Raw genomic sequence first — 69266 nt, forward strand, 5'->3', positions numbered from 1 at the left:
AGGGAGCTTTTAATACAGAAAGGGGGAAAGATAGAACAAGCTCTGTGGTGTTGGATTGGAATTGGAGGCACTGTTATACACTCATGGACTTCAATATATAGGGAGGGATAAATAAACGGGCTCCCCAGGTGGACTAGGGGTAAAACGTGCCTGCGTTCCAACACAGAAGATGTAAGAGACTCAGGTTCTATCCCTGGATCGGGAAGATCCCCTGGAGGAGGGCACAGCAACTCACTCCGGTAATCTTGCCTGGGGAATCTCCACAGGGGAGCCTGGTGGGCTACGATCTATGGGGTCGCACAGAGTCAGACACGACTGAAGCAACTCAGCACGCACGAACGCATACAAATAAACACAGACGTCACGTGTCTGTGGGGACTCAGGAACATATATTCTCTAGCTAAAAGGACGCACCCTAGTATTAATGAACACCTCTAGCTTCCAGACCCTGACCATTCTTCACTAAATAGCAACCAAGACTCCTGGAAGCAACGGCTGATTTCGGGTCTGAAGCAGGACAAGTATTATAGGGTCAGCCTAAAATTTGTCTTCTTGTGCTGTAAAGCAAGAATGTGTTCAGAGAGTTATGGGGGCATGCCAGAAGAACAGAGGGGCTTCCCTGGTGGCTCAGTGGTAAAGAACCTGCCTGCCAATGCAGGAGACCCAAGTCCGATCCCTGGGTTAGGAAGGTCCTCTGGAGAAGGAAATGGCAGCCCACTCCAGTATTCTTGCCTGAAGAATTCCATGGACAGACGAGTTTGGTGGACTACAGTCCATGGAGTCCAAAGAGTTGGACACTACTTAGCAACTAAGCAACAACAAAAGCTTGAGGAAGCTCCACTGGCCGTTTGATGGGCAATTTGAAAATCAAAATAACAACAAACTATATCAGATAAAGAGGGAACTGGGAGTCTGTACAAATAAAAGTACAAAGTTTGGTAATACGTAGATAACTTAAAGCACCTCCACACAAAATACCGGGCTTCCCAGGTGGCACTAGTGGTGAAGAACCCTCCTGCCAATGCAGGAGACAAAGAGACATGGGTTTGATCCCTGGGTCAGGAAGATCCCCTAGAGGAGGGCATGGCAACCCACTCCAGTATTCTTGCCTGGAGAATCCCCATGGACAGAGGAGCCTGGCGGGCTAGAGTCCATTAGGGTAGCAAAGAGTCAGATGTGACTGAAGCGACTTACCACACACACATGTACAGAATACTAATTTCAGAAGAGTCACTTTATAGTGGGGAGACCCCATAGATACTTTCTTAAATAGTTAAAATGAAGGTCAACAGTAATGTAGCAAATCAAAATGACACATTCCAACTTATATGCAACTATGAGTTTTTGTTCCTGCAAACCTGACTGCCCTCCCGCCGACTCTCCCCAGAGCCCAGCTCTAAGCATCTTCTCCCGATGGGTTCCAACTATTTTTGAGAGGAAATCGATGTCACCAGAACATGGTCTCCACCACTCCCCTCAGCTCCAGGCTCATCTCTTCAGGGTCCATGTACTCCAACATGATTTTTTCACTCTAGACCTTACCAGGTCCCTCTCTGCCGGTGAGATAAGGTTCCACACCCTGTAGCAGCACGTGGGGCTCAGCGCTAGGCACTACAGTTGGGGGCTGAGTGCAGACTGCCCAGACCAAACCCTGGCCCTCCATTCCCTCGATGGTAGACCTGGGGAAAATAACTCACATCCTGTACCTCAGGGTTCTCATCTGCTTAATGGGGATAATGAAAGCATCTCCCTAGCAGGGGTGTCATGAGGGTCACTAGTGAGATCCCTGCCCAACCCTGGCAGAGCGACATGGACAGTCATGGGTGCTTGAGGAGTGTGCTCACAGGGGCCCCGAAGGGGTGTGGGGGGGAAGCGTCCTTGGTTCCAGTTTCCTCAGGAAGACCCTGTTCCACGCCTAAGGGAACCTCAGGATTCTGCACAGAGCTGGTCACTGGGATCCCCAGACATACAATATTTAACACTTAATGTTACTTGAACGTGATAAATAGGGATGCACATTAACTTGCCAATGCTTTAAGGTAGAACTCTTAACTATGAGAAACAAACCCCATTTGTACAGTGGTGTGAACACAAGGGAATTTATTTTTTTCTTCCACTCCCACCCCACCCCCATAACAAGAAGTCCAGTTAGGCAGCTGCTGCCCTTGGTTCACTGGTTAACGGTTATCAGGGCGACTTTCTCTGACTCTCCTGGCTTGTTCCTCATGATCACAAGGTGGCAGCCCCTGCTCCAGCCATCATGCCCACAGTTGCATGTACACGTGTGCTCAGTTGCTGAGTCGTGTCCGACCCTTTGCAACCCTATGGACTGTAGCCCACCAGGCTCCTCTGTCCGTGGGATTCTCCAGGCAAGACGACTGGAGTGGGTTGCCATCTCCTCCTCCAGGGGACCTTCAGGGGTCAGATCCCAGTTCTCCGGCAGCGGCGGGTGGACTCTTACCGCCAAGCCACCAGGGCAGCCACACTGTCACACACGACCAGAGTGTGAACTGTTGAGGCCATACCCCCGAGCCCAGCAAGGACACAGAGCAGGTGTTCAATAATTATTTATTGAAAAAAATGACCAAACCCCGACCCCCGCTGAAACCATCCCCTCACACACACCTGACTTTCAAATCCCACGTGCGCAGGGCAACACCAGCCGTGCAGAGCACTAGCAGCCACACCCCCGACCCCGGCACCCCCAGCCCCCCGGGCCAGCAGGAACTCTAGTAGAACTCTTCCTGCTCGGAGTCCGGCTCAGCACCCTGCTGGTTCTGAATCTGACTTTGCTTCTTGTACAGACCGGCCACCTGAGGTGAGAGGGTGGTGGTGGTGGAGTCAGAAGCCCAGCGCAGCCCCACCTTCTTGCCGGCCAAATCAGCCCACAGCCCATGCTCTCTGAGAGGCTGGCCTGGCGAGGTGAGCCCACCCCTCTACCACGGGCCTCACCTGGGCACTGGTAGTGGCCTGCTCTGGCTTCTTGTCTTCACGGACACGAATAAACCGAGGGAAGCGGAGGGAGATCCCCTTCTCACTGTCCACCTGGGGGAGGCGGGGGAAGTGGTAAAGAGAGCAGGCAGAATTCCCCATCCAAGGTCTCCTCCCTGCTCCTGTGCCTCTGGGCCTCAGTCTCCTGATCCATACAATGGGGCTAAGTGATGGGTCACTGTAAAAATCACATCAGGTAAATCGAGTGTTTGGGGCTGCACCAAGTGGCAGAAGAACTGGGGGCTGCTGTGGCTTCTGTTGCCATTATTACTAGGGCTGAAATGCCAGAGGGCACAGAGCCAGAGGTGGACTCTAAAACCAGACTTCGGGGTTCAAATCCCAGCTCCCAACTCAGAAGCTAAGTGAACCTGGGCATTGGGCGCCCCGGGACTCGCTTTTCCCATCTGTTAAATGGGAAGGTCGGTGTTTTACTCAGGATGAGTGTGAACAAGCGCTGTGCCTGCTTCACCTAGGTGCGTGATAAATGCTGCTCCCACTGCTTGTTACCAGGGAACCCTGACTGCCCCAGGTGAAGGAGTGAGAAATTTCAAGAAGGAAACGAGGTAACAAGTATATAAGCTTTGCCTTTACGTGGAAGTCTGCTGCTAAGCAGAAATGCGCATGCCAGATTTTGAAGGATCAGAAGAAATCCCAAAGGGAGTGCATTTTTAAAGTTTCCTATTCTTCAGTTAACTAGATTTCAATTTTAAAAAATTGTATTTCCTGTTCTTTGGAAGGAGGATGCTAAGAGCTGCCCTAGTGCTGGTCGGTGGCAGGAAGTGGGGGTCCCCCGGAACACAGACCCTTTGGCAGGCGTGGAGAATGGAATCACTAGTGAGAGAAGTTAGCCAAGGAACATTAAACCTTGGAACGTGAAAACGAATTACCGTTGATCAAGAAACAGAGTAGTTTCTTTTTCTCATAAATGGTCAGCAGGAAGTATCCTAAGTTTTTACTGAAAAGAACTGTTTTCAAAAATTACTTAAGAGCTGAATGTGAGACTGATATTTAAGAAAGTGATTTCAAAAAAAAAAGTGATACAAATGTGGGCTTCCCCGATGGCTGAGCAGGTGAAGAATCCACCTGCAGTGCAGGAGACAGGTTCCACTCCATGGACAGAGAAGCCTGGCACACTGCAGTCCATGGGGCCACAGAGTCGGATTCAATTAGTGACTAAACAAAACTAACTGAATCACTCTGCCCTACACCTGAAACTAACAGAACTCTGTAAATCAACGGTACTCCAATAAGAACATAAAATTAAAGACAGAAAATGTAAAAATTTGAAAGTCAGAGAAATCAATTTCATTGTTTTCTACTCCTGGGGAATTTTTCTTTTTTTTTAATGAGACTGATCTCATTGTCTGAAATCCAAATAAAACGCCAGGTCTGGTCTTCCGAAGCATCACCCCGGAAGCACAGACATGGGCCCCAGAATCCCCTCCCGCTGCTCTCCTGCCACTCAGTCAGCTAGGATTCTCTTGGAGGGTCTCCTCAGGGTCCCCCAGTTACTCACCAGGCCCCGGGCCGCAGGGTAGATGGGGGACAGGGAGAGGTCCGCGCACTTCACCTCCCACACGTCGCTGGGGTCCAGCCAGTGGTCAGGGGCCACTGCGCCGTCGGCCCGGACGTAGGAGCGCGGGGTGGGCAGCACTAAGGCCTGCAGCCAGCGAGAGAAAGGGGAGAGGGTCTTGGATCTATGTCAAGGATGAGGGCTGGGGGAGGGAGGGCAGTGAGGAAAGAGGGAGAAGATGGGGAAGGGGAGACACAGACACCCCTCAAATTAAAACGCTGGCAGGGGCGAGGGGTGATGAAAGAAACGGGAGGAGGAAGAAATGGAGACCCTGGGAGCCGAGACAAGAAATTAAAGGCAGAGAGAGAGAGGAGCAGAGACCCAGAGACGGTAGTCAGAGGCCAAGAGAGACAGAACCAAGACGGGGACACAGAGATCAGAGACACGAACACACAGGAAGCTGGAGCGCGCCCCAGACGTCTGGCACCAGGACGGCGGACACCCCATGACGAGGGGCTGCACTGGCATTCCGAGGGCGGACCCGGGGAGCCAGCAACACGCCCGGCCCTGAGTGCAGCAGACAGGGCTCCCTGATGGCGTCTCTGCCCGGAGCTGGCGGGGCTGGGACTTGAACTTGGACGTGCTGGGCTCCCCCGGCCAAGCCTCCCGGAGGACAAGGGTCCCGAGCGGGCGGGGAGGGCTCACCTGGAGCCTCTGGTGGTGCTCTTCCAGCTCCTCGTCACTGAAGCCAGTTCCGAGCTGTGAGGAGGACAGGGGTCAGTAGCTCTGCTTCCCCCCAGCTCCCGCGGGCCCAGGATGAGCCTGGTCTGCTCCTCCCTGCCCCCCGCCTCCAGGGTCCACCCGGCACCTTGCAGATGGCCTGGAACTCCTCGCTCTCCTCATCGTACGAGGCCAGCAGGAAGCCCCCGTACCGGCCAGCCCGTTTCCCCTTGCCCAGGTAGGCACCGATCACTACAAGGTCCAGGGTGTCGCCCACACCCTCGAGGTAGTCCTTCTTCAGCTGTGGGGAGGGAAGGCCGGAGATGAGGGTGGGGAGTCAGGTGTGGACCCCACTGCTGGTGTGAGGGAGGGCTGGGTGAGAAGACCCAGGACAGACACTGGGAGGAGAGCAGATGAGGGACAGGTTTCTCGGCTAAAAGGCTGATGAGAAAGGGGCCACTCTGATGAGAGGAGGAGGGGAGATGGAGGGGACGGGTCAGATGGGGAGACTTCGGGGGGTCACCCCAGATCCTCCCTTCCTTCAGTATGGAGGGACACTCCACTGCTTCACAGGGAGAACATTTATCCACTCATTCCATAAACTAAATTAAGTGCCAACTGTGTGCCAGGCAGGAGCTTGTTCCTACCCCAGGGCCTTTGCACTTGCTGTGGCCCTGCCCCCGACTTTACCCCGCTCGTTACTCCCCATCTCTATCCCATCTGCATCCTGGCTGACCTCCTGGTGGAAGGCAAGAACAGAGAGCTCCCCAGGCTCCCTCATCTCGCCATCTGGGGCACCCAGACAGGCGGTTCTCCACCAGTCCTTGGTGAATTTGCTCACGGGGAGCATTGAGGGCCACAGGGCCAAGGTGGCTGCTGTGGGAGGTGGGAGGGAAAGAAAAGAGCAAAGGGCTCCAGAGCTCGAATGGGGCGAGGTGGGGATGGGGCGCAGACCACCCAGCAGGGACAGGCTTCTGGGCCCAAGCTCAGTGGGTAGGTGGGGTAAGGGGGTGGGCAGCACCTTGAGCCAGTTGTGCGACCTCTTGGCGATCTCGTAGGTGGCGTCCACGTCCAGGGTCTTCACCATCAGCCCCTCGCAGGAGTCTAGGGACCACAGGAGGGCCACGTGAAGCCCCGGCTCACAGCCTCACCGCAGCCGTGGGGGGACTCTGGTCCAGTTGTCTAGGGTGGGGCGGGGTGGGTGCAGATCACGGAGCGGGGAGGGACAGTGTGGAGGGGCACAGACCTCGTGGGACACCCTCACCTTTCACCGACTGCTCCAGGAACTCGGCAATCTGCTCCGTGTCCTTGGTGTCCAGGGAGGTGGCAAAGACAAACTCGCCCTCTGTCTCCACGAAGTTCTCCCGGAGCAGCTGCCGGCGTCGGGAGAGGGGCTCACGTACCAGGGACTGCAGGGCGGGATGAGAGAGACAGACGTCACCATGAAAATAAAGAGGAAAAGCCCAACTTCGGGTGAAGCAGGAAGCAGGTGGGTCACAGGTCACCCTGTGGCTGATGGAGATGAGTGTGAAACGGGGCGTCAGTTTACATTTTAGGCAATGCTCTAGTGTCTGGCTTAACAGAGGCTGGATTCTCACATCTGCTCCTGCCCTCAGGCTGCAGTAGGTTGTTCTGGTTGCAGGACAGGCACACAGATGGGGAGGTGGAAAGGGTAGGCCTCAGGGGCCACACTTTGAGAACCGCTGCCCAAGCGTGGCCTCCCAGCTCAGCCCGCTGGTTCCCAGGTTTACACACCCTCTTCATCCCCCGACCACCCGAGACACAATGCCAGAACTCACCTCTCCGTTGAGGTAGATGAGATCGAAAGCATACAGACACACCTGCACCTGGATCTCTGCCGCATCCACCTCCTGTGTTGGGGCGGGATGGAAACCCGGAGTGGGGGGTGGGGAAAGGTGAGATGGGGCTGGGTGGGTCCCCTCCCATCATGCCCGAGGCAGACACCCAATCACCTGTCACTCTCCCCTTCTCCCAGCCAAAAGGTTGCCTGCCTATAAGCACAGCGATGATGCCAGCCGCTGGCACTGAACTATGATAGCAACCATCTCATTCCTCTCTGCTAGTTATTTGCTTGCCCAGCCTCCCTCACAACTAGTGGGGTGACATGACAATTCTGGCCAATGAAAGTAAAGAAGTTTTCTGGGGTGCAGGTTGAGGGAGCTCCTGGAACAGATCTTTCATAATAAGAAAAGAACCCTTCCCCCCTTCCTACTTGGCATGCTGGGATAAGAACGTGATGGCTGGAGCTGTGGCAGCCGCGTTGTAAAAGGCTGAAAGAACTACATTCCAACTGACAGCTCTGTCTGTCTGGGACAGGGCAGGATTGGGTGGAAGATGACGGCAGGTGCTGGAGTGGGGCAGAGGCTACCTTGCGTTTGCGGGTGGTGAGCACTTGGAATGGCTGGATCTGCTTCTTTTCCCGGTCCCAAGCTACAGCTTCTGTGTCCAGGATGAAGGATGTGACAGATGGGAGTTTAATCTGAAAGGTGAAGAGGAAAACCCAGAGCTCATGAGAGGTGGTGGATGAGGCCAAAAGACAGATGGAGAGAAACCAGTTTCTTTCCCTTCTACATGGAGAAGATCCAATGACAAACTGATGCCAGCCTTAGAGACACGTGTGAACACAGACCCCTTCTGTTCCCCACCGAGAGGGGAAAAAACTAGGTTTTCTGAGGACTTACTATGTGGTCCCACAAGCTGGAAACCCAGGAGCCTTTGTTATCTTCCTCTTCTGCCCACTTTACATTCAATTCAGCTGTGAACGTGTCCATTTTCTCTCTGAAACCTCTAAGTCGTCCATTTGCCACCACCTCGCCAAGCCCAGTCCAGCCTAAGCCACAGCATCCTACCAGTCCCCCTGCCCCTGCACTGACTCTGTCCAATATACTCTCCTCACAGCAGCCAGGCTGCTCTCAGCAGACCTCACGTCTGCTCGGTGCTCACCCCTGCTGAAAACACACGGCTCCCCAGAGCTTTGGAACCTCTCCTTGGCCAGCCCCCGCACCCCTTCACCTCACCTAGCCCCTCAGACTCACTCTCTGCACCCCCACACACAAGCCTTTCTGGTTCTGGAATGGACTGTGCCCCTCCAACCACAGGGCCTTTGCACATGCTCTGGACGTGAGAATCTGCATGGCTCCCAGGGCCATCCACATTGTATCCTGGGCTGTGTTTCATGACGGCCCTGTCTTCCTGATACCAAGGCTAGGTCTTATTCTGTTAAAGGCTCAGAGGACGCTGGACCTTTTCTTCAGAGCCTGATCTCTGAGTACACTCAGAGGCAACAGCAGGGCTCTGATGAAGACCTGCCTGCTCTGCCATCTGGGTTAAAGTTGCTGCCTCCAGCACAGGGCTCAGCACAGAGCAGACGCCCAGTAAATACTTGAATGAATGGGTGACAGAAGCCAGATCTCACCGACCCTGTACTGTGACCACTTACACGAAGCTCTAGCACAGGGAAGACGAATTTATACCAACGAAAAAAGCAGATCGGTGGTTGTTGCCGCAGGAGATGGATGGTGGGGGTGGGGAGAGGGGCCTGCCTGGCATGGGGCACAAGCAAACTCTCTGGAGTGATAAAAACATGGAAATGTTTTATATGTTGATTACGTGGCTGGGTGACCTTGTCCAAACTCTTCAAACTCTATACGTAAAGTCAGAACCTTTAATGGAAACTACACCTTAAGTTGGTTTCAAAAATAAACAGAACTTAGCACATCACAGGAGCTCAATTAATGCTTGCGCTGCACTGTGCCTCTGTCCTCACTGCTCCAGGAAGGAACAAACGTCCTCATTAATTACGGAAGGCCACTCCTCTGTGGGCTTCCCTGGTGGCTCAGTGGTAAAGAATCCGCCTGCACTAGGGTTCGATCCCTGTGTCAGAAAATCTCTTGGAGAAGGAAATGGCAACCCACTCCAGTCTTTTTGTCTGGGAAATCCCATGGACGGAAGGGCCTGGCAGGCTACAGTCTATGGGGTCACAAAGAGTTGGACACGACTTAGCAACTGAACAATAACAAAGTCCTCTTTGACTGAGATCTCCTAAAGTAGGTCCAAACAGCCCTTGGGAGCAGAGACAGCCTGGCTCCAGGGCCCTAGAGATCCAGCCCTATTTACAGACTGTGCGGCCAGCGTGCAGGCTTCATCCCAAACCCTCTCCCCATCAGAGCGTGATTCTGCCTTTCCCAGCCTCGGCTGCACCAGTGCCCGTGACCCGGTGCTGCACAGGGGACCCCCAAGCCTGAGTCAGCCGGGGGTGATGGGAGGTGCCCGGAAAAGTGCTAACTTTCCTCATGGGAGGGGACAGCAGCTGGAACCCCCTTCCCATCTGTCTTTCTGTCTAGAAGTGTGGCGGCTACCTGGAGACCAAGGGGCCAGGCATTGGGATGAAAAGGCAACGAGCAGAGGACAGCAGACCCAGCTGGGTTCGGGAAGACCTTGGTCCTCAGCTGAGCCAGCCCACGGCCACCCGCCTTCAGATTTAATGGGGAAAAAAAGAAAATCTGCAGGCGTTCTGTTATCTATAACCCAACACACTCCATTCTCCTTCCAATCACTCCCGCTGCACCGGGCCGGCCTGGCTGGCCCTCTGTTCCCTGCTCCCCTATCAGCACCCCCACAGACCACCCAGGTGGAGCCGGCGGCAGGAGCTCACCTTGGGGATGCGGCTGATGATGTCGGGGTACCTTCCAGTATTGTCCTCCTGATTCCTGCTGAAGATCTTCACTTCCCCGCCTTCCAGAACGTGGATCTGCCACCGTGGGGGAGGGGAGAGGGACTCAGAGACGGGCCCACCCCAGGGAGCCCCGACTTTCTCTTCTTGACCCCACTTCCAGGGGCAGGAGGTTCCAGAAGCTCTGCAGGAGGAACTGATGCAGAGACCTGAGTGAATCCTCTCCCAGGTTCAGAGAGCACCTCCGAGGCCTGTCTGTGGAGCCCCTGCCACCTCGGCTTCATCTCCAGTCCACACCCTCCTCTCCCGGCTAGCAAAGGTGCTTTGGGGTGTGTGTGTGCGCGCGTGTGTGTGTGCGCGCGCGCTGGTTTGTCTGGATGTTGTGGTGCTGTAAATAACATTCTGGTTTTCATGATTTACATGTATTCACTTTAACATGTCTGGATCCCAGTTATATTATGTGCCACAGCAGCAGCAGCGTGTATATTGCCCCAAGAAACAGTAGTGTACGTGTGTATAACACATGACTTCAAATATACATGTGTGTAAGTCACTGTCGCTCTCTTGAGTCACCTTACTGATTTTCTGCTCAGCGCTGTATTTCGAAGATCCATCTGTGCTGAGTCTATCGAATCTACTGCGTGCAGCCTGTACCACAGGGTGGCGCCCACCGAGCTCGCTTACCTGTCCCCAGGTGAGACCAGGGAGCGGCCCCCACTCCCCCCAGGACAGAAGAGCCACCACAAGTATCCTCACAGCCCAGACCAAGGCCGTCTCCGGCCCTGGGAGCCGGGACACACGTCCAGGTGACCTGAGGGGGACGCAGGGCCCCTGTCACATTAACACGCCCACCGGCAGCCCACGCTTGAGCTCCCAGTGCCGTGGGTCTGGACTCTGATGACGTTACCTAGTGAGATCTGTTTCCAGAGGAGCCAGTCAGGTGGCTATTATCACACCACTGCCTGGAGGTGGGAACTAACGCCCCGAGGGCTGTGCGAGACCAGATGAGGAGTCATGGCGAGCCCGGCCGGCCCCGAGCTCGGGTCTGAGGGACCCCCTTACCTGTGCCCTCTGCCCATCGTATTTGTACTCGCAGGTGAAAGCTGCCTCCTCAAAGCGCTTCAGGACCTCGCTGACACCCCGGGTGGGGTGGGCCAACATTGGTTTCAGGGGAACCCCTGGGAGGGGAGGAGAGAGTGAATTCAGATAGAATTTACTGGGGGTAGGTGGTGAATTCGTGGAGGCGGGGTAGAGACTGCTAATCACACTCAGAAGCGATGCAAGCAACACCTGGGTTCTGTCATCACAGAGTCTAGCTGCCCCCTTCTCGAAAACTAAAACAGAAACACCAGCGGTCTCTGGTCACACGTATTAGAGTGACAGCCTTGGGATGACGAAGTGAAGAGAGAAGGAACTTGGGTGGGTGAGCCCTGGAGCGTGGCGCGGCCCTTCCCCTGCCACCTGCCTCCCTCCGGGCCCTTCCGTATACAGAAGAACAAGATGCTGTCTGCCTGCCACCTGCCTCCCTCCGGGCCCTTCCGTATACAGAAGAACAAGATGCTGTCTGCCTGCCGCCTGCCTCTCGGTATCTCGGTACAGAGCTCCAACAGAAGCGGGGACTCCATGGAGACAAGGCACGGCTCGGGGGACAGGGCTGACTTCGGGGCAGACGGCGGTGCTCTCTGAGCAGGGGGCCCTGTGCTGGCCACCCCGGGGGATGGAGGGCGGGGAGCCTGACGGCAGCCAGCCTGGGGCGAGGCTGTGGGTGGATGGCAGGGGGCGGGAGGGCTCTCACGGAGGCCAGTACCTGGGCTCAGCCTGCAGTGCTCCGGGAGCCGCTCCAGGCCGTGCTCCAGCAGCACGGGGACGATCCGGTCCAGGTCAGGCACCTCACTGGGGCAGGGAGCGAGAACAAGGCCGGTGGGGGTGTCTTCTAGAACCCTGCTCGCTGGCTGCGAGATCCACCACTGCCTGCCTGTCACCCCTTCCCCGGGTCGGCTCCTGCCTCCCTCGACTCCCCTCGTCGACCCGTCTGTCGTGGTCCTTCATGTTTCTTCCAGGCCAGCTTCCACCTCCCAAGACTCCAGTTTAACTGGTCTGGGGCCGGCCTGAGAGCGACAGTCTGCAGGTCTCCACGCAGGTGCAGAGTCCTCTCCATGACAGTCACGACCCTCACGGTCTGCCCGTCACCAGGCCCCATCTGGGCTTCTCATGGCCTTTCCACAAGCACAGTCCTGCCTGGAACTCAGAAGCCTCTGCCTGCTTCTCTCCTTGGCTGTCAGGATCTCCGCCTCTCCCCGTCCCTGTGTCCCTGACTCCCCGCTGTTGGCCGCCTCCCTGATCTTTGTCACCTCCCCGTGCCCAGAGCCTATATCATCTGGATCCCCACCCAGGGCTCTGTTGCCAGCCCCATGAGGGTTATGGATGCTTGCTGGCTGCTGGCCCCTCCCAAGTCACCCACGCCCCCCGGGCTCCCCTGCCGGGCCCCCAGGTCTCACCAGAAGGTCTGCTTCAGGATCATGCCTTGCTCCTCCAGCCACGCCTTTCTGGCTTCTGCCGTCTTGCCCTTCCCGGCATCCACCAAGGCGGGGGGGCATTCTAGGATGAACCCCAGAGGAAGGGGCTTTGGGATGGGCCCGACCCCCCTCAGCCACCCCCGGGTCCACAGTGGGTGCTGGTGAGAGGTTCCTCAGGGAAAGGGGCCTGGAGGGGCAGAGGGAACCAGGTGGGGGTGGGGGTCAGGTGGCCAGGTTAACGTGAGTGGTGGGCGTGGGGCCGGCCATCGGGGCTCACCTTGACTGGGGGGCGTGAGGCTCACAGCCTGGGCGAGGGCCGCCAGCACCGACTGCTCGGCCAGCCCGAGGCGCAGCCGTCCACTCAGGGCTCTGGGGGGACAGCGGGTAATGGGGATGGGCCTGTTGAGCCCTTTGCTCCTCCCTCCTCCAATCTCCCCACCGCAACCCTCTCCTCTAAACCAGAGCAGCCTCCAGAGCTGGAAGGGACCCGCGATCACACAGCCCCACTTGACAGAGGAGGAAATTGAGGCTGACCATGAAGCATCATGACCGCGGGCAGTGCCTACGGGCAAAACTAGGGGCCTGGCAAGGTCTCCGTCTCTCTCCTCAGCTGCTCTCTGACAAAGCGGAGATGGTGGAGCTGGGGCACGGCCGGGCCTGGAACAGCCTGCCCCGGGGTGCCAGGTATGATGGCCAAGAACCTATCCCCGCAAGGGAGCTTGAGCCAGCGACCTCAGGCAGGAGGGTGCACCTCCTGTGCCTCCATCTCCCCTTCTCTAAACGGGGGTGAGGCTCACAGCCCCCCGGAGCTGCAGGGAGGAGCTCATGGCAGAAAGCGCAAGGCACAGGCCAGGGCACCCAAGAAACACCCCAGTGATGGCAGCAGGCAAAGGCCCCCACGCAGGCAAGGGCAGACATCACTAATCGACCGCAGCATGCTTCACCCACGAGCCCAGCCTTCTCCAGCCAGCACTGCTGAGAAGAGGAGCGCCTGGGCTCCGTGACGGTGCTCCCATCCGAGGGCGGTCAGGGCACCAGCAGTGATGCGCCTGCCAGCCCTCCTTCCCACCTCACAGGCCCACACCCTCACCTGGCAATGAAACGTGCCTCTGAGTGACGGCAGGCCACAAAGAGGCCTTTGATGACATCTATCTTCTTGGTTGTGGACTGGAGAGAAGGGGGCAGGGCGGTCAGTAATGGGGCTGAAGGGAGGGCGGCCATCCTCGCTGCCTGGGGAGCTGCCACCCTTGGAGACCTGCCCGCCTCCCACCCCTGCTCCCCAGTCCCACCGCCCAGAGCGCAGAGAACAGTGAGAAGCTGGCCCTCCTTCTGGCCTCCCACCCCGGCTCTACTCAGCAGGTGTACACGGAGCCCCACAGCCCGCACTACATCGGGGCTATGGTCTGTCTCAGGAGGAGGGTCCCGCAGTCTTGAAAGCAGCAGGAGGGGAGAAGCTCTGATCCCAAAAGCAGGCAGGACCGAGGCGACCCAGCCCTGAGCAATCGAACGAGAGCCTTCCGGGTCCCCAGGAGGAGAGGGTCTGGGGAGGGCCAGCCCCCTGCCCACTCACAGCGCTGCCTGCCAGCTGCGCGATGTCCCGGAACTTGGCGAAGACGCCGGTGGCGGTGAGCGCGGGCGGCGGCAGCACGAGCCTCTGGGTGCTGCGGCTGCTCTCGGCCACCAGCCCCACATCACCCTTCTCGGCCACCTCGGCCCGGACGGACTCCAGCTGCCGACCTTGTGGGGGAGAGGGAGCGGGGGCTGAGCACCAGGAGGGGTGTGGCTGCCGGGCTCCCTTCTCCAGAAGCCGGGATGATGAGCCTATCTACACTAGAGGGGTCGTCTGGGGTGGCATCATCAGTGTGGAGATGGGATTTAAAGCCCTGGATCTCGGCCCCGACTTCCTCCCTGGCCTCCTGGTTTCCTGTCCGTCTTCCACGCGGGTCCACAACTGACCCTGCCTGGGACCTTTCCACGGTTCCCAGACGCCCTCACAGTAAAGATGGAGCACCCCAGGCCCTGGACAGGCAGGCCCCGCCCACTGGGCCAGCCTCTCCCAGGCACCAAGAGCTGCTGTCCCTGCCCACAACTGCACTCTGTCCCCAGCTCTCCTCGTGGCTCTGCTGGTCAAAGCCCTTAAGGACCTCTGCAACCTCCACAGCCCCGACCCTCAGCCTTGCTCTGTGCCTGTGGCATCCCCCTCTCCCACCTGGACTGGGTGCAGAGCTGGTCCTGATCTCCCCCTGCCATCTGGCCCCTTCGCTCTCAGCCCATCAGTGGCCCCCCTCCCCCTCCCACACCCTCCCAGTCCCTCCCCATCACCTCCTGGCCTCTCCACGTCCTCCCTGGAAGCCCCTCCCACCCGGCCCTGGGCGTCCACCACCACCCCCGCCTCACCCGTGGCCTGGGCCACCGCCTTGAGGAGGATGCCCTCTCCGATGCCGAGCTCCAGGCCCTGCTGGGGTGGCCCCAGGCGGTTGAGGCTCAGGTAGAGTACGGGCAGGAGGTCGGCAGGTGACAGGGCCACCACAGAGCGCAGCAGGTTGCTCAGCGTTTCCACCATCCGGAGCCTGGAGGAGGGGATCGGGGTGAGAACACGTAACATTTCAGGGTCATGATGGGGTAAGGGAGCGTGGTGATAAATGCAGAAAGAGAGATGAGGAGAGGGCTCCCGGCCAGCGCCCGGCGTGTGACCCGAGCCACAGGGGCTGTCACAGGCTGCTGGTGGGAGAGGAACCCCATCAGACAACAACGAGGAAGGGGACGATCACCTATAGGAAGTAACAGCTGATGCGTATGGACTGTTTTCCGGGTGCCAGGCATTGGTATTAAACCTTCAAAGTGCTCTCTGACTCCCTGAATTCTCACAGCTGCCCTGAGCTAGATATTATTTCATTTTACAGGTGAAAAAACTGAGGCACGAAAGACTATGTAACTTGCCAAGGTCACAGAGCTAGTGAGTATCGGGCTGAGATGGGTTCTCGCTACAAATAAGACGCGGGCTCCCTCTGACACTGAGGACCGGAGATCAGCCAGGCTGCAGGTGCTCTTGGTTACTGGAGCTTAGTATCCAGTCCCTGCCGCCAGGCCTGTCTCCCCACGCCAGGGATCACGGGTCACCCTCCTGCCTTGCTCTGACCAACAAACCAGGCAGAAACAGAGGCCTGTGGCCGCTCTTGTGGCCAGGCCTGTGGTCTCGTGCGTGAGGGTGCAGCTGAGCCAGGAGGGGGTTAAGAGGATTAAACAGCTGGAGGTACAGACAGAACCAGGAGAGGCCCCCCGACCCCGGCCAGGCGGTCTGGTTAATTACCGAGCAGAGACCTCCTCAATCTTCTCGAACGCCCGGGCCACAGCCAGATAAGGGACCCTGGGGGAGGAGAAGGAAAACAGGAGCATGTGTACACCCACACTGCCCCCGCCCAGCCCCCTGCCCCCACACGCCTCCCGGTGAAAGACCTGCTGATCCCCAGGTGCTCACACACATCCTGCCTGACCCCCGCCTGGGGTTCTCTCTCCATCCCCTTCAGAGCGGCCAATGGTCTCCCGAAAACTCTGAGGGTTGTGTGTGGGGGGGAAGGACTGGCAAATCTCTCATTGAAGCCTCCGGGACAGGGCCTCCTGCAGTGCCAGGGACCAGAGGAAGGGTTCTGGGGAGGGCCACGCCTCACCTCTGGCCTGCCTTCCAGCAGGCATCTTCGATGGGGTGGTAGTTGTTCTTGGCAGGATTGTAGCTCGGTGGGTCCAGGTGTCTGTGGAGGGAAAGGGGAGGCTGCAGGGTAGATGCCTGGGTCGAGAAGTGTGAGAGTCGGGGGTGAAAAACAAACAAGACCAAAAAGCAGAAGAGAATAAATCATTTTAGGTATTAAAACATTTTTAAGACAAAAACCAAGTAAGGGGAGAAATCAGAAAGGCAGATGCTGCTTCAGAGGACAGTTGGGGAAGGCCAGAGGAGACATCCAGGCAGAATGATGTGAGGGGTTAGCAGAGTGGGGACCAGGGAGAAGAGTATTCCAGAGGGGAGCTGCAAGTGCGAAGGCCCTGAGGTAGGGACACGCCTGGCATGTTGGAGGAACAGGAAAGGGGTCAGTGTGGTTGAAGTGGAGCAGTGTGATCCGAATATTGTTCAGTTTAGTCGTTCAGTTGTGTCTGACTCTTTATGATCTCATGGACTGTAGCCCGCCAGGCTCCTCTGTCCATAGGGTTTCCCAGGCAAGAATACTGGAGTGGGTTGCCATTTCCTCCTCTGGGGGATCTTCCCGACCCAGGGATTGAACCCATGTCTCCTATACTAGCAGACGAATTCTTTACCACTGAGCCACCTGGGAAGTCCATGTTGTTCAGAGTCCACTCTGAGAGGCAAGGATCCCCCCAGCGCCTCTGGGTCAGACCCGCCCTCACTCTGGCTGGAACAGGAGGAAGGTGCAGTCCCTGGGTGCCCCAAGGAGCCAGGCACCGTGCTAAGGGCACTCTATCTGCTAGCAAATCAGTCCTGCAGGCAGGGACTCATCTACCCCACCTAGTCACATAAGGAAACTGGGCACAGAGTGGTTAAGTAGCTCACCCGAGGTCACACAGCTAGTAAGCGGCACAGTTCTGAGACTGTTCTAACCCTCTACATCATACGTGCCTCGGGAAATGCCTCACACCCACCCCGTTAGAGCTGCTGCAGTCCAGACTCTGCAGTCACACTCATTTGGGTTAAAATCGCTGCTCCATCAGTGACCAGTTGTGTCCTGTTGAGGAAGCAATTTCCCTCTGAACCAACCGTATGATGGAGCTACCCAGAGTCCCTGCCCTGACACGTCCTGAGGTTAAGGAAGAAATTAGGGGGAGAGTTCCCTGTGCTTTGTGGGGAGCATTTTTACAACACTGACTCCCCAGCCTCAGACCTATGTCTCTGCCAAACATGGGGTGAGGGAGAAGACTGCCGACTATTTATAGCTCTTCAGCTGATCCTGTGCAGACAGGGCTGAGGATGGCTGAGCTGGACGGAGCACGCACAGTGAGTTGTATGGCCTCAGTATTTGATAAGGGGTCACCCTCCTGGTTCTTCCTATTATATTACAAGGAGAAACGGCAGAGCTGAGGTGTAAGAAATTCTGCAGCCATGCTGCCTGGCTCAAATCCCAACTCTGCCACACTCATCTGTGGTCTAAGCAAGGCAATCAAAATTAATAATAATAACAACAGCTACTACTTGCCAAGTGTGGGCATGGCCAGACGTTAGTCTGCAAACCCTCAGGAGGAAACTGGCCCAGAAAGGCTAAGTCGCTTAGCCAAGGTCACAAGCTGACAAAGGTGGAGCTGGGATTTCCAAGCACTCCAGAACACTGTCCTGCCTCCACGCCTCACTTTTGCCATCTGTGAAATGGGAGTCCCAACAGAATCGATGCACAGGGTTGCTGTGAGGCTTCAATGCATCAAGATATGGAGGGCACAGTGTCTGGTGATGGGCACACCGTTTACAGTGGATAAAGGGTGTGATTTCTACCATTAACAAGTCTTCATATTAAAGGTGAGGAAACTGGAGGTCCTGACAGTTTGTCTGTCTCCTGGAAGCAGCCATCAGTGATCAGGTTGAGAATGGTGTAAGAAAAACAATCACAGTATCCCAAGTAAAAACCAGGGCATAGAACTTCATGTCAGACACCAAGTTGGTGAGAGAAACTTACAAGTAATATAAGCACAGATGCGTGCCCAGAGGCACAACAGTGGTGCAGAAAAGAGGCCCGGCTTAGGAATCAGGGGAACTCCACTTTCAGGCCTGGCCTTACCCCCACCCTCCCTGTGTGTTCCAAGGGAAGATGACCTAGCTGCTCTGGGCTGCTGGTTTCCATGCCTGTGAAACGGCTAAAACACCAGCTTCTGCACAGGCCTGCAGAGATGAAGTAAAAAGGCATAAAAGAAACCTTTCGGATGTGATTTCATACAGAGGAGGCACAAGAAAAGGAGCCGACCGTTCCTACAGCACAGTCACGTGCTGAAATGGGGCCATGTAATCTCACTGATAAGATTCCGACTGGGGTACAAAGTTGTCATTAAGAACCCCGAATTTTTTATTAGAATAATTAAACCTGAATCACAAAATTCTAACGCTGAAAGGATACTGGGTGATTACTGGTCTCCGTTTTGGAGGCCCACCTACAGTCAGACCGGTGAGACCTGGGACTCACTGGCTTACTTTGTTTCATCTGCTGTTCTCTTAATGGATCCTGACTCACCCCTTGGTCTCCTCCTTTCTCAGAGCACCAGGTCCTTCTTCTTTGGCTTCTTTTTTGACAGCTGGCTTCCGGGGGGCTGGGGAATGAAGCAGGGAACAGTGGACCCTTTCTCCTTCCCACAGCCCCCACCTCCCAGGAACTCTCCAGGTGGCATTCGCCCCGTGCTTGGGGCGGGAACATGGCAGGAGGGGTGAGTTAGGCCTTCTCACCCACAGGGAGGCCGAGCTCCTTGCAGCAAGACCCACCTGCCTCTTCCCTGCACGGCCCTGCGAAGAGCAGGGCAGACACTCACAGAAGAAACTGCTGAGGGTCTTTGGTGCTTTGGGGGGCAGCTGAGCCTGGCCGTCCTCCTGTGGTTCCTGCTTCACCGTCACCTCGGACTCTGAAACGCTTTCTGGCGGGGACTCTGCTGAAAGTGAGAGAGGTCAGATGGTGATGCAAACTTTAAAAAAGTGTCTTTTTTGGCCACAAGGTATGTGGGACCTAGTTCCCTGACCAAGGATGGAACCCAGGCCCCCTGCATTGGGAGCACAGAGTCCTAGCCACCAGACTCCCCAGGGAAGTCCCCGGTGCCTATGATTTCTGAAAGATAACTTGTTGGCTTTTTCCCCCACATGTGTGGAGAAAAACAACAATAAAAATAACAATAGTAACAAAACCTAAAGTTTCCCCTAGAATTTGCTTTCAGACAAGACATTGGAGAATCTTATTGAAGTCTTATCTAAGCCTTATTTACATTAACTGTCCTCCAAAGACATGTGACCCCCCCCAAAAAAAACCAGAGAGAGGGGGTCCCAGGGAGGAAGATGGTCAGACACTCACTGGCGGTCTTCTGGGGCTCAAGGGGCGTCGTGGGCTGGTCCCCGCCTTCCGCTTCCTCCTTGTTGCCCCCTTCAGGCTCTGGGAGGCTTTCTGTTGGTATCTCTGCTTCTGATGACAAAAAAAGCAGATGGCAAAAAGTGTCACTGTGAACCCCTCCCCAAGGGCATTTGAATTCCCAAGACACTCTGCTCCATTTTTTCTTTGCTGTGCTGACCGCACATATGTGAAGTGATGGGAGGTGTGAGGGTTGGTCAGCCCTGGGCCACATGGGGACCTTGAGGGAAGCCAACCCCAATGCTTGCTTGTATAGCTGAGAAACGGGGAGGGCCAGGCTTTTCTTATAATTTTTGAATGATTGAATTTTTGAATTATTCATGGTGAAATAGACCTGGAAAGGGTTCAAAATGCCAATGATAACTTGTTAGTGATAAAAATAAAGCTTTTTTAAGCTGACTGAAAAAATAAAAAATCCCCATCTCCAGGGTAATAATAATAACTGCATCAACTGACTTGGGAATAATCTGTCTTAGCAGAAAGAAGTCATCCTCTGACCTGGCCCCCAAAACCCCTGGACACAGATAAGGGCTAAAACTGCATGATTTACAGTAAAATTTGTTACTGACTAAAAACTGCCAACCAGAAATCAGATCTCCACCAAATTCAGACCTTACCTGGAAAGGACAAACCCAATAAGGACCTCTTATTAAAACAAATGACGGTGACAAAGACTGATTATTATAAACTTGTAAAGGCCCCAAATGATCTGTGGATCAGATGTTTATGGCTGTATATTTCCCAGGTAAGATATTTTACATTTTCAAGGCAAATGGGCTGGACACTGTGTGACCTACTAGCTCAGGGCATTTCACTTGTCATTATTAGATCACATTCTTGGTAATTCATGACATAGCTTTCTGCAAAGCTGGATACTCATGGGTGCTGTGGTAAAAACCAAGTATTACATGAAAATCAACATGAACAGAAAACAAGGACAGCAGTTTTCAACTGGACTCCAAGGTCTGAGCAACTGTGCAGTGCCCGGAGACATCCTGTTAGAAACCAACTGTGATTATTTAGGAGTGAAACATTATTTTTCTTTCCTTTCAGTGCTATGTATATTATTTTCTCAAATGCCCAAGCTGCTAGAACATAAATAAATAGTTGTTTGGACATAACTCGACACAACGAACAGTAAAGGCCTTGGGGCAATGAGGCAGTTACTAAGACACTACGGGTCCTGGAAGTTTGTACACTTCTCTGCTTTTTGGCAAAACTTAAAAACAAATCATTTAGAGGAAAATATTTTCCATACGAGAAATAAAAAGAGAAAAATAGGAAACTGTGTATGAATTAAGATGGCCAAACTAATGTATTCCAGAATGCTTTCATGACAAAATTCCCTGGGCGGCGGTGTGGGATTGACGGACACGTGTGGATTCTCGGTCAAAGTGTCAAATCAAGTGGGGTCCCCATACCCTGTCCTCCCAGACAGGCCCCCACCTTTCCAGATCCCACACACACAGACACACAGAGTTAGCCTCTCCACTGCTTCCTCCCTCCCGACCAGGGTCTCACCTTCTTCCTCCTTCTTCTTCTTAGTTTCTGGGTCCTCGTCCTCGTCCTGCTCTTTCAGCACATCTCGAAATGTCCGTTTGGGAAGCTGCTTCCGGGCTGGAAAGACAAAGGGCTCAGTGTGGCCTCCTTGCTGGCCCACCGGACCCGCCACAGTGGGCTCAGACCCCCATGGTGATGGCCCCTGAGAAGGCTCTGGGGCCCTGCCCTTCTCCGCCTGCCCCCCCCCACAGCCACCGCCCTGGTGCAGGCCTCATCCTTCAGGCTTCTGCTTCCTAGCCGTGTGACTGTGGCAGGTAGGTTCCTTCATCTTGGGAGCCAGCACCCGCCCTCCTCTCTGCCTCACCTCTCGCCACACGCTATCCTCAAGCCCTCCCTGCTCCCCACATCACATCTCATTCTCAGAGACTCCAAGGTGTGTGGGATTCCCCCACTTGCTGTGCTGTTCCCACCCCGAGGCCTTCACATGTGCTTTTCTTGGCAGCGACATTTCCCTGTCACCCTTTCTCAACAGAACCGACCCCGACCAAGACCCTGATCCAAGACTCAGGCCAGACTGCCCCTCCCCTGGGCCCTGCCTCAATCTGCAGCTACCCCTGTGCGGGCTCGTCATTCCTTATAAGCAGCATCGTCAGTGACACACACTGAGCCATACATGTCATCTTAAACTTTCCAGTGACTACACTGAGGAAAGGAAAAAGAACCAGGTGAATTTAAGTTTGGGTAATCTTGTTTACTTAACCCAGCATAACCAAAATATGATGATTCCAACATGTTTCAAATATTTAAAATCAGTATCATTCTTTTTCCTATGCTAGGTCTTCAATATCTGATGCACTTACAAGCACATCTCAACTGGGCACTGAATTTTCATCAGAAATACTTGATGTGTTTAGATTTCATACAATCTACTGGTGAGAAAGCCCAGAGAAGGGAAGTCATTTGCCCAAGGTCACAGTCAGGGGTTGGTGGAGCCATGCTCTTAACCTCAATGCTAAGACCAGAGCTGTCAGGAGGATGGCTCAATGGTGGAGAAATCCACAGGTGGACAAAGACAGGCAGCTGAAACAGCGTGGCCCGGGGGTCCTTACCCGTGCGACGCTTCGGGATCCCTGATGGGGAGAACACCGCTGGAGAGGGGTTGGAGCGGGAAGGGCTGCTCTCAGGCAGTATGACAGGACTGGGAGGTGAGGCCTGTGGAGAGTCTGAAGCAGGCTTCTGGAAAGAAAGAGAAAGAGCAACTCCTGAGTTGGAGGAGGAAGGAGGCAGCACCCAGCTATATCAGTTTCCAAAAACTTGAGAGAACAGAGTGACTCAGCCCCAGCTCTGGCCTCTTACCTGGGCCATCACTCCACTATCCTATGTAGTTTCATGGTCCCAGACTGTCCCTATTGTGGACCACAGTAACAATTCTTTTTTTCCCCTAAAGTGACAAGATCTTTGATTTTTAGCTAAGCATAATATGGCCCAACCAAAAAGTGGTGGCTCAGATGGTAAAGAATTTGCCTGCAATGCGGGAGACTTTGCAGGTCCCCAGGTTGGGAAGATCCCCTGAAGGAGGGCATGGCAACCCACTCCAGTCTTCTTGCCTGGAGAAACCCCATGGACAGAGGAGCCTGGTGGGCTACTGTCCACAGGGTCGCAAAGAGCCAGACACGACTGGGAGACTAAGCACAGCACAGCACATAATATGGCCCAACCAAAAACTTCCCAGACTCCCTTGCAGGTAGGTGTGGTCAGGAGCCTGAGGACTACACTTCCCAGACTCCCTTGCAGCTAGGTCAGAAGCCCCAGGTCTACCTGATCAATGTAAGGGCAAGTGGTTCAAATAACATTCACCTACATGCAAGTGGAGTGCCCTGCTCTTCCCACTGGCTGAATGTGGGCATTCACTTGGACGACTTCATCCAAGGATGGTGAGCAACAATACAGAAGCACCCTGGGGCAGACTGAGCCAAGGAAAAGACAGAGATGACAAGAGGCGGCTCACGAGGGGCCTTGGAGGCTTCATCAGGACTGTCTTTGTCCTGAGCTGGCAACCCCAGGTTTGGGGGGAGGGGAGAGCTGAAGACAGAAGTGGGGTGAGCAGTGGGGGAGACAGGATGTCCATTCACCATCGACAGACTGAGAAGTGCTGCACTTCAGATGTTATCTTGAGAGCAGCCAACAGGCAAGAAATGACTTAAATGAGGGGAGCAAGTGAACCGATGCACTTGGGGAAGATGGAAAGCCTTCGATTCCATGGATTCTGAGCCCTTCCTCCACAGCAGGCATTCTCTCCCATCACTGTGTAAATCAACTCACAGCACCTCCATGGCCACCTGTGATGGGGGAAGCTATCCGGAGCTGCCCGAGCCACCTGAGGCTGCCTGCCAAGGCATCACCAGGGCAAGGAGCCACACCCAGGCCCCAGGGCAGAGGCAGGGTTAGGAGCACAGAAACCAGGCACAACCACTGAACTCCTCTGCCCCTGGGGCATCAGCTCCAGAATTTTCCTGAGTAGCTACTGCACTCAGCTCCAGGGCCAAACAGAATGACGCATCTGGCAAATGGGGGCAGGCTGCGGGGGCCCCACCTGGCTTCTGGGGGTGGTGGGGGCTTCCTCCTCCTCCTCCTCGCCCTCACTGCCCAGGACCCGGGTCGCCTTCCTCCCCGGCCTCTTCACTGGAGAGTCGCCCTCAGACACCACTCTATTCCGCTCCTTCAGCGCCACCCTGGAAAGTGAAAAAATGGAGGTTTTTCCAGCAGACAGAGTGGAGATGCTGCCCCCAGACTCTCCAGCAATTTCATTATGTTTCATTCCCTTCCTTGCCTTTCAAGCATGCAATGAACATTTCGAGAAGCCTCCTTGGCATATATATTTTTTTAGGCTATGTTGGGTCTTTGTTGCTTTTCTCTACTTGTGGTGCATGGGCTTCTCATTGCAGTGGCTTCTCTTGTTGCAGAGCATGGGACCTAGGGTGGTCAAACTTAGTAGTTACGGCTTCCAGCCTCTATACTGCTCAGGCTCAGTAATTATGGCACATGGGCTCAGTTGCTCTGCAGCATGTGGGATCTCTCTGAACCAAGGATTGAACATGTGTCTCCTGCATTGGCAGGCAGATTCTTTACCACTGAGCCACCAGGGAAGCCTTCAGCATATACTCTGAAATACCCATCCCCCTGTCCCATTTCTCTGGAGGGCTCCTGTGTGCCCACCCTGTGGTGGGCGATGCTGGAGGAACACATGAAGTCCCTACCAAGGGCAGACAATGGCCTCCAGTATTCCTTTGGAAACTTTCTTTCAGTCAGTCATGTAAGACCCTGATCCTCTAGGTAGGGACTACACTTCCCAGCAACATAAAAACAAAAGGGGTGGATCTCAAAGTCAGAAATGTTGATAAACCGTGACCTGATCTTAATCACTTGCTGAGCATCTTTTATGAATCAGGCCCTGTTCTGTAAGTTGCTAGTGTGTTAATGCATCAAGTCCACACTGAAAGCCTGATACAGATCATGATACCCCATTACCCAGGAGGAAACTAGGCGCAGGAAGTGAAGTTACTCTCCCAGGGTCCCAAACTGGGAAGGTAAGCTAAAGCTACCTTGAATGGTCCAGGGACACGGTCTTCCCAAGAACTTATGACAAGAATGGTGGCAGAGAGAACACTGTTCTCTTCTCTTCAGAAGCAGCCAGTGGCAGGGTCCCTGCTTTGTGAAGGAAGTCTGCTCCAGATGAAGTCAAGACACTAGGCCAGAGTCCTGAAGACAACTCGGAGGTCCTGGATCCAACTATACCTGAAGCTGACACTACCTTTAGCCTTTCAGGTTACAAGAATCAAAAATTTCCCCATGGAGGCCTGAGACATTCTGAGCCGAGTTTGTTAACACTTGCAGCCAAGAAAGTCCTGACTGATGAAAGGAACAGATTCACGACCTCCCAGCCCCAGAACATACTTCGGAGGGGACTCTGTTTCTCTGATGCTGTTGGATGTCTCCTTCTCTGGCTTCTTCACTTTGCCCTCATTCTTGGGCTGGAAAAATGACCTGGAGGAGCAGAAGAGGGGGAAGTGAATGATAATAGTACCAATACCCCTCCAATACATGCTACATCCCACAGCTTCCGAGGTCTGTCCCCATTTCTGGCACACCACAGAAGACTTCCCCTTAGATGGATGAGGAAACTGAGGCTTGGACAGAGGAGGCAGCACTATGTACTTTTCTGCCTCAGCTAACCTCTCACGTGAGACCTAGGACACATCCCAATTTCCATTCTACAAGTATTAACTGTGCACTTACTATGCGGCAGGGCCTGTCCTGGGAACCCAGGGGCACAGGAGCAGCCCAGACACATTAAGTCCCTGCCCTCAAAGGGCTGACGCTCCAGGAGTAGGCAGACATTAAGTAATGTGTTCATTGCTTAGTTGTGTCCAGCTCTTTGCAACCCCGTGGACTGTAGCCCACCAGGCTCCTTTGTCCACAGGGATTCTCCAGGCAAGAATACTGGAGTGGGTTGCCATTTCCTTCTCCAGGGGATCTTCCCAACCCAGGATCTGGGTCTCCCGCATTGCAGGCAGATTCTTTATTGTTTGAGCCACCAGGGAAGCCAGTAGCTAATATGAAATGTTTGTGGAGGTGTTATGTGCTCTGGAAAAGGTAAAGTAATGGGCCCTCCCTTCCACTCAGGCGTTACCGGCCCTTTATGCTAGATCATACTTTGTTGTGGGGGGCTACCTGGGGCACTGTAGGATATTAACAGCCTGCCCTGCCTTTACCCACCAGATGCCAAGGGAGGCCCCCTCTCCCTCCAAGTGGTGACAACCAAGAATGTCTGATATACCCTGCTAGGGGCGGGGGTTGGAAACTGCCCCAGATTGAGAACCACAGGGCTAGGGTCTCTGAACCTTGCAGCAACTAAAATTCTCAGTTACTACACCACCTGGTTTTCCAATCCCCCTCCCCACTCTCCATACTGCTCACTCCTGGAAATTCCTATATGAAGACTAATCCAAGTTCTTCTAAGATAAGGGCAGAGGTAGAGACAGGAGCAGAGAATTTGGAAAATGGAAGCTGCTGGTGAGTGGGGTGGGGGTCCTTACATGATACTTCGCTGCATGATGGTATCAGAATTCTCTTCCCCCTCCTCCTCTTCTCTGGTCACCAGTTTCTGAAAAGAACATCCAAACATACTTGATGAGAATACTCATTTTCGTGCAGAGATCCAAGCACAAAACACACTGATTGTGTGGAGATCGGAACACACACACCTCTGATGGGAGAGGAGAAACTTCCATGAATTGAGGTTTGGGGAAATCACCCTGAAATCTACATCATTTGGCTCCAACTTCACACTGACAGACCTGACATATGGGCTGTCAAACATAATATGCAGCTGCTTTAACCAGCTAAAGAAGAGAATGCATTTGCCAGAAATAAAAAGTCTACTCTGAAGACAGGGCTAAAAGCCTTCCTTCCTATGAATCCAGACTAGCAGCTCTTCAAAGACAAGGTTCCTTTCCCAGGTGCCCAGGCCATAATGACTGTATGTATATGTTAATCTTTTTCTTCTTTTTGAAACCTTGAAAGAATGTGTCCCTGGTCACATCTGATATACATTCTTCGCTCTGTTGTTTAGTCACTAAGATGTGTCTGACTCTTTTGCAACCCCATGGGCTGCAGCCCCCAGGTTCCTCTGTCCATGGGATTTCCCAGGCAAGAATACTGGAGTGGGTTGCCATTTCCTTCTCCACGGAATCTTCCTAGCTCAGGGATCAACCAGCATCTCCTGCACTGCAGGTAGATTCTTTACCATGGAGGCCCACTCTTTGTTCTAACAAGATATAAATCTGCTGAAAACCACGCTTCACTGGAGCAGTTCCTCAGAACTGAAAGGCTTTCTCCTGGGCTAGAATCCTCCGTTTGGCTCAAATAAAACTCTTTCTCCATTCCTCTAATATTATTTCTATTCCAACTTCAAATGTTCCCCAGTCCTTCCCTAAGTCTCTAAGCCAGTCAATGCTCCCTCTTTTCACTGTCCTTCCCCATCACGTCCTCCCTTCCTTACTTAACTCTGGCAGACTCCGGTACACCTTTCATCGCTCTCTGGGCCCTGCCTCCTGCCCTCGTCTCACCGGGCAAAACCCCGAAGCTGCTGATTGAAGCCAACTTTCCACACCCACCCTGTTCCTGCACCCGCAGAGGAGAGCGGGACTGGTCGCCAGGAGTCCTTCGGGTTGCTGTCCGAGCCTCTCCATTTCCCCAGACCATTCAATTCTCCAGCTCTCTCAGGCTACACTTCAAAGCGGCTTCTTCAGCCAACACCGACTCCACCCTCCACCGCCGCCGAGAAAATGCAAGCAAACTCAAGAAAGGCAATTTCCCACCGCCTTATCTACCTCCTGCTGCGCCTGCGCACCACTCGGAATCCCAGCTGCAGGTACTTCGACCACCCAGCTGTGCTCTCATCTGAGATAAGACCCTTGACCTGCGCACCAGATCTCATGCCCTCTCACCTCCTCAAACCCTATGCTCCAGTAACCCCTCCTTTCTCTCCTCTAGATCAACTTTTCTCTATTAGACCATGCCTATCGATTTACAAATCTGCTGTGATTTGTCCCATCTTAAAAATCAAACAAAATCCCTTCTCTTGAGCCTACATGTTCCAGCAGCTATCACTGCATCTCTCCTCCCCTTTTCAGAGACGTCATAGAAAGAACTGTCCCAAGGCATCATCTCCAGTCTCTCTCCTCCCATCCCTGCTTGAACCTTCAAGTTTCTCCACATCCCTCAGCTGGCCCTGCTCATCAAGGTGATAGAGGATCTCTGGGTTGCTAATTCCGGAAGTCACCTCCTGTTCCTCATCTTGGCCCATCAGCAGGATTAGAAACATCTGACTCCTTGCTCCATTGAAATTCTTTCTTCATACCACACCCTCACCTTGGTGTCCGTAAATAAATATTAAAAAAAAAAAAATTCAATGACTCATATTTCTAGTTTTCTATGCTGATATCTCCATCTGGATATCTAACCAATATCTCAGACCCAATAAAACCAGCTCAAGATCCTTCTCTCTTCCGTCCCCAAGCTCTTCTAGCCCTCCCTCCACCATCCTTGGCAATAACAAGCGCAGTGTTGTGGGTGCTAAGTCTTTTCAGAGTTTTGCGACCCTATGGACCTTAGGGATTTTCCTGGCAAGAATACTGGAGTGGATTGCTATGCCCTCCAACAGGAGATCGATCTTCCAGACCCAGGGATCGAAGCTGTGTCTTTCAAGTCCCCTGCATTGACAGGCAGGTTCTTTACCACTAGCGCCACCTGAGAAGCCCAGACCTTTCAGCTCCCCTCCCCTGGAACCCACCCCTTCACGTCTCTTCCCTTGACTCCGCCCCCTCAAAAGGCCTTTGCTTTAGGTCTAGATCTCACCACTGACTTGCCCCACCCCCCGACCCACCTCCTTCTCCCTGGGCTCTCCCCTTAAAGCTTACCCTTCTCCTTCAACCTTTTCCCCGGCCCCGCCCACTATTAAACTTTTCCCTAGACCCACCCCATTCCAGGTGGGCCCGCCTCCCCGGCCCTCCCAACTTCCGGGTGACCCCGCCCACCTACAGCCTTTCCCCGCCCCCTCATCACTATATAACCACGCCTCTTTCAGGTAGTCCCGTCCATCCAGGCCTCTCTTCAGATCCTGTCCCGTGCAGAGTTTTCGGTCTTCGTCTACCTTCTACCTGATCCTGAACCTCTGACGGACGCCGTCCCACCCCCTCCGGCGGCCCGCAGCCCGCGCACTCCCCTCCGCAGCGCGCTCCCGGCCACCTCAGCGTGCCCCCATGTCCTCCTTTGCAGCCGACCTACTCAGCGAAAGCTGAAGCCCCAAGTTGCCGACGCGCGTTGTTCAACAGCCCTGAAGCCCCGCAAGGCTGGTGCCACTTGCCTCGCGCCAGGCCCGCGCGCCGCTGTCCTGAGCGTCTCGCCCGGAACCTCCCGGCGCGACCCCGCAGTCCCAAATTCGCGCCACCGACTTCGCGCGCAGACTTCAGCGGGCGGGGGCGGGGCCCAGTCGAGGGGCGGGGCCGGGCGACGTCCGCGCCGCCGTCGCGAGGAGGACGCTGGGAGTTGTAGTCTCCCGGACGTGAGACTCCCTGGAAAGGGAATGAAATGGGGCGAGCCCTCCCGCAGAGCACGCTGGGAAACAGCCCCGAGCCACTGTTGCTCTGGATTGAGGAGTGACCAGCGGGAAAACGGAGACTCGGTGGGAGCCGCCGCGCGAGGCACGGCGGGAAGAGAGGCGGGAGGCCGCGCGGGGCATCCCGGGAGCAAGGGCCGGGCCGGGCCGCGGCGCGGGGCATTGTGGGAGGTGGACGCCGCTCCGGGGCGGGTAGGTGAGTGGGGAGGGGCGGGAAGGGTGCACATCTGGGGGAGGGGAGAGGCACAGCTGGGTGGGACAGCCGGGATGGGAGGTGCCGCGGCTGGCAGGGCTGGGAGGGGTTGTGGAGCCTGGAGCCGGCTGGGAGTGGCTCCAAGAGTGGGGGAGGCGCAGCTGGACGTGGGGGAGCATCTGAGGCGATGCAGCCCGTCTAACGACAACGGGCCACGTCTAGGGCGAGGACGCGAATCTGGGGGAGGATAATAGCTGGACGTGGGAGGAGGGGGCCACAGCTGGGCCGCGCAGTTCTTCTGGACAGATGGGGACCGCAGATGAATATTGGTGACACTTTTGAGAATTGGCCATAAGTGAATGGGGCACACACCTGTATGCGAAGGGGCCATACTCGATGTGGGGAGGACGTCTGGATACGAGAGCATCTCTTGGAAGTAGGGGCACAGCTGCATGTGGCAACCCATGGGGGCCCCATCTGGGAGAGGGGCAACAGCCGCCTAGTATCTGAGACACATCTGGGGAGGAGAGAGCCACAGGTGCATGAAGAATAAGACTGGGGATGAGCGATCCATGACTGGAGGTGCGGAGCACATCCGGAGATCGAGCAACTTTAGATGGGCGGGGGGGGGGGGGGGGCGGTGCTCGCAGCTGGATGTGGGTTACAGCCCCCGTATAGGCACATGAAAGTGGGCGTTCTAGTTACCGCTAAGTGCAGAAGGCACATCCGGAAGGGGAGGAAATCCTACTCGGAAGCTGGGAACACATTCGGGAAGGGGTCCACAACTGAGTTTTAAGAGTCATATTTTGGGAGAGGGACCGCAACTGTAGTAGGGATCACGTACGTCTATGAAGGAGGAGACCAGAACTGGAGTTAAAAGATCAGCCTGGCAGGTTCCAACTGTCCCAGGAATATAGCTGGGCGTGGGAGGAGGCCAAAGACGGGCTGGAGATTAACGGGTACACCCCGCTCCCCGCCCCCGCCCCCGGTCCCACCTGGAGAGAGGCGTCAGCTCTGAAGAGGCAGGCGGAGACTGGAGCAAGCGGGAGACCTCCTAGGGAGAGGATGGATCTGATATCCAGGTGTTCTCCCCACCTCTCCCACCCAGGCGCCCCAGGATGGAGCCTCCACCCGGCACAGCGGCGGGGCAGGAGGAGCAGGAGCTGCGGGAGAGGGCCTTCTTCTCGTGGGCCGAGTTCAGTCGCTTCTTCGACGCGTGGTGCCAGCAGCGGCTGGCACTCTTCTTCGTCAAGAGCTCCATGCACCTGGCGCGCTGCCGCTGGGCCAGCGCGCCCCCGCTCTACACGCTCATCGACGTGCTCAAGTACAGCTACGTGCGGCTGGTGTGCAAGGACGTGCGCGCGCCCAGCCGGCCCGCCGTGGGGTGCGTGAGCCGGGCTGGGGGCTGGCGGGGGCGGCGGGGGGGGGGGGGAGGGTGTGCGTCCTGGGGGAGGGGGAAGCAGCGAGCCCGCACCCGGGAGACCGGGAGGGGAGAGATGTCAACTGAAACCGCTAAATACACCTTGAAGAGAGACTAAGAGGGTCAAGGAGGGAAGTTTCCTGAGACAGAAGCAGTTTGCTAGAGGGATGGAGAGCCACTTGCAAAGTGTGGCCTCCACTTAGAGATTTTATTAGAGACCCGTGGAGAGGCACAGAGCGAGACAGACACACACACCCAAGAGACATTAAAAAAGAAAATTCCAAAAACATGGAGACATGGCGCCAAAGACACCAGCCAGCCAGAAAAACAGATGAGAGCCAGATTTAGGACACCTACGAAGAGGCTAGCTGCAGAGAAAGCCACAGGACAAAAATAGCCAAAAAAAAAAAAAATCCATGCATTCAGTAAATGCAGGGCCAGGTCCCCTGCCAGGAGGTAGGGATATTTCACTTGGGGGAGGTGGGGAGTTTAGCAAGACAGACAAATTCCCAGCCCTTCTGCTTTCAAAAGGGAGACAAGACTGACATGATATGAACGAGCTCACGGATAATAGTTCCCTCTAACTGTAATGCTTCAGAGGGCTTGAGGAATCCAAGAGGGCTAGGAGGCACAACCAAGTGGCCAGGGGTATTTTAACTGACCCTAATTTTAAACCCTGCACATTCCCCATACAGTCTTGGGTTTCCACCTTCCCTTGTGACTCGGGAGGAGGCTGACCTTGTTCCCTTGTGGCAGACAGCCACCCCAATCAGACGGGGCTCTGGCACTCAGGTTTGCCCCAGACCCCACCACTCTCTGCCACCTCCTCCTTTGCCACTTCCTTCGTCTGTCTGGCCCCTGCCCGTGTATGAGTTGGAGACCCTTGGATGGGGAGCCAGGGACAGAGGGGCTCGCTTAAGAACACAAGCTCTGCCTGTAGGCTGCTTGAGACTGGCTCTACCACTTCCTGGGTGGGTCTCTTTGGGCGGCGAACTTGACATCTCCAAGCCTCAGTTTTCTCATCTATGGAGAGGGCTGTTGTAAGGTTACCGTGAACAGGAAGGCGGCTTTCCAGTGCCTGGAACACGGGGCAGCTCAATACATAAGAACTGTTATAGCAGTCACATGCACAGAGCCGGAAGCCGGCAGCCTGGGGCCCCCCACGGCTCCACTGCTCATCAGCCCGTGATGTTGAGCTTGTGACATCCCCTTTCTGGGCCTCAGTTACCTCCCTGGGAAAATGGGAGAAGTAATATATTAATGGGCTTCCCAGTTGACTCAGTGGTAAAGAATCCACCTGCAATGCAAGGGATACAGGAGACGGTGGTTCGATCCCTGGGTCAGGAAGATGCCCTGGAAGAAAGCAGGGCAGCCCACTCCAGTATTCTTGCCTGGAGAATCCCATGGACAGAGGAGCCTGGAGGGCTGGAGTCCATAGGGTCACAAAGAGTCGAAGATGACTGGAGCAACTTGGCACGCATACACACACGCTAGTATTGATCAATAGGTTTTGTGAGGATTCAGTGAGCAAATAGATTGAGATCATTCAGCCCAGGTGATTGCTTAGTAACTACAGTTCTCATTCAGAGTTTATTAAGTTTTTATTGTGAGGATTACAATTCTCAGTAGCTTCAGTTCAGTTCAGTCGCTCAGTTGTGTCCGACTCTTTGCGACCCCATGAATCGCAGCACGCCAGGCCTCCCTGTCCATCACCAACTCCTGGAGTCCACCCAAACCTATGTCCATTGTGTCGGTGATGCCATCCAACCATCTCATCCTCTGTCGTCCCCTTCTCCTCCTGCCCTCAATTTTTCCCAGCATCAGGGTCTTTTCAGTAGCTTACCCACTGCTTATTCTAGAAACAGACTTGGAGAGCTAGAAGCAGAACAGCATCAAACACTCATTATCACCCGGACACCTAGAACATGAGAGCTCGTTGGGAGCTCAGGCCCAATCTGGAATCGCTCCTTGTTTTTGTTTTTTCTCTTCGTTAATAGAACCCAATTCAAAGCAACAGACACTAAGCCCCTACCGTATTCATGCTCTTCACAGGGCATGTGGAACCCAGAGAGCTGATGTCTGCCCTTGAGCAGCTCAGGAATCTAATAGAGGAGACAAAGGCCACCACCCCCAAGAAATGGCCCAAAGTAATGAGAAAGATGGGCTTCCCTAGTGGCTGAGTGGTGAAAAATCTGCCTGCCAATGCAGAGATGCAGTTTCCATCCCTGGATCAGGAAGACCCCCTGGGGAAGGAAATGGCAACCCACTCTAGTATTCTTGCCTGGAGAATCCCATGGACAGAGGAGCCTGGGGGGCTATAGTCCATGCGATCGTAAAAGAGTTGGACACAACTTAGCGACCAAACAAAATGCCACAACAACAACAACAAAAAAAAAAGAGAAAGATGGAGGAGGATAAAAGAGAAATGATCAGCTCTACCGAGAGCTCCCAGGGTAGATCCGGAAGGCTTCCTGGAAGAGGTGACCAGTAGGTGGTATTTTCTCTATATGTTTGTGTTATGTATGTTTGTGACTTAACAAACACATGGCACATACTACATGGAGGCACTGTCCCTCTACACATTTCAGAGGAACCCAGGGGGCAGGAGGGATGGGAGGGAGTGACAGAGCAGCAAGGGAGCAAGGACCGTGCCTTGGGCTTGGGCCGGGTGACTGGGAGGACAGTGGGATGGTCCCAGGATGCAGAGCCTGGGAATGGAGGTGGTTGATGAAGTGGCTGAGGACATGGGGGCCCATCACTTCTGAGCCCCTCTATTCCCTCCAGCTGCTCAGGCAGGGCCTGTCCAGTTTCCATGGACTGAGGACAGTGTCTGGGGATTTAGTTCATGAGAAAGGACCGGAGACATGGCTGGAATGGTGTCAGGCCCAGACCTGCAGAGCTGAGTCTAAGAGCTGGGACTTCATCCTGGTGCTCCTTGGGGCTGTGAGCAGGGTCAGCTCTGGGAATAGGAAGACCCTCTGGGGCCTGATAGGGGATGGACTAGAGGTGGGAAACCAGAGGCCAGAGAGGCAGCTGGGGCTGAGGGTCCAGGAAACACACAGAAGGGCCATCTTTCTAGCCCATCCTTTCCTGGAGGTTGCACACTGACCCCCAAATCACCATTGGTGTATCTCCCCCAGCTCTCACAGCACTCCCCACTTTAGAACAGAACTCCCAACCTTTCCCAACACACACCAGCCTTTGAAAACACAAAGATCTTGAGAACCTGAAATATCCAGAACTGTGTGAGTGGAATGCAGAACACAGCAGCGGTACTTTTTTTGACGGCAAGACTTGCAGGATCTTAGTTCCCCAACCAGGGATGGAACCTGCACCCTGGGCAGCAAAAGTGCAGAGTCCTAACCACTGAACCACCAGGGAAGTCCTAGGAAGGGTACTTTTAGAAGAAAAAAAGATGTTTGAAAATAGCAGCTACTTTTTAATTAACTGTTCATTAGATGTCAGCCCCCTTTGTCACCATATATTTTAATCATCTCACTGAATCCTCAACGACCCTGCAAGGTCAGTATGATTATTAGCCTCTATTTCCAGATGAGAAAACTGAGGCACAGAGAGGTTAAAAGACTTTCCCAAAATAACACAGCTGCTAAGAGGGAAAACCAAAATTTAGACCCACACAATTTGACCACAAAACCCAGGCTTTTAATTACCATCCTATCTCCCTCTTTTTCCTCTCATCTTTATTTCAATCATGGATCATTAATGTGAGAGTTGAGTGTGCTGACACCCTAAGGATATTTTGGTCCTAGGCATCTTGCATTTGTTCATTTCATCGAGTTTTGTTTTGAGCATCTACTATATGCAGGGTGTATGTGTTTTAGGTGCTATGATTTCAGTGGGGAGCATTCATTACAGATGCGCATCAATCAAATCATCACGCCAATATTGTGATGGAATCTGCCCAGGGATGGTCAGGGAGGGCTTCCTGGAGGAAGTGATGCTGGCTCTGAGTTGTGAAGGATGAGTAGGAGTTATTTAGATGAAAAGAAGGGAGAAGGACGTTACATGAAGAGGGAAAGAACTTATGGTAGGTTGGTTGCAATGGAAATGGCGGGGGGCGGGGGTGGTGAATGGTTTGGAGAGTTTAGAAGGTGTGATAGGCAGGACTTGGTGGTGGATGATTTTGGTGGGATGAGTAATCAGTGGTGTACCTGGGGTTCAGACAGTGGCATACAGTCATTCACTCATATATTACTGAGCACCTCCCAGGGGCCAGAGCCTTTCTAGGAGTTGAGGATCCAGCAGTAGACAAAACAGACTAAAATTCCTGCCCATGTGGAGCTGACAGTGAGAGGGGCTCATGATATTATTCCGCCAGTTAGATGGAGAGAAGTGGCATGTTGAGGCTGCCATAGACCATTGTGTGATATACTGGGACCCCATAGAGGGCACGTGCCATTCTCTGGTACATCCATTCTTCTGGATGCATGGCTTCCCCCGGAGTTGGGGCTTGTTCTAGGGGCTGAAACACCCAGGCCCAAAGAGGTCAGACCAGAGAGAAAGTCCATGAGTTTTCCTAGACAAATGTACTGGGTAGAACCCCATGAACTTGTCACTTGTTTAGATTAGAAATGGCTGCATGTTGGAAATTCTTTGAGTTTCATCAGTTACCACCATGGTGACTCCACCGTGCTGTGCTTAGTCGCTCAGTCATGTCTGACTCTTTGCGACCCCGTGGCCTGTAGCCCACCAGCCTCCTCTGTCCATGGGGATTCTCCAGGCAAGAATACTGGGATGGGTTGACATGCCCTTCTGCAGAGGATCTTTGCAACCCAGGGATCAAACCCAGGTCTCCCACATTGCAGGCAGATTCTTCACCATCTGAGCCACCAGGGAAGCCCATCAGGGAGGCTTCACATCTATATTTTATTTAGAATGATTTGTACACTGAAGATTTTTCCAAATTTGCATTCTTTCTGTTACTTTAAGTTAGGCAAAAAGTCTCAAATGCTTTTTGTGGATTTTTAAAATCTCTTAAACTCTTGGGTTTTGCTTTGTGCATAGAGGGGAAAAAAGAATTGTCTCCGATTTAACAGAGACAATTCCAAGTATTTAGACTGGAGGTTTCTCAGGTTGATCCTGAGAAGGATCACCCTCCTCAAGGACTGTTTAGAAAGAACGTGGGAACATTTAGGGGTTGGGGTGTGCTACTGGCATTTACCACCCAGGAGCCTTCTTAACTCTACCAGACCCCAGATGGTCTATGTTAGAAGGGTTGGCAGACTAGGAGCCCTGGGGCCAAATGCAACCTGCAGCTCATCCTTGTAAATAAAGTTTTATTGACACACAGACACACCCATTCAGTTACACATCATCCATGGCTGTGTCTATGGTACAACAACAGGACCTGTACGTTTGCTGACCCCTGCTCTATAAAAGTGAAATCTACCAAAAATGCCAGTCTCACCTCCCCATGGAGAAACACGGCCCCCACTTTTGGACAACAGATGTCAATTTAAATATTATCAGAGAAATACACTCTGATTTTCTTTTTCTTTTTTTTGGTACCCTGATTTTCTTTTCCCTTATTCTCTTCTGTTTTTCACCGTGCTGGATGGCATTCCCTAAGTTGATGCCAGGTGCCAGAATGGGCCATGCCCTGCAGTTTGAAAACTTCTGTCTGAGATGGGCTTTTCCTCACGCACATAGAGATGTGTAAGGGAGTGTTAGCTCACGTGTTGTCTGTAAGAAGGAAGAACTGGGGACAACCTAACAGTTGGCATAGTTGTAGAGTGGAATATTAGGCAGCAAATAATGAAAGAGAAAAGTCGTGGAGAGCTAATGAGTGAGAAAGCTACGAAAGGTTATACAGAGTGTGATGCTTGTATTAGTTTCTAGTTGCTGCTGTAACAAATTACCACAGGCATAGTGGCTTCCCACACACATCATACAGACGTGTGATCTTACACTGCTGAAGGTCAGAAGTCCAACACGGGTCTCAGTGGGCTAAATCAAGTTGTCTGCAGGGTTGTGTTTCTTCGGGAGGCTTCAGGGGAGAATCTGTTTCGTTGCCTTTTCCAGCTTCTAGAGCCCACCCCCATTCCTTGGTTTGCAGCCTCTTCCTCCCTTTTCAAAGCCAACAGCATAGCATCTTTCAATTGTTCTCTGACTTTGATGCTCCTCTTTCCTTTTCCCCCTTATTTAAGGACCCTTATGATTCCACTGGGCCCGTCTGGATAACCTAGTATCATCTCCTCATCTCAAATCCGAATTTAATCATATGTGCAAAGTCTGTTTGCCCTATACAATAACATTTGCACAGCTCCTTCGACTAAGATGTGACTATCCTTGTGGGCACGTGTGCGTGCAAAGTTGCTTCAGCTGTGTCTGACTCTTTGCAACCCTATGGACCACAGCCCACCAGGCTCCTCTGTCCATGGAATTTCCCAAGCAAGAATACTGGGGTGGGTTGCCATTTCCTTCTCCAGGGGATCTTCCCGACCCAGGGATCAAACCTGTGTGTCCTGCATTGCAGACAGACTCTTTACCACTGAGCCAACAGGGAGCCTATGTTATATATAGTAGTGTGTATACTTTAATCCCAAACTTCTAAGTTACCCCACCCCCTTCCCACTTCCCCTTTGGTAACCATAAGTTTGTTTGAGTCTGTTTTGTGAATAAGCTTATGTCATTTTTTTCAGTTCCATGTATAAGCAGTGTTGTATATTTGTCTTTGACTTAACGTCAGTATAGTAGTCTCTAAGTGCATTCATATTGCTGCAAATAGCATTATTTTATTTTTATGGCTGAGTAATAGTCCACCATATCTGTATCTACATCTATATATAATATAGATGTCTCATCGTCAAGTTTTATGTTCCTTTGATACCTAATCAGTTTAAGCACCTTTTCATGTATACAGAGTTTTAAAACCTAGTAACACACTTTTCATTGCTTATGAATACATAAAATCACATGGGGGAATGCTCAGTACCCCCCTTTGGGGAGTACTACCTCTGGGGACAGAAGGATGGAGGGGATTTTGTTGGGACAGAGTTCACAGAAGGCCTCAGCTTGCAATGTTATTGCTAAGTCAGAAGCGGATACAGGAGTATATGAAATGTTGTATTTCTTCAAATTGATTAAGGTAAGTAAAATAAACCATGCATTCACTTTTAATAGAGCTAGGGGTGGTGCATACAGAATTCTAGCAAACATACAGCCCTCCCCCATGTTCCAGACACTGTTTTCCAATACTTTCCAGGTAGCAACTCTTTTAATCCTCCCAACAACCCTAAGAGAAATGTATGATGATTGTTACCTCCCTTTTAAGAGGAAACTGAGGCCGGGAGACCTGAGGCAACCTGCCCAAGGTCACATAGCCGGCATATTCTTAAGGCCCTCTACTCTTCTCTATGCTCAAAACAATTCTTTTTAAAACAATTTTATTGAAAGATAGTTGATTAAGTGTTGTGTCAGTTTCATGTGTGTAGCAAAGAGATTCAGTTAAGACATATATTCTTTTTTTTAAGATTCTTTTCCATTGTGGGTTATGACAGGGTATTGAGTATAGGTCCCGGCACTATAAGGTAGGTCCTTGTTGGTTATCTAGTTTATATATAGTAGTGTATTTATTTTATTTTAGTACTGTGTATGTTTTAATCCGGAACTCATAATGAATGGATCCGTCCCCCACCTTGAAACAATCCTTACTGTTAAAAACTAAGAATAAAGGAGAGAGAGAGAAGGCAGAAGAGGGCGGGCAGCGGGGTGATGTGACTGGCGCCGTGATCCTTCTTCCGCAGGCCCCCCCAGCCTGGCTGCCCGGCCTTCATCATCGTCAAGCTGAGCCCGCTGCGGGACCGCCTCGTGGTGACGGAGTGTCAGCTGACCCACTCGCACCCGGCCTGCCCGCTCGAGTTCGCTTACTACTTCCGCCCGGGCCACCTGCTGGCCAACGCCTGCCTGCCCGTGCGCACCACCAACAAGATCTCCAAGCAGTTCGTGGCCCCGGCCGACGTGCGCCGCCTGCTCTCCTACTGCAAAGGCCGCGACCACGGCGTCCTGGACGCCCTGCACGTGCTCGAAGGGCTCTTCCGCACCGACCCCGAGGCCAAGGTGGGGTCTCGCGAGAGGCAGGCGGGAGGCGGGGGAGAGCCACGCCCAAGTCTCGCGGGTCTTTCATTCATTCATCCATCCCTCCTCCCATTCATTCATTCTTGTCTTTCTTTCATTCATTCCTTTCCGCATTCATTCAGCACTTATGGAGGCATGCGATGGGGGTGAGAGGCGGCCGCCAGCAGGACACACACAGTCCCTCAGAGAACTCATCCTCTAGGATCGCGCCCTGCAGTAGACCTTTGGGGGGCTGTGGAGAGAGAGAGAGACAGAAAGAGAAAGAACCTACGCACACATGGGAGAGAGAGAGAGAGCCCTTTGGCTCCTCTTTTTATGTTTTTTTTCTTCCCCCTGGGCCTGCGCTATGCAAATTGGGCTTGGGCAGGAGCGCTGTTCTACCTGAAGTCCTCACTCCGGTCCTTGGACCTTCCTTTGACCTTACTCTGTTCTATTTTCGCCGCCTTTTCCCTTCCTTGTCTTTTAGCCACCGCCATTTTGGACTCCCTTTCCCTATTCTAACTACCTAACAAGATGAATGGTGGTTGTGGGGGTTGGGGGAGAATTGTAAAGGAGAATAGGGCAAGGGTGTGGACAGGGACCGTTGTAAGGGGGCTATTTTAATGTGAGTGGTCACAGAAGGCCTCTATGAGGACATGATGGTGAAGCTGAGGAGACAGACTGGAGGGAGGGGACCCCCCCCACCACCACCATTCTGTCTTCAGAAGGAAGTGGGTTCCAGGCAGAGGGAACAGTCATTGCAGCGGCTCTGATGCTGGGGGGAGATCCAGGTGCTGGAGGAACGGTGAGAATACTGCTCCTCAGTGAGGAATCTCTCTGCTGCTTTGATCCGACTTCAAAGCCAGGGAGGACTTGAAGGGAAAGAAAGAAGGAAGGGAGGAAAGAAGATTGGTTTCTTCTTTCTCCTTCTGGCTGTGCTTTTCTTTCATGCATGGAAGAGGTCCCAACTCAGGATAAAGATGAGGTGTGAACCTGTTACCAAATCCAAGCTCACTCTGCTTGCTGCACGAGAGGCCAATAAATCCAAGGGACGAGGTGTTGAAGGAAGGACTATGACTTTATGCCGAAAGCCAGCTGACCGAGAAGAAGGCAGACTAATGTCTCAAAATAACCATCTTCTTAGTTACCAGGAGGAAGCCAGTTCTGACTCCATGTTGGAAACTGTTTCTTTGACTTGCTTTTATTATTATAACCATACTCAACGGCTTGCCTGGAGGACCCTGCCCCTCTGCTTGGCTGTAAACTAAAGTGCCTTTGTTCAGCTCCTGGAGAGATAGTTTGTCCCTGCCCACCTGTGAATAGAAGAGATTAACACACCTCTTCTGAAGGTTGGACATTCCCTTGGAGATGTTTTGCAATACTGAAGACCCTTTCACTTTACTTCCCCACTGCATCTCCCTCTCTATTCTGCCTTTTGACTTTAGTTCCTCGTTGCCTCTTTCTCTCCGATCTGTAAAACAACCTGGCGTCCAGACCCCAATAAGATGGTTATTTTGAGGTGCTAGCCTGCCATCTTCTCCGTCTTCTGGCTCCCCGATTAAAGTCTCTTCCTTGCCTCAACACCTCACCTTATCTCTCGGATTCATTGGCCTATTGTGCAGCAAGCAGAGCAAGCTGGACTCGGTAACATTCTCAGGGCCTGGATGTTCTTTTATGTTCTTTTATGGATAGGAGATGGAGGGAGGCGAGGAAACAAGTTTAAAAGACCATTTAATTCTTGAAAATACCTCCTAGAATGGCAAGTCTCAGGCAAGAGAATGTGTTAGTTTTTCTTTACAGTCGTTCATAGGTAGGTAGGGGCAGGTTATCTCCCTGTGAGCTAAACAAACCCTTAGCTTAAGGGTCAGACCAAGGAGACAGGGTTCTCTGAGGCAGGCCATCATGTATGATTATAACAAACAACAAAAACAGCAAAAAAAAAAAGAAAAAACAAAACTGAGGGTTAAAGCCATAGAAACAGCAAGGAGTCAAAATTAACCCTTCCCAGTAATAAACCCACTCTCTAGAATCAAGTCCAAGCATTCTTCCCATCCCCACCTCATGCCCAGTAACAAGCCCTCTTTCACACCCAGCCCTCTGTCCACATGTAATATTGATAATTTCACTAACATTTATCAGGGACTTACTATGTGCCGGGCACTACCCTAAGTGCTTTATAAATTGTAATTTGTGTAAAATCTCACCAGCACACGACAAGGAAGGAGTTCACCGTCCTCATTTTCATTTTGCAAATGAGGAAACTGAGGCACAGAGGGGGCAAGTAATTGGCCGGAGGTCACACAGCTACTTAGCGACAGAGCTGGACTTCAGACCCACAGTCTGGATCCAAGGACATACTCTTTACCACTCTGTATATCCCTCAGTTTGGAAATGAGGTTCCCGCCCCTCCTTGTCAGTTCCAGCTCTTGCCTGGAAACACCCTGTGTAGGGTCACGCCTGCAAGAAGCAGCATGTTCATATTGGAAAGAGTTCAAAGTCAGAGGGTCATCCTTTTAGCTCCCAGTTTGGAGGCTGTCATGAAATCCAGCCTAAACTGAGGTTGGTCCCGGGTCTGTGACTTGGCCTGCCTTAATTTTTTCAGTTGAAGTGTAGTTGATTGACAGTGTTGTGTTAGTTTCAGGTATGCAGCAAAGTGATTCTGTTATGCATATACATATAGCTATTCTTTTTCCTTATAGGTTATTACAAAATGTTGAGTTTAGTTCCCTGTGCTATACTCAACTTTGGTGCTTATCTCTTTTATATATAGTAATGTGTATGTTTCTGGAGGACAGCATGGCAACCCACTCCAGTATTCTTACCCGGAGAATCCCATGGACAGAGGAGCCTGGCGGGCTACTGTCCATGGTGTCGCACAGAGTCAGACACGACCGAGCGACTAAGCACAGCACAGCACGGTGTGTGTATGTTCATCCCAAACTCTTAGTTTATCCCTCCCCCTGCCTTTCCCCTTTGGTAACCATAAGTCTTTTTGTTTCTAAGTCTTTGAGTTTATGTCTGTTTTGTGAATAAGTTCATTTGTATGCTTTTTACAGATTTCACATATAAGCATTATCATATGATGTTTGTCTTTCTCTGTCTGGCTTACTTCACTTAGGATGATAATCTCTAGGTCCATCTATGATGCTACAAATGGCATTACCTCCTTCTTTTTCATGGCTGAGTAATATTCCATTGTGCACACGTGTGTGTGTGTGTGCGCGCGTGTGTGCGTGTGTGTGTGTGTACGCTAAGTCACTTTGTCATCTCTGACTCTTTCCCACCCTATGGACTGTAGCCCATCAGGCTCCTCTGTCCATGGGATTCTCTAGGCAAGAATACTGGAGTGGGTTACTGTGCCCTCCTCCAGGGGATCTTCCCAACCCAGGTATTGAACCTGGGTATATTATGTCTACTTACATTGTCAGGCAGGTTCTTTACCACTAATGCCACCTAGGAAGCCCATTTTATATATATATGTAAATATATATATATATATATACACACACACACACACACATATATATGTATATATACACACACACCACATCTTCTTTATCCATTGATCTTCTGTCCATGGACATTTAGGTTGCTTCCATGTCTTGGCTCTTGTGAATAATGCTGTTGTGATCATGAGGGTGCATGTATCACTTCAAATTAATAGTTTTCTTTGGATATATGCCCAGGAGTGGGATTGCAGGATTATATGTTGACTTGCCTTAATACTTTTGAAAGAAATGAAGAAGTTCTAGAAAACCAAGACACAGACTAGTGAAAGGGCTCTTCCTTTTAAAATAAAAATTTAAATACTGGTGTTTTGAATATGTAAAACGTTCACATGGTCCTAAATTCAAAAGGTACGAAGGGTATGTAGTGACAAGTCCCCTTCTCATATCCTGTCCCTCAGGGCTCCTCCTCAGAGGCTGCTGGAGTATTCAGTGGCTTATCCATCATTTGTATCTTTCTGTTTTATAGCCCAGTGCTGTCCAGCAGAACTTTCTGTGATGCTACAAATGATTTGTGTCTTGCTGTCCAGTAGGCTAGCTTATGTGGCTATTGAGTGCTTGAAATATCGAAATATGGCCAGTCTGACTGAGGAACTGAAGTCTTTTATTTTATTTGGCTGTGCTATGCCAGATTTTTAAGTTGTGACTTGCAGGACCTTAGTTCCCCCACCAAGGAACCAACCCATGCCCCACTGGAGTGAAAGTGTGGAGTTTTAACCTCTGGGCTGCCAGGGAAGTCCCTTGAATTCTTCATTGAATTACATGAATGGAAATTTCAGTAGCCCCATGTGGCTAGTGCCTTCTGCACAGAACGGAACGCACAGCTCTCTGCACAGATAACATTTGCATGTGTTTATTTTTAATCTTTTTTCCCCTCACCCCCTCCCCCAGCAAGGCAGCACATCACACCCACTTTCTTGCATCTTGCTCTGTATGCTAGGACCTGCCAGACGCTAGCATCTTTTGTTCTCCCTCTGGGGCCGTTCAAATCCCCCTGAGAAAACTCCAACCACTTGGCTGGCTGGCAGGTAAAAAAATACAAGCATATAGAGCTGTTTCACCGAGGGTGTCCCAGAGCCCTATCTGAATCTGGGGCTCATGCACCCCCTGGTCTGTGGTTACCCTGATCTCTCACAGCTCAGTCTCAGCCTTTCTGCCTCTTGTTGGCTCCCAAAGCGAATCTTCTCTGTGTCCTGTTTTTTACATCAGGATAGTCATTTGGGGGGTGATATAGTAACAGCTAGAAATTTGCTTTTATTTATGTGGACGTACACTAAAAACGTGATATACATTCTAACTGTACCGTTTCCTGGCTGGGGAACATCCAGTAAGTTGTGAACATAACTTATTAATACATAACCTCTTTGGACCTTGGTTTGTTCATCTGTAGAATGGAGATAATCAAAGATACTATTTCATAGGGTTTGGGGGCTTGGTTTAGGGTCTGGTGGCTCAGACCATAAAGAATCTGCCTGCAATGTGGGAGAGCTTGGTTCAGTCCCTGGGTCAGGAAGATTCCCCTGGAGAAGGGAATGGCTGCCCACTCCAGTGTTCTTGCCTGGAGAATTCCATGGACAGAGGAGCCTGGCGGGCTACAGCCCATGGGGTCACAAAGAGTCGGACATGAGTGAGCGACTAACACTTTCATAGGGTTTAGGGTTCTTGTTTTTGTAGTTGTGTGTGTGTGTATAAGGAACAGAGCCCAGAAAGTTGGAAACTCTATATGATTTGGCTATTTAGCTATTATTTTCATTCCTTCATTTTGGGGGGGACAGTCTGAACATGTCCTCATGGTGTTCTGCTATTCTGTACATGTGAAAAAGGAGGCTGTGTGCCTGAATATAGGAAGATGTGTGGGTGGGGAGTGTGAGGTGGCGTGGTTTCCGATATTCACATCACATTCTGATGTGGAATCTGGTCTATGGATGCTGCATCCCAGGGCCGCCGACCTGTGTGTCTGAGACAGTACCCACGCTCATTCTCACCCTCCCAGCTGCTCCTCCCCCGGCCACTCCACCCCGGCTGTGCCCTACCATCCACTGTGCACCTCACCCTGGAAGCCTGGGAGGCAGGGCCGATCACTTTTGTGAAGGGTCTAGTGGTCAGAAGCACAGACCCGGGCCAAGTGCCTGAGTTCAAATCCCAGCTCTGCTGCTTACTACCTGTGTGACCCCAGACAAGCAACCGAACCACTCTGTGCCTCAGTTTCCCCGTGTGAAAAACAGGATGGGAATAATGGGCCCTGTTGTTCAGGATTGTTGTGGCAGTTGAAAAAGTTAATTTCTCGGAACTGTGGGGTTAGTTCTTCCCAGCATTTTGCACGTGTGCTAAATCGCCTCTCTTCAGTCGCGTCCGACTCTTTGCCACCCCGTGGACTGTGGCCCGCCAGGCTTCACTGTCCATGGGATTCTCCAGGCAAGAACACTGAAGTGGGTTGCCGTGGACTCCTCCAGGGCATCTTCTCAACCCAGTGATCAAACTGATGTTTCTTACATCTCTGGCATTGGCAGGCAGTTCTTTACCACGAGCGCCACCTGGGAAGCCCTTTGCGCCATTTGCTATTATCTTATTCTTTTTCCCAAGGAGAAAAAGATAAGAACTTACTTAATACAAGGGAAACATGTAAGGTTGTTCTGGGTTTCTTTTAACCCATTGTATCTATTAATATTTTCTTTTCATTTCTGTTTTGTAATTGAAGTATAGTTGATTGGCAGTGTGATTCAGTTGTACACGCATGTACATTCTTTTTTCCATTATTTTCCATTATGGTTTGTCTCAGGATACTGAATATAGTTTCCTGTGCTATACAGTGCTGTGGTTAGTCACTCAGTCGTGTCTGACTCTTTGCGACCCCATGGACTGTAGCCCACCAGGCTCCTCTGTCCATGGGGATTCTCCAGACAAGAATACTGGAGTGGGTTGCCATGCCCTCCTCCAGGGGATCTTCCCAACCCAGGTCTCCTGCATTACAGGAGGATTCTTTACCGTCTGAGCCACCCAGAAAGCCCGTGCTATACAGTAGGACCTTGTTGTTTATCCTTTCTTTTTCTTTTTTTGAGACATAATTGACATATAACATTCTGTTAGTTTCAGGTGTACAACATAAGGGTTTTTCTTTTATCTTTACTTATTTTTATTTATTTACTTGACTGTGTCTGGTCTTAGCTGTGGCATGCAAGATCTTCCATTGGGAACAATGATTCTCTAGTTGTGGTGCCCAGACTCCAGAGCGTGTTGGGCTCAGAAGTTTTGGCGCCGGGCTTATTTGCTCCACGACATGTGGGATCTTAGTTCCCCAATCAGGGATCGAACCCGCATCCCCTGCACTGCAAGGTCGGTTCTTAACCCCTGAACCACCAGGGAAGTCCCCATAAGGGTTTGGATATTTGTATATATTGTGAAATGATCGCCTCAGTAAGTCTAGTTAGCATCCGACGACTTTTATCTTTACATTGGTTTCTACACCAGCTCCATCAAATAGGATTTTCTGTGTTGATGGAAATGTCCCGTCTGCCCTGACCCACAGAGTAGACATTAACCTCACATGGCCGTTAAGCAGTGAAATATGACTGGTGTGACTGAGCAAGTGAATTTTTACATCTTTTTAAATCTTCATTTAAATGTAAATTGCTACTGTATTGAACAGAGCTGTCCTAGATGGAAACATCTGCTAATATAAATTAAATCATAAAGTAATTGTAGATATAAAAATTAATTAACTGTGGTGCTGTAACTGGTTCAGTGGTAAGCTGACTAGGCTTTTCCATAAAATGTATCGAATGCCTCTGCTCCTTAAGATGCTGAATGTATAATCTTAGGGTGGAGAAGACAATTTCTGTGTTCTTTTTGGACTCCACTAGGCTTTTTTTTAATTGAAATTTTTGTTGTTGTTATTGTTTTGGTGTTGTTTTTTTCTTTTCCTTTGAATGTGGAGAACTGTGCATTGCTTTTTAACCCATTTTGAGGGATGAGGTCAGATTATGGCAGAATAGTTTGTGGAGAGATCTATGCTTAAACTATATTCCAATCCCGGTTCTTCAGCTATGGGTCAGCTCTGCAGGGCCTGGCCGAAACAGCCTAGCTGCCTGCTTGGTAGAAGGGACCTAAGCTCATTGCCACTAATCTGCCTACCCCATTAAGTGACTTTCATGCAAAAATAATGAGGCCAGAATGGCTGAGGCCAAGGCAGATGAGAGGGACAGGAGATGAGGTCCAAGGACCCAATCATTCAGCCAGAGAGCTGTGGGCTGAACTCTGGATTTGACTATCATCCATGCTTAAAGACCAGGTGTGATCGGAATTTCTGGGAAAGGTTTTCAAGCAGGGGAGGGCGTGATCTGATCTTGAAAATGCCCCCTGGCAGCTCTGTGGGGGACTGGGAGAGACAGGGAGCCCAGGTGGAAATGGCTACAACAATCCAGGTGAGAGATGGTGATGGCTCTGACCAGTGGCCACAGGAATGGGGAAAAGGGGTCAGATTCTGGACTCATTTTGAAGGTTGCTGCTAGAATTTGGGGATGGGTTGAATTTTTTAAAATATATTTATTTGCCTGCTTCAGGTCTTAGTTGCGGCATGCAGAAGAATTTTTAGTTGCATCATATGAACTCTTAGTTGCAGGACGTGGGATCTAGTTCCCTGACCAGGGATTGGACCCGTGGCCCCTGCATTGGGAGTGAGGAGTCTTAGCCACTGGGCCCCTAGGGAAGTCCCCAGGGGATGAATTGCATCTGGAGGGTGAAGAAACAGAGGAGCTAAGAGTCAGTCTTGAGTGCTGGGGACTAAGCTATAAAGTGGAGATGGATTCGAAACTAGGATTCAAAACCAGCATTCCCTGAACTTCCACTCCAGAGATGTGGCCAGTGGCGATCACTATACACTCATGCATTCATTCCCTCACTCACTAGGGGTGTATTGAGCTGTCGCTCAGGCCAGGTGCCATTCAAAGCACCAAGGACTGCAAAAGTGAAATGAAGCAGTATCCTTGTGAGGCTGACATCCTAGGGAGAACAAACAGGCGATAAGAGAAACAGCAAATAAAAATGTAACATGCTTCAGGGGGGTAAGTGCCATGGCTATAAGTGGCTAGAGAGAGATGGGTGTCTGCTTACATGGGGTGGTCAGAGAAGACCTTTGTGAGCACCTGGTCTTTAAGCATGGATGATAGTTGTGATAATAACAAACACTTCCAGAGCACTTACTGGTTATTGAGTGAGTATTGTTGAATAATAGTGATGTTATTTGTCAGTGCTGCATGCGTGCATGCTCAGTCGCTAAGTCATGTCCGACACTTTTCGACCCCATGGACTACTGGCCGGTCTCCTCTATCCATGGGATTTCCCAGGAAAGAATACTGGAGTGAGTTGCCATTTCCTTCTCCAGTGGATCTTCCTGATTCAGGGATTGAACCCGGGTCTCCTGCATTGGCAGGAGGATTCTTTACCACTGAGCCACCAGGGGAACCCGTTTGTGCCCTGCGATGTTCTAAATACTTCCATTCATTTCATCTGCCCAATCACACTCTCATCATCATCATTTGCAAATGATAGCAGTCAGGGAAGTGGTCAGAAGAAACACACAGCCAGGAAGTGGGGGCTCTAGGGTCTCAGCTCAGGCCATCTAGCTCCAGATGCTATGCTAAACCTGACTATCCATGCACGAAGGAATGACTCTTCATTTCCCAGAAGGGGGAATTGGGAAACAAGGAGGAAGCTGAGGCACGGAGAGCCTAAGTCACAAGGTTAGAAAGGGGTGGTGCAGGGACTCAAAGCCAGGCACACTGGCTCCACAGTCTCTGCCCTTGAGTTCTAGACCAGTGGCTCTCAGACTTGAGCGTGGCCGGGAGCCCCAGGTGCATGCGTGCTCAGCCGCTTCTTCCTGTCCGACTCTTTGTAACCCCACCAAGTCTACAGTCTAACCCCGACTGTAGCCCACCACGCTCCTCTGTCCATGGGATTCTCCAGGCAAGAATACTGGAGTGGGTTGCCATGCCCTCCTCTAGGGGATCTTCCCAACCCAGGGATCCAACCCATGTGTCCTGCCTTGCAGGCAGATTCTTATACCACTGAGCCACCAGGGAAGCCCTGGGGACCCTGGGAGAGCTTGTCAAGGCAGATTGCTGGGCCCCTCCCCCTGAACTTCTGACTCAGCAGGGCTGCAGAGGGCCTGGGAATATGCATTTTTGTCAAGGAACCAATAGGTGATGCTGATGCTGCTGGTCCAGGACTTAACACTTTGAGAACCACTACCCTAGACTGCCTTTGAGTGTAGGAAGGAATGACTACCCACTTTCTAGTAGGGGGAACTGAGGTTCAGAGATGCTGTCTAGTGGGCAAAAACCACACAGCTCTTAGATGGTCATGCCAGCATCGCAAATCCAGGCAATCTGGCCTGCGAGCTCAGTGTCTCAATTGTGTCCTGTTCTGTGTGACCCCATGGACTGTAGCCTGCCAGGCTCCTCTGTCCATGGAATTTTCCAGGCAAGAGTGCTGGAGTGGCTTGTCATTTCCTACTCCAGGGGCTCTTCCCCATCCAGGGAATGAACCCCCATCTCTTGCGTTTCCTGCACTGGCAAGTGGATTCTTTACCATGGCTCCACCTGGGAAGGCCCCGGACAATCTGGAGTCTGGGTTTTAAATAATTCTCCTGCACTGCCTCCTCCTGGTCAAATGGATAAATGCAGGCACTAATGAATGAATGCTTGGATAGCATCACAGACTCAATGGACATGAATTTGAGCAAACTCCGGCAAATAGTGAAGGACAGAGAAGCCTGGAGTGCTACAGTTCATGGGGTCGCAAAGAATGGGACACGACTTGGCCACTGAACAAGAACAGCAACAATGAATTAATGAATGGAGTCCCAGTTCCCGCCGAGGGGGAAATAGTGGGCAGGGCGACGACCCCTGCGCCTCTTGACAGCTCTCCCCGCCTCTCCGCTGCCGCCCGCAGGTGAAGCTGGTGTTCGTGGAGGACCAGGCGGTGGTGGAGACCGTGTTCTTCCTGACGTCACGCACCCGGGCGCTGCTGCGGCGCTTTCCACGCATGCTTCTGGTGGACCGGCTGCCGGGGCTGCAGGGCGCGCTGGATCTGCTGGCGGTGCTGTGCGTGGACGGCGCGGGCCGAGCGCGTCAGGCCGCCTGCTGCGTGGCGCGCCCGGGCACGCCGAGCCTGCTGCGCTTCGCGCTGGCCTCGCTGCTGCAGAGCGCGCCCGACGTCAAGGGCCGCGTGCGCTGCCTGACTGCCGGGCCCGAGGTGGCGGCGCAGCTGCCCGCCGTGCGCCAGCTGCTGCCCGGTGCGCGCGTCCAGATCTGCAGGGCGCAGGGCCTGGAGACGCTCTTCAGCAAGGCGCAGGAGCTGGGCGGCGCCGGCCGCGAGGACCCGGGCCTGTGGCCCCGCCTGTGTCGCCTGGCGGGCGCGTCGTCCCCCGCCGCCTATGCCGAGGCCCTGGCCGAGCTGCGCGCCCACGGCCCGGCCGCCTTCGTCGATTACTTTGAGCGCAACTGGGCGCCACGCCGGGACATGTGGGTGCGCTTCCGCGCCTTCGAAGCGGCCCGCGATCTGGACGCGTGCGCCCTGGTGCGCGGCCACCGCCGGCGTTTGCTGCGCCGCTTGAGCCCCTCGCGCAGCGTGGCGCAGTGCCTGCGCGATCTAGTGGCCATGCAGTGGGCCGACGCCGCTGGGGAGGCGGCGCCCGACGTCTCCGATGATGGGGGCCCATGGCTGGAGGGGGAGCCAGGGAGGGGAGCCCAGGTGGAGAACCAGAGGTTGAAGGGCCTAGAAACCGGAGACTGGGTAGGGGCGCGGAAGGAGGGAAGTTTTTGGAGAGAAGCCCAGTTGGAGAAGGAGTGGGCCCGAGGGCTGGAGACCAGAGACCGGGGAGGGGCTCAGGTGGAAAGTGAGAAGGGGAGAGGGTTGCAAATCCGAGACTGGAGAGGGGTCCAGTTGGAAAACCAGGTGAGAGGGCTAGAGGGGAGTGTCTGGAGAGGGTCCCAGTTGGAGAAGGAGCGCTTGAGAGCGCCCGAGATCAGAGACTGGAGGGGGGGCCCATTGGAGAGTGAGAAAGATTGGGGACTGGAAGGTTATATCTGGAGGGGGGCCCAGGTGGACGACCAGAGGTTGAGGGGACTGGAAGGGTATACCTGGAGGCTGGCACAGCTGGAGGATCGAAGGGTTAGGGTGCTGGAGACCGCAGACGGGAGGGGGACCCAGTTTGATTGCGAGAGGGCCAGGAGTCATGATGGGAGCTCCTGGAGGGGGCCCAAGTTGCACGATGAGCGGCTAAGTGGCCTGAAAACCAGGGACTGGAAGGGGCCGCATTTGGAAGCCGAGAAGGAGAGGGGGCTGGAGGTAAAAAACTGGAGGGGGGTCCCTGTGGAGAAGGCCCTGGAACTGGTCCCTGAGAATGGAGACCCCAGGGGGCCCCAGTGGGGAGATGGGAGGCAGAGAGGGCCAGAGACTAGAGAAGAGGGAGGAGCGAGGTTGGGTGTCAAAAGAAGAAGGGGCCTGGAGGATGTAGTTCTGATCCAGCTGGGGGACCCAAGGGTGGCGGGCCTGGAGAATGGAGAGGGAGGAGGTGCCCAGGCTGGGAGCCCCAGGAGCAGAGGTGGGCAGGGCAGGGAGTGTGGGGACCCAGGAGGGGGCTGTTTAGGGCTGGGGGATGGAGTCACATGCAGCACCCCAGGGGGGGACCGTGTCAGAGGGTGACCCAGAGCGGGCAGCGAGAAGAAGGAGGTACCCGGCCCCTGGGGAGTGCTTGCAGGAAGGAAGTGGAGGAGAAGGCCCAAGGGAACCAAAGAGGCCGTGCTGCCCCTCAGGGGATGAGGAGGTGGACTGGGAGCCGCTGGCCAAGTTCCGAGCAGCCTGCGGGCCAGAACTGGCGGAGCTGGTGGCTGAAGAGCTGGCCTTTGCCAGGCAGCACGGGACCCGCGGTTTCCACTGGACCGGGACTGGCTTCGCCCTGCAGGACGGCACCTCGGACTTCTTCCTGGACGGAGCGCTCACGCGCTGCACCTGCTCCATCCACGCCGCGCGCCGCCTGCCCTGCCGCCACGTGTTCGCCGCGCGCCTCCTCACAGGGGCAGCCTTATTCCACATGGACCTGCTCAGGGATTGTTGGGGGAGGGCCCCCGAGCCCTGAGCCCGCCGGCCCCTGCCCGTGACCCTCCACGGTGGGGGCGGGAGGGCACGCTTCGATCCCAAAGATAACAGGGCTGCGGCCAAGAGGGCCACCCCATTCTGTCCCCGGCCACCTCCTGGGGTACCCAGGGACCCCATCCTGGCAGCTGGCCTCTCTGGATCCGAGGGGGAGCCGACAGTGTGGTCTCTGAGGTCCCTCCCGTGGCAGATGGTGGTGGCCAAGGGATTCTCCTTTGGAGAGGAAAGTCGGGGTGAGACAGTGTAGACAGGGTCAGGTCGGGACAGGAGAAGGAAGGGGATAGAGCTGGGGGAGGGGAGGACACCAGGATGTGGGGAGAGTCTGGCAGGAGGAGGGAGAAAAGCAAAGGGGAATGAAGGAGAGGGGAGGGGAGGCAGGACAAAGGAGACACAGACACGGAGGAGCGAGGACAAGGAAAGAGGCAGAAAGGAGGAAGAAATGGAGACAAGCAGGAGGAGGGTGGGGGAGGGGCAGAGGAGATGCGGATGAAGCAGAGGGAAGGGGAAAAGGAACCAGCAAAAGAAAGGAAGGGGAGAAAAGAAACGGGAGGGGGTTGATTTGGGGATTTCTCTGAGGCCTGGAGTCTTGGATCGCCTTCGCCTACTGGTTAGTCATTCCAGGAAGAGGCAGAATAAGAGGGGGGGCTCTGGGGGTCTGATGGGATGGGCTGGGGGCTCTCCAGCGGGGCAGGGGAACCGTCTGGACTCTGGCGCTTCAAGATTGGAATAAAACAGTACTATTTTGGTTTTTGTGCTGAGTTCTTGGCTTGTTGGGGGTGGGTGGGAGGCCCAGGCCCAGACGACAGTTGAAAAGGTTCAGCATTCCTCGATTTTTTTTTTCTATCAACAGGCCCTACAGGGGCTTGACGGAATGTGGGGACCCAAAATGAATACATCTCCATGGCAGCTCAGGCCCCATCCTCCCTTGCCTGGACCAGTAGGCCGTGGGGACAGCTTGCCATCTGTGGATGCTTTGCTCCAATGACTAGTCCATGCCAATCTCAACCACTGCCAGTGATTGGTTTAAGGGCATTGCCATTGGGGCATGTGGCCTGATCCAGGCCAGTGGGTCTGCTTAGGGCAGGAGACTTCTAAAAGTTCTCTCAATCCTAAGGAGAAGCCCCAGAATGCAATAGTTAGGCCTAGAGCTGCTTGCAAGCCTCCTAATAAAATGTGAGAATGAAGGATGTCATTGAGGACGACAGAGCTAAGAGAGGAAGAAAATCTGGGGAATCCCCTGGTAGTTCAGTGGTTAGGACTCTGCACTCTCACTACTGAGGGCCCGGGTTCAATCCCTGGTCAGGGATCTAAAATCCTGTAAACTGCGTGGCCAAAAGGAAAGAAAGAAAGAAAAAAAACACCTGTATCTGGAGTCTGCCTACTGGGGAGCTTCCTAAGTAAGATAAAGATAAGTTAATACTTAATGGCAGTTGGAGTTGGGGTTTCTGTTATTGTAGGTGGTGTGGGGGACTGAATTCTCCTGCAGGTGATACAAATCCAAGCAGAAATAGCTCAGCACTCTTCAAAATTTATGAATGGATGAATCACCAGTCAGTCTGAAATGGGGCCCAATATTTTATTATTGTTGTCGTTTAGTCGCTAAGTCGTGTCTGACTCTTTCAACATCCTATGGACTGTAGCCGGCCAGGCTCCTCTGTCCGTAGGATTTCCCAGGCAAGAATACTGGAGTGGGTTGCCATTTCCTTCTCCAGGGGATCTTCCCAACCCAGGGAAGGAACTGGCATCTCCTGCATTGGCAGGCAGAATCTTTACTGCTGAGCCACCAGGGAAGCCCCCAAGATTGTATAAGTTTCTCCAATGATGCGGTTGCTGCTGGACTGTGGAGCACACTTTGAGTAGCAACAAAGGAGCTTGATATAAAAGGTGGTCCAGCCATTCACATCACTGGGAAATCAGAGGCTTCAAGTGCAGCCGAATCCAGGAGCTCAAATAATGTCAGGTTTGTCCCTTGTGCTTTTTGTCCCTTGTGCCTTTTGTGTATGGTTTCTTTTAAAAGAAGGCTATCTCCCTTGGCTGAGAAAGATAGTGACTTGGAGCCCTAATCTCATATCCTCAGATTTTGATCCCCACAGATCTTTCCATCAGCATCCCTGTATCAAGTCTCAAAGAAGAAACTGATTGGATGTACTAAGTGTATTGGTATCAGTTATCTATGGTTACATTAATGCTGTGTAACAACCATGACACTTCAAAGCTATTTAACAATAAGCATTGATTTTTTTTTTTTTTTGTCTTTCATTGTCTCTTGTTTATGTGTTGCTCAAACTTGAGGAAGCCTCAGGAAATTGATCACCCAGAGACCTTGTTAAGACATAGACATCACCCTGAATTTCTGATTGAGTAGATCTGAGGTAGGGCCTGAGAATTTGCATGTCTAATGATGCTGATGCATCTGGTTTAAAGACCATGCTCGGAGAATCACTGCTCTGATCAGTCAGCCTGGACATCTGCCTATTCCTATAAAAGGAAGACAGGCCAGACAATGTACAGGATCACAGAGAGTGAGGAGTTTGGGGGGTTTTTATATTTATTATGTATTTGGCTGCACTGGGTCTTCATTGCAGCATGTGGGATCTAGTTCTCTGACCAGGGATTGAGCCCAGGTACCCTGCATTGGGAGCATGGAGTCTTAGCCACTGGACCACCAGGGAAGTTCCAGAGAGGGAGAGTTGTTCAAGAAAGGAGGCAGGAGGAATTCTGAGCAGGCAAACCCCACCGCAGTCCAATGCACGTCAATGTCCCAAACCTTCCCACTTAACTGTTTTATACTTAGATTCTTGGACGTGGGTTAGGGAGAGTCCTAGGAGGGAAAGATCTCGGCCATACTGTAAATTGAAGAAGGGCTAGTAGAAGGGGGTCAGGGTATGAGAAAGGGAGAGATGTGGATAATGACGTCAGGACCTTAAAGGTACAGGAGGAACAGGAGGAGATGAGTATCATGGGAGCAGTGGGAAGCCATTCAGTTTTTCATGTGGGGTGAGGGGAGTGGGGCTCCCTAGCGGTCCAGTTACTAAGAATCTGCTTTGCAATGCAGGGATGTGGGTTCCATCCCTGTTGGGGGAACTAAGATCCCACATGCTGAGAAGCAGCTAAGCCCACATGCCACAACTACAGAAGCCCAGATGCCACAGCTAAAGAGTCAGTGCCCTGCAGTGAAAGAGCCCACGTGGCACAAGGAAGATCCCTTGTGCAGGAACTAAGACCTGATGCAGCAAAATAAATTAATTTTTTAAAAAGAGATGGGGTAAAATCTTACAAAAAAATTTTTTTTCACACAAGGGCATGGCTTGATGGGGCTCCCCCCTGGTGGTTCAGACAGTAAAGAATCCGCCTTCAATGCAGAAGATCCAGGTTCGATCCCTGGGTTGGGAAGATCCCCTCGGAGAAGGGAATGGCAATCCACTCCAGTATTATTGCCTGGAGAATTCCATGGACAGAGCAGCCTGGCGGGCTACAGTCCATGGGGTCGCAAAGAATCTGACACGACTGAGTGAAAGACACACACACCCCTGGCTTGGTTGGATGTACAGAAATAAAATCACCCCCAGCAACTTTCTTGTGACAAAGGGATCGGATGTGCGTGCAGAGGAAGAAGAGGGTTATGGTCAGCAAAACAGGACAGAGCAGAAGTTTCTTCAGAGAACTGGATCTTGAAGGATGCATTTGACAGGGTAAGAATGGGGAAGTGCATTCTCAGCAGAGGGAACATCGAGTGTAACAGTTTGCCCTTGGGGAAGGCAAGAGAAAACTCTAAAGTTCAGTGACCCTTGGACCTCTACATCGTCTACATGCCCAGCACGATCCCTTCAAGCCTCTGCTCAAATGACATCTTCTTCTAAGAGCCATCCCTAAACTGTCCATTTAAAGAGCCATCCCATCCCCTTTCCCTGCTTTATTTTTCACAAGCACTATCACTGCCTGAAATCACACCACACATCCCTACCAGGTCAGCACTTTGGTTCAATCCCAGCTCCACTCCTTGCCATGTGCCCTTCCGTTGCTTAGTCTCTGTTTCTGTAGCTTAATCTCTGTTTGTTACAGATTGGGGACAACAGTACCTCTCACAGGGCTTTGTGAGATAGATGAATTAGGGTGTGTGCGGATGTTCTCACATGATCTGCATTCCCTCTTCTCCCAAAGCACGTCAGTTACCTATTAATACACCGTTTGCTCTAGCGACTTGCTCTAAGAATGTGTTCATTGTTATTAATAGTCCATCTTTCCCCGTCAAAGTATGAACTCTTTATTTTGTTTCCCACTGTATCTCCAGTGCTTAGAACAGTGTCCAGTGAAAAGTGATCACTGAACAAGAAAGATGAAAGAATAAAAATGGCAGACTGGCTTGTAGGGCTAGTGCTTCATCATGCCTCATTGTTGCTATGGTGACATTGGAGCCTGCCAGACGATTCTCAGCTTCAGTAACTGATTTTATCCGGCTCACCCATTGGCCACCGGTGTCTCCGCTGTAGCAGCCAGAAAACTACAACTCCCGGCAAGCTGAGCGCCTGCAGCCCCGACCGCTAAGCATGGGCGCCCGCGCAGTAAAATCTGCCGCCCGGAGGTCCACTAGAGCGGTGCCGGGCGCAGGGCGCTGGGTAGGATGGGAACAGAAAAATTGGAGGGGGGGGGGGGGGGGGGGGCGGGGGGCGGGGACCCTTTGCTCGCTGAGCATTGTGGGGCTCCCTAGTTTCTTCTGGCTCTCTCGGGTCTAAAGGGTCTGGGTCTCAGAACAATTCACCGTGAGGTGGGTGGAGGAAACTGCTCCGGTTTCCATAGTGATGAGCCTGGCTAGGTGCGCAGAGGATTGCTGCGGGGGACTGCGGGCAGAGAGAGATCAGAGATGGGCGTTGCCATGGTAACCCTGGGGCAGACGAGGATGGGGGTGAGATGAAGGGATTTAAGGGTTGTCATGGGAGAAAATAGAATAACAGCCCGAGGAACTGAGATGCTCGGAGGAGCATCTGTACACAGATGCTCTGTACACACTGTGCCCAGGAGAGTGTGATGGGGGAATCGGGTGTGAAATTGGGGGCGTTATGAGGGGAGTGGGAGTTTTTTAGCAAATTCATATGTAAAAAGAACAGGAATGAGAAGAGGGTTGTTTGTGCGGTTGTTACAGGATTCTTATAGAGACGAGTGGAGGCTTGTAGGAAGCATTGGAATGTTTGGGGTTAGTGGGGGAGTTACAGGAAGAGTTTGATGTTGAGGTGTAATCAGAAGTTGTATGGGCTTCACTGGTGGCTCAAACGGTGAAGAATCTGCCTGCAGTGTAGGAGACCCGGGTTGGATCCCCTTCCTGGGTCGGGAAGATCCCCTGGAGAAGAGAATAGCTACCCACTCCAGTGTTCTTGCCTGGAGAATTCCATGGACAGAGGAACCTGGCAGGCGACAGTCCATGGGATCACAGAGTTCGACATGACTGAGCAGCTCACACTGTACCGCTATGTTGTCCAATACCGTAGCAGGTAGCCGCATGTGGCTAACTTACAGTGAAATATAATCAAAAATTCAGTTCTTCAGTCACAGTCACTCCATTGCAAATACTGTATTGGACACTGATGATATAGAACATTTCCATTATCGGAGAAAGTTCTGTTGGCCAGCTCTGATACAGCGCTGAATTGGGATGCTAAAGGGAACTGGAGTTTCCTGACTCCTAACTTCCAGACGTATCTCTTATCGCTTGCCATGCTGCCTCACCTCCAGCGGGCTCCATCCCTTTCCAAAAACAGGACCAGCTTAATTCATTGTTTGCCCCTTCCAGTCCCTCTACCTGGATTGCTCATCCAACTCTTTGCCTTTCAGGCCTCCCAGGAGAGGATGCCCTGGACAGCCCTATTTAAAGTAGCCACCACCCTCTTCCCACCAGGAGCAACTATTCCATCTCCTGCCTTATTTCTTTCAGAAACTTCATCAGAATCTAAAAAAGTATATTGTTCATCATTTATCTTTTAATTGCTCATCTTCCCCACTAGGGGGAGGTCTTGTGCTGTTTACCATGAAAAATTCCAGTGCCCAGAAGAGTGCCTGGCACAGAGGGGACACGTCATAAATTTTGTTGATTAAACGAATGGAGGCGATTCAGAATTTGAGAGCTGTGGTGTTACAGGGGAGATTAGGAGTGTTATAATCATAGTAGAGTCGGGGGACATAGAAGAGGAACTAATACCAGGAATTCAAGTGATAAAAAAGGAATTGGGACATAAGTGTTACATTAGAAAACGAATGTGTGCTCCAATTAAAAAGTAAAAATAAAAAAACTTTTAAAAGAAAATGTATGAACAAAGCAAACAAACAAAAAGACACATAAATGTGGGGGTGGAAGAGGAGGACTTGGGATATTCTGTGGAACTCATTGCTATTTGCAGGATTATTAAATGCCTAGTGTCTCAGTCTCCTCATCTGTAAAATGGAAATAATAGTAGTATCCATCTCATAAGTTTGAAGAATAACTAAGGAATAATACATGCAATATGTTTGGAAGACTGCCTGTCATCATCAAAATTATTACTTAAGTTAAAGCAGGAGTTGGTATACACAGGGTCCTGCCCCCTTGCCCCACCCCCAAGCTTAGTCTCATGAACCTGGGAAGAACCCTAGGGTTCGAAAAATATGGTGTGAAACCCAGTCTGCTGAAGAAGGCCATTGGAGACTGTGGGCCTGTGTTCTTTGTAGTAAAGGGCAGCAGTAACTCTTTGTGTAGATAGTACAGAACTCTCTTCATAATTGGCCTCTTCCCTCATCAAAATCCTATGCCTGCCCCCAGGCCGCTATTTAATTAGCCCTCTACTACATTATGCCAGGTGGTTTACCTACAGGATCATCCCAAACACTCAAGGAAGTGGGTATCGTGACAGTTTTCCAGGTGGGGAAAAAATTAAATCAGAGAGGTTCAGTGACTTTCCTAAGGACACACAGCAGAGAGGAGGGTAGTTCCCCCCCCGCCCCTCCACCCCTGCACTTTCAATGGCTCTCATTTTAGCAAAGAATGTCTGAACGGAATGGCTGTCACGCATTTGTTGAGGCTCCTTCTATCTGAGCCTCAGTTTCTTCATGTGGAAAATGGGGATAATAGTAACGCACCAAGGCTGTTTTGAAAATTGAGAATACTGTGCTTATATTCGGCACATGTTAAGCACATCAGTAATTGGTTATTACTATATATCAGCCTTCTCCGTTTCTTTTTGAGAGATTGAAGCAGTGGTTTGACGTTAAGTGGAGATTAGTGAAGTTACAGAGGGACAGAAAAAACCCCTCGTCAATTTCCTGATAAAAACCAGCCACTGTACTAGAAATGCACTACGCATGCGCCTTCGGGTGGGGGATGGGCCGCGGCCTCCATTCCTATTGTGCATGCAGACTCCTGTGAATCCGCAATATACCTGAGCCGAGAGGTGAGGCGACGAAGTTTGGGAAGATACGGGTCGAATCTGAAAGGCACTGGGGGAGCCAGATGTCCGCTCAGTCCTAGTTGAAGGGCCTCCCTTTATACTTCGCACCCCGCCCCGCTCGGGTAATGGTCTCGCCCGATTCCGGTTCTCTGCCACCACTCCGGGACATACCAAGTTTCCAGCAGAGGGGTGGGGGTAGTAGACAGGGACAATTCAGCAGACGAGACCCTTGTCTCGGAGGTCAAGGAAAAATGAGGGGAGGGGGGAAAGGGGGTCCATACAGAAGAGGAGCGGGGAGGCCTTCAAGAGACTGTGTCCAGGGGGAGGGGCCTGGAAGACCTTTGTCAAAAATGCAGGCGGGGCCTCTGGATGGGCGAGTTCATTGGGTGCGAAGGTGGGAGTTGGGGTGGGCGAGTTCATTGTGTGTCCGACTGAGGGGGAAGAATGGTTGGGAGAGACCATTGTTTGTAGACATTTGGGCAATGTTTGGGAATGACCTCAGCGCGTATGAATGGGGAGGGTCAGGGTGAATGGATGCGCAGGTAACAGGTTTGAATGGTGCCCTAGGCAGGAGTTGGATTCTGACAGAGAACAGAGGCTCTGAGATGTGGGTGAACAACAGGTGCAAACGCCCCACTGACGGAAGAGTTAAGGACCTACCTGCAGAAGGAGGGTCTGCCTGTTGGAATGTAAGGTCCGCGGGCAAACATAACGAGAGTGATGCTGGAGAGGATGCAGGGGACATATCAGCGGGGCCTGGACGGCCAGGCTGAGGGGCCTGACGCTGTCCCGCCGTACTGGGGAGCCACGGGCGGGTTGTGAGCCGCAGAGGGGCAAGATCAGCTCTAGGTGTAGAAAGACCTGCCTGGGGCCGTGAGCGAGATGGACTGGAGAGGACAGACTGGAGGCAGGGAGGCCTGGGAAGAGGCTGGGCGAGGACACACATGAACCGGTTTCAGGGCTGTGGCGAGGGAGAGTACAGTGTATAGTTGGTGGTGGAGGCCATGGGAATGTCTGCCATTGTTCCGAGGAGGGTCTTGGAGAGAGATGGCCTTCCCTGCTCCCCCACCCCAACCCCCCCCTCCACCCCCAGGGCAGATGAGAACTCGGAGGAGTTCTCTCTCTCAACACCAGCGTCGTGGAGAAAACCCTCCCTGTCAATTCCCTTCTTCCTTCCACAGTCCCCTTTGCCTCCTCACCACTAGGAGTTGACCTGTAGCAGCCCTGCCTCACCCTCACTTCAGCATCCAGAGCCCAAGAGCCGATCAAGGACAGACTCCACCTCATGAAGCCGGGAGATGGAGAAGTGGATCCCGGAGAACCCCCAGACTGTCTGGGGTTCGATCCGTCTCACCTGAGGACACACCAGGAGGATGCTGAGGACCCAGAAGAGGTGAGACCCCACCCCCCACCACCCCAGGAGCTGGGTCACAGTCTGCATAGAGGTTCAAGCAGCTGTGAGTTTGACCCCCAGGTCTATCACCTCCTGGCTTGATGAGAAAGAAAGTAACATTTGACCAAAGACCCGATCAAGGTGAGGGAGGGGAAGAGGGTTCCAGGCACCAACTCCCTTGAGGAGGCTTTGGGTGTGGCCAGAGCCTAGTGAGCCTACGGGAGACGGCGAGAGATGACGTTAAAGGGGGAAGGCAGGCGGGTCATGCAGGGCCTCCTGGGTCTTGGTGAGGACTCGGGCTCTTCTCTGAGTTAGAGGGGAGCCGGGAGAAGGCACTGAGCGGAGAATCGACGTGAGCTCACGTAGGTGTTAACAGGCGCCCTCTGGCGGCCGCATGGGGAACAGACCTGGGGATCGGGGTCTGAGGCAGGGAACCCAGGAGAGCAGACAGTTGCAGGGGCTTCCCAGGTGGCACCAGCTGTAAAGAACCCGCCTGCGAGTGCAGAAGACATAAGAGACGCGAGCTCAATCCCTGGGTCGGGAAGATCCCCTGGAGGAGGGCACAGCAACCCACTCCAGTATTCTTGCCAAGAGAATCCCATGGACAGAGAAGCCTGGCGGGCTACGGCCCATAGGGTCACAAAGAGTCGGACACGACTGAGCACGCAGCACGGGCAAGAGATGATCATAAAAGGGTGATCATAAGAGGGTGCTGTCTGTGGAGGTGTTGAGATGTGGTCCGATTCTGGATGTATTTTCAAGTTGACGCCAACAGGCTTAATAAGGGATTAGATGAAGGTGTGTGAGAAAGAGGTGTCAGGTTTTTGCCCCCAGCACTTGGAAGGAAAGAAGCTGCCTTTTCCTCAGATGAAGGCATCAGAAGGGGCAGGCCTGGAGTGAGGGGACAGGATTTCAATCTTAACCCATTTGATCCGCATCGTAGCCGCTCCAAGAGGGAGGTCCCGTTATCTGCCCATTTTGCAGATGAGACAGCTGCAGTTCCAAGCCACGGTCACGCCTGGTTAGCGGGGGAATGGGGCGGGGGGGGGGGGGCGGATGACTTGAGGACTGTGCCCTCTCTCCACCTCTCCCAGGCGCCCGGAGGAGCCGAGGCGGAGGCGGGGACCCTGGTGCAGTTCATCGACGAGCACGGGGCGTACTCGACCGCGCGCCTGGTGCCCGACGGTTCGGCGGAGGAGCGCTCCGAGAAGCGGGGGCCAGGCTTGCTCCGCGCCGGCTCTGAGGGTCGGGAGGGGCTGGCGCGGCCCTGGCGGTTCAGCTGCGCCGCCTGCGGGAAGGCCTTCAAGCGCGCGTGGGAGCTGCTGAGCCACGAGGTGGTGCACACGGCCGCGCGGCCCTTCCGCTGTGGCTTGTGCACGGCCGCCTTCAAACGCCACTCGGACTGCAAGAGTCACCGGCTGGTGCACAGCGACGAGCGGCCGCACTGCTGTGACGCCTGCGGCAAGCGCTTCAAGCGAGCCAGCAACCTGCAGGTGCGGTCCGTGGGGCGGGGCCTGGGGTGGAGCCAAGAGAGGCCTGCAGAAAAGGAGTAGGGCGGAACTGAGGCTGGGTCAGATGTGGGCGGGGCCTGTAGGAAGGGGCGGGGTCTGCGGGAACGGGGCGGGGCAGGGCGTTGGACCGGATGTTCAGCTGCTCAGTCGTTGACTCTGCGACTCCATGGACTGCAGGACGCCAGGCTTCCCCGTCCTTCATTATCTTCCGGAGTTTGCTCAAACTTACGTCCATTGGGTCCAGGGACCCTGGAATTCTTTGTCCAAAGAGCCCTAAGGCTGGTTCCAGGACTCTCTCCAGATCCACCATCCCCAGGGTGCACTTTGCTCCCTCTAGCAGGCATAACCCTCTAGCCTGAAAGGGAGGCAGGGAGGCTTGGGCATCTGGGCAGGGCTGTCCAACTGTGGGTGCGATATCCCCTGAGGCCTGGAAAGCCCCAACCAGCTGGCAGCAAGGTGCCAGGTGACCTGGGCCACCAAGTTCTAGTGTGCAGTTCTGAGGATTCCAAAAATTGTGAATTTGAACCTAGGCTTCTAGATCATGGTGAAGGTCTATTTGTTAAGGGAGAAGGAAGAACTTATTTTATTTGATAGTTTGATTTGTAATTTTAAAAATGCTTAAACAATTGGTAAGTGTACTTTCATGGGCTTCCCTGATGGCTCAGTGGTAAAGAATTCACCTGCCAAACAGGAGGTGCGACTTCAGTTCGGTTGGGAAGAGCCCCTGGAGAAGGGAATGGCAACCCACTCCAGTATTCTTGCCTGGGAAATCCCATGGACAGAGGAGCGTGCCGGCTACAGTCCATGGGGTCGCAAAAGAGTTGAGCGTGACTCAGAGACTAAACCACAACAAATGTATACTTTCACCTGGTCTCTTTCCTGGAGACCTGCGAGGACTAGGGGTGAATCTGTCTGGAGAGGCGTGTCGTGCAGAGATGAGTGTCCTCACCCCCTCTGCTGTCCCTGTCCCCAGGAGCACCGCCGCATCCACACGGGCGAGCGTCCCTTCCCCTGCCAGTCCTGCCCGAAGCGCTTCAAGACCCCCTACGAGCTGCACCGCCACGAGCCGCTGCACGCCCCCTCGCGGCCCTTCCCCTGCCCGGACTGCGGCAAGGCCTTCGCGGCCGGGCCGGCCCTGCTCCTCCACCGGCGGCAGCACTGCGTGGACAAGCCGCACGCGTGCGGGGTGTGCGGCAAGCGCTTCAGCTACAGTCACAGCCTGCGGGTGCACGAGCGCGTGCACACAGGCGATCGGCCCTTCGTGTGCCCGCTGTGCGCCAAGGCCTTCAAGCAGTCCAACGCGCTGGCCTCTCACCGTCGCGTGCATTCGGGGGAGCGGCCCTACCGGTGCGCCACGTGCGGCAAGGCTTTCAAGCAATCGTCCTACCTGGCCATCCACCAGCGCACGCACACGGGCGAGCGGCCCTATCCCTGCGATGCCTGCGGCAAAGCCTTCTCCAGGCCCTCGCTGCTCCTGCAGCATCGCCGGGTGCATAGCCCCCTGCGCCCCCACGCCTGTCGCTTCTGCCCCAAGCACTTCAAGGACCTGAACTACCACGCGGTCCACGAGAGGCTGCACACGGGAGACATGCCCTACAAGTGTAGTCTCTGTGGCAAGGGCTTCGCGCATCCCAGCAACTTGCTGCAGCATCAGAGCGTGCATCCGGATGGGTGAGGGTGGGGTGTGGGGCCTCGAGGAGGCCAATGAGAGCTCCGTGTCCCCAGAGCTGGAATGGGAGGGAACCGGGTCCAGTGGACGCCCGGTTTCAGACAGCGCCGTCCAATAGCATCTCTGCAGAAACACTCTGCATCTAGGCCGTCCAGTGTCTTAGCGACCAGGCACCTGTGGTTCCTTTGAGCGTTTGAAACATGGTTAGTGCCCCTGTGGACGTGATTTTTTTCTTTTTTTTGGAGGGGTGTAACTTTTTAGTTTGCAGTCCTTTAAGACTCACAAGAAGTTGCAAAAATTAGCACAGAGCTTTCCCATGTACCCTTCACCCAGCTCTCCGCCATGGATGCCATCTTAGATAGTCTTCCTGGCACCGTGTGCCCGCGTGCGTGCTCAGTCCTGTCTGATTCTTTGTGACCCCATGGACTGTAGCCCACCAGGCAGGCTCCTCTGTCCATAGGGTGTCCCAGGCAAGAATACTGGGGTGGGTTTCCATTTCCTTCTCCAGGGGATCTTCCCGACTCAGAGATTGAACCTGCGTCTCCTGCACTGGCAGGCGTGTTTTTTGTTTTTTGTTTTTTACCACTGAGCCACCTGGGAAGCCCCAGCATACTGTCAATAACCAGGAAATCGATTCCCATAAGATTCTGTTAACTCAGGTACAGATCTTATTCAGAGTTTGTCAAAACATAAGTGACTATTTAAGCTCACTGAATTTGAATCAATTTCCCTTTAAACAGCCACTGTTATCTAGTTGCTGCCATCCTGCACAGTGCAAGTCTAAGGCTTGAAGGCATGAGGGGTGCCCGGCAGTGGCTGTGATATTTGAAGAATTGCTGCACACGCCCATGTGAGACGCTTAATATTCTTGAGAAGGACTTTGCAGAGGACCTTTAACAAAGCCTTCCCCCCCCCCCCCCCCGCCTTTAAAAGCCAAGAGGAAAGTTTATAAATCTCATTCCAGGGCAGAAAGTACACACATTCAAACCCAACACACTGGTATTATGTGGTGTAAATGTACATGGTAATAACTATGATCAAATCACAGCTGCTTCCGGGTGTAGCCTGTTATGTGACCCTGTGGCTGTTTCGGCATTCCTCATAACTAAAACATTAACGTGGTAATGGGATCATGTGGTCATCTTGTGTCTTCCCATACATAAAAAAGTGCTGAATTCCTTCACTTGGAATATCTGGCTTTCCTTAATTAACAATAATCATTTGATGTTCTGACTACCTGCCCTTTGTTGCAAAACCTCTATATGACCTGGCTCGTCCCCTTGCTTCCTCAGAGCAGTTCTCTCAGGGTCATTTGAGATGCTGCCTCCCAGGCTTGAAGTCCTAAAAATTCCCACCGAATAAAACATAACTGTCAACTTTTAGGTGGTGACTGTTTTTTTTTTTAAGTCGACAATGCAATTGGCTATATAGTACTGTGCCACAATAGATCTGTAATACTTTTCACACAAATAATACATAAAAAAACAGACACTAAAAATAAAGAAACTATTTTTAATCTTAGAGAACCTTGAAAAGTACAGTAGTGCAGTACAGTAGCTGGCATACAGGGGCTGGCACCAAGTGAACAGGAGAGAAGAGTTACTGACTAGACGGCGGAGACGTGGTGGGGGATGGCAGAAGCATCATCAGCAACAGGAGACAGAGGGCAAGCCACAAATTCACCCACTCCTGACGTTGATGGCACAGATTCTGGTTCCTTGCTGGATTCAATTGTATCTACTCCCTTGAAAAAATGATCCGGTGATGTCTGGTTCGTAGCTCTTTTTTTTTTCCTCCTCGTAGACGACACGGTAGTACTGGATTGCATTCTGAATGACTGCCGCAACCTCCCTGTACCATTCTACGGTCAGCTCCCGTGCTTCAAAATGCGAACAGTGCCTCCTGGAATGAAGAAAATCCCCTTGCCCTTTCCTGCATCGTGAATCTCTTTGGTTCTTCCATTAGTTCTTCTTCGTCTTGTCTCTCGTCGTCCTTTCTCTGGGCTTCTGATTCCATCAGGTCTTCATCAGTTTCATTAGTAAGCTCCTCGTTGCATACCAGGGAGTTCAGTGAAGTCATCCTCTTGTAGATCTGGCTTGAAATAAAGGTAGAGTACCACAGCACTCTACATAGTACTGTCCAGTAAAGGATGCAAAACACAACCACTTATAGAGGTTGTGTGCATGAGACAATGTACTCCAGCTATGTGAACTAACTTATGTGATTGGACGTGAATGCCAACGCATGTTCACATCTTTGAGAGTTCACAACCTGCAGGTTCGTATGTAGGGCACTTACTGTATTCCCAGAGTTGACTGAGCGAGGTAGCAGCCACATTTTTAATAGAGCAAAATCAAGCAGATAAAGTTAGTTTTAATCACATTGTATAACGTATTTTAACTCAAAATATTGTAAACAAGTAGTATGGAAATTATTAATTTCATATTGATGTGCTCTTTTTCATTATAAGACTTCCGATCTGTATGTATTTTTTAATGGAGAACTTGTCTCAATTCATACTCAGCTCCATTTCAGAATTCAAGAGCCACACAGCATTTTTTTTTCCCTTCTATAAATTATGGAGACTCTTTGGTTGTCACAGAAAGTTGTGGGTATGAGACCATCTATTGAATATCTTTCAAGAAAAGATGATTCTCAGCTTCAAAAGGGAAGAAGTCAATTTGGAAGTAATCTTACTGTTTTTCAGCAGCACGAAAGGGCAGATGGTTGGGTAGCAGGATGAAAATATCCCAGTAATTCTCTTCAGTCTTGAATTTTTCTCAGGTTTATGAAACAAATAAAAGACAATGAAGTTGTTTGAGCAATGGAAGAAAACAAAACAACTTACCAGCAAAAGAATAGTGTGGGTGGCTTTGATTTCAGGAGATGACTGGGGAGAGAGGCTGGGGCTGTGAATGTGCTGGGCCCTTTGGCGGTGTTTGTAGAGGAGATTCACGGTGTAGAGACTGGACCACATCACAAGGATCACAAAGAGAAGATCTCGAATTATTACAACACTTCCAAATGCAACCGAATGATTCTGTCTCAACTGATTCGTTTGGCAGTGTAGTGTAGAATACTCCAAACCAACAATCGTGAAATTGTGATCGGCTTCTACAGTTTCAATGATGTAGATATAGATGAGCATGTTGGTGATCCAGAAGAAAAGGAAAGAGAAGTAAATGCACATAGAGAGTTTAGATCTAAGCCATACCCACCTAGAATGAACAGGACTGATAGTAATGGCTTGGTACCCACTCAGGAGAGCAGTGGTACATATGGAAAGACCCCGGGTAACTCTATGTATGTACAAAGTTGCCTTACAACCAACATCATCCAGAAAATGTTTTACTCCGAAGGATGACACAATGTCTGGTATCAACTTGAACAAGATGGTCAAAGCATTGACCGAGGTCAGATGTATACAGATCAAATCTATGGGTTTTTTCAGGTGATTTTTATCTAAGAAGATAAACACACAAAGCATGAAAAGCAATGAGTTCCCCATGAACCCAATACTAATTTGAAATACAAAGAAAAGTCCCCAAATCATGTCACTTGGAAACATTATGAGATTGATGTTTTATACACTATAATGGAGTCAACCAGGTTTAAAATAAAATCAATTATATTGTGAAGTTATACATAATGGAGCTTGTGAAAGGGCATAAGGATTGACAGTTCAGTGTGAAGGTAAGGGGTAGGAACATTTAACTCTTCTGTATTTCAGGCCAAGATGTGTCACTTCCAGACCCTCAATTCCAGGAATTCTTGAGAACCTCTGATATAGAATTAGGTTTCTAAAAAAGGGAGAATTCACAAATAATATCAGAATTTAAAAATGTTGTTAGGACGGCAGTGGAGAAGTTGACAAATATTAGAAAAATAACATGATACTACAATTATCGAGCCAACTCACTGGAAAAGACCCTGATGCTGAGAAAGACTGAAAGCCAAAGGAGAAAAGGGTGAGAGAGGAAGAGATGGTTGGATGGCATCACCGACTCAATGGACATGAGTTTGAGCAAGCTCTGGGAGATGGTGAAGGACAGGGAAGCCTGGTGTGCTGCAGTCCAAGAGGTCTCAAAGAGTCCAACGTGACTTAGCAACTGAAAACAATAACACCATTATCTATGCCAATAAATTTGGAAACTTAGGAGACTGGGGGACAAAACTCCAGAAGACTTTAACTCACCCCCCCCCAAATATATTGAAATAATAGAAAGACATAAGTATATAAAGTTCCTCATGATAACACTGATCTGTAGGAAGAATTCATCCAGAAGATATATCAAAGAATGCTTCGATGTTGAAGTGTGCCAAACACTACCAGATATAAATAACATCTATGAACCACTGCTAAGGAGAGAATAACAGAATATTCCATCAATCATATTATGGGCTTTACATAACTTTGGAAGCAAAAAAATAACAAAATATGAAAAAGACAATGCCAACTCTATTTCATAAACAAAAACTTTTTTAAAAAGTTACAGAATAATTGTAAAATTATGTTTACAGTGCATAAAAGCATCAGGCACTTAACCAAAGGTTTATCTGAACACAAAACATAAGCTGAACAGTTGAACCTTCATCTGCATGATTGCCCAAACTAGTAGGCTAAAAGGACAAAAGTAGATGATCACTTTAATATATGCAGAAGATCATAGGATAAAGTTTAAGATATTCAACACATATTTATGATAGAAATATTTAGGTACTAACAATAGAAAGAAATAATCTTACCCTGACAAAAGCATCAACAATGACAAGACTCCTAATTCAGGTTACATATGAAAAGCTTTACATTTGAGATCGGCTCTAAGTAAAAATATCTTCTCTCACTCCTTCTATTCCTCATTTTATCAGATTTCATGGACTTTACTGTAAAGAAAGAAAGTGAAGAAGGAAGACTTTTTGTCATTGACAGTATATAAATGTAAAGAAGGAAACCAATAGAATCATTGGTTGAATTATCAGACTATATAAGAGTGCTTTTCAGGATTACTGAAAGCAAAGTCAGTAAAAAAAATTTTTTTGGATTTCTATGTGCCAGCATAAAAATAGTTTTTAAGTGCAATTTAAAGTGCTATTAATATAGCATAAAATTTGTTAAACCTAGGAGTTAATGTATGATTAGAAATATGTAAAACCTCTAAGAGAAAACAATGGCATATATTTGTCTACAAGTGATTAAAGCATTTTAATTGAAAATGATGTAAAATAATTTGAGATAAATGGCATTATCCATAAAAATACAATTAATAGATAATACCTATTAAAAATAAAATCTTAAAATAGAAAAACAAAAGTGACACATACTCATGGCTGGGAAAGGAATGAAGTGAAACTAAGAGGCAAATTTTATCACATGTACATTTATAACAACTAAATGTAGAGAAAGGGCTTCCCCCCGGCTCAGTAAAGAGCCTGCCTACAAATGCAGGAGACACAGGAGATGTGAGTTTGACCCCTGGGTTTGGGAAGATCTCCTGGAGGAAGGAAATGGCAACCCACTCCAGTATTCTTGCCTGGAGAATTCCAGGGACAGAGGAGCCTGGCAGGCTACAGTCCATGAGGTCTCACAGAGTCAGACACAATGAGTGACGAAGCATAGCACAAATGTAGAGAATAAAGAAGAGACAAAAGAAAACATAAATAAGGGGTGATATTAGCTGATATGTGGACCATATGGAATTTTCAAATAGTTGTGAACAATACACT

General features: G+C 51.8%; 3 protein-coding genes and 1 long non-coding RNA gene across 11 annotated transcripts; 2 read left to right on the top strand and 2 right to left on the bottom strand.

Annotated features, from left to right (window-relative positions):
* Positions 1–2551: 2551 nt before the first annotated feature.
* Positions 2552–29109, bottom strand: LIG1 (DNA ligase 1). 5 transcript variants are annotated; one of them, XM_043899657.1, is made up of 28 exons: positions 28958–29109; positions 26127–26194; positions 24985–25074; positions 23624–23762; positions 22140–22266; positions 21052–21147; positions 19477–19584; positions 18947–19060; positions 18655–18730; positions 16102–16182; positions 15744–15800; positions 14831–15003; positions 14004–14170; positions 13524–13600; positions 12711–12802; positions 12416–12515; positions 11725–11810; positions 10980–11095; positions 9900–9995; positions 7614–7724; positions 7024–7095; positions 6489–6633; positions 6246–6328; positions 5373–5525; positions 5210–5263; positions 4508–4651; positions 2953–3045; positions 2552–2813 (listed from the first exon to the last, which is right to left on the bottom strand). In XM_043899657.1, the coding sequence occupies exons 2-28, from the start codon at positions 26141–26143 to the stop codon at positions 2730–2732; spliced, it is 2751 nt and encodes a 916-aa protein (XP_043755592.1). In that variant the 5' UTR covers positions 26144–26194; positions 28958–29109; the 3' UTR covers positions 2552–2729. The 5 variants fall into 5 exon arrangements, with proteins under 5 accessions (XP_043755592.1, XP_043755590.1, XP_043755591.1 ...); XM_043899655.1 differs by having other exon boundaries at positions 18947–19063; XM_043899656.1 differs by lacking the exon at positions 28958–29109 and adding an exon at positions 28879–28939 and having other exon boundaries at positions 18947–19063.
* A 177-nt stretch (positions 29110–29286) lies between these two features.
* ZSWIM9 (zinc finger SWIM-type containing 9) lies at positions 29287–52304 on the top strand. Its single transcript, XM_043899654.1, is given in 5 exon segments — positions 29287–29401; positions 30511–30786; positions 38589–38901; positions 49353–51083; positions 51085–52304. Coding segments are annotated over 4 exon segments (2766 nt in total). The 5' UTR covers positions 29287–29401; positions 30511–30520; the 3' UTR covers positions 51541–52304.
* Positions 29814–30536, bottom strand: LOC122692260. Its single transcript, XR_006340618.1, has 3 exons — positions 30398–30536; positions 30108–30248; positions 29814–29919 (listed from the first exon to the last, which is right to left on the bottom strand). It is a non-coding gene; the product is annotated as an uncharacterized LOC122692260 (long non-coding RNA).
* A 6589-nt stretch (positions 52305–58893) lies between the features above and the next one.
* LOC122692261 (zinc finger protein 664-like) lies at positions 58894–64924 on the top strand. Of its 4 annotated transcripts, XM_043899663.1 has the most exons (5): positions 58898–58972; positions 59537–59658; positions 60151–60362; positions 61457–61855; positions 62847–64924. In XM_043899663.1, exons 3-5 carry the CDS (start codon positions 60255–60257, stop codon positions 63546–63548), a joined length of 1209 nt encoding a protein of 402 aa, XP_043755598.1. In that variant the 5' UTR covers positions 58898–58972; positions 59537–59658; positions 60151–60254; the 3' UTR covers positions 63549–64924. The 4 variants fall into 4 exon arrangements, with proteins under 4 accessions (XP_043755595.1, XP_043755598.1, XP_043755599.1 ...); XM_043899660.1 differs by lacking the exon at positions 59537–59658 and having other exon boundaries at positions 58894–58972; XM_043899664.1 differs by lacking the exon at positions 59537–59658 and having other exon boundaries at positions 58901–58972; positions 60175–60362.
* The last annotated feature ends 4342 nt before the right edge of the window (positions 64925–69266 follow it).

This window comes from Cervus elaphus, chromosome 4, assembly GCF_910594005.1.
Source record: "Cervus elaphus chromosome 4, mCerEla1.1, whole genome shotgun sequence".
NCBI lineage: Eukaryota > Metazoa > Chordata > Mammalia > Artiodactyla > Cervidae > Cervus > Cervus elaphus.

Excerpts from the sequence above, each read along its gene's own strand:
- LIG1 (XM_043899655.1), bottom strand. Across the intron at positions 23,763-24,984 it reads GAAACAGAGTCCCCTCCGAA|GGTGGCGCTGAAGGAGCGGA; the intron begins GTATGTTCTGGG and ends TTCACTTTCCAG. Across the intron at positions 2,814-2,952 it reads AGGCCACTACCAGTGCCCAG|GTGGCCGGTCTGTACAAGAA; the intron begins GTGAGGCCCGTG and ends CTCTCACCTCAG.
- LOC122692261 (XM_043899660.1), top strand. The coding sequence starts at position 60,255 with ATGAAGCCGGGAGATGGAGAAGTGGATCCCGGAGAACCCCCAGACTGT. Across the intron at positions 60,363-61,456 it reads ATGCTGAGGACCCAGAAGAG|GCGCCCGGAGGAGCCGAGGC; the intron begins GTGAGACCCCAC and ends CACCTCTCCCAG. Across the intron at positions 61,856-62,846 it reads AGCGAGCCAGCAACCTGCAG|GAGCACCGCCGCATCCACAC; the intron begins GTGCGGTCCGTG and ends CCCTGTCCCCAG.